The 72,089-nt window shown below is 35.6% G+C and overlaps 6 protein-coding genes across 7 annotated transcripts; 3 read left to right on the top strand and 3 right to left on the bottom strand.

Annotated features, from left to right (window-relative positions):
- Positions 1-784: 784 nt before the first annotated feature.
- Positions 785-6,433, top strand: LOC143615879 (homeobox protein knotted-1-like 3). Of its 2 annotated transcripts, none has more exons than XM_077088883.1 (8): positions 785-967; positions 1,049-1,206; positions 3,187-3,456; positions 3,865-3,985; positions 4,071-4,264; positions 5,682-5,813; positions 5,885-6,021; positions 6,112-6,433. In XM_077088883.1, the coding sequence occupies exons 1-8, from the start codon at positions 832-834 to the stop codon at positions 6,113-6,115; spliced, it is 1,152 nt and encodes a 383-aa protein (XP_076944998.1). In that variant the 5' UTR covers positions 785-831; the 3' UTR covers positions 6,116-6,433. The 2 variants fall into 2 exon arrangements, with proteins under 2 accessions (XP_076944998.1, XP_076944997.1); XM_077088882.1 differs by having other exon boundaries at positions 6,104-6,433.
- A 16,439-nt stretch (positions 6,434-22,872) lies between these two features.
- On the top strand, positions 22,873-23,885 carry LOC143615873 (uncharacterized). The gene has a single exon (XM_077088879.1). It carries the CDS (start codon positions 23,194-23,196, stop codon positions 23,800-23,802), a length of 609 nt encoding a protein of 202 aa, XP_076944994.1. The 5' UTR covers positions 22,873-23,193; the 3' UTR covers positions 23,803-23,885.
- A 15,943-nt stretch (positions 23,886-39,828) lies between these two features.
- LOC143615870 (hydroxyproline O-galactosyltransferase HPGT3-like) lies at positions 39,829-41,523 on the bottom strand. Its single transcript, XM_077088876.1, has 8 exons — positions 41,511-41,523; positions 41,365-41,393; positions 41,161-41,284; positions 40,976-41,063; positions 40,315-40,365; positions 40,127-40,198; positions 39,939-40,051; positions 39,829-39,851 (listed from the first exon to the last, which is right to left on the bottom strand). Exons 1-8 carry the CDS (start codon positions 41,521-41,523, stop codon positions 39,829-39,831), a joined length of 513 nt encoding a protein of 170 aa, XP_076944991.1.
- An 87-nt stretch (positions 41,524-41,610) lies between these two features.
- LOC143615872 (hydroxyproline O-galactosyltransferase HPGT3-like) lies at positions 41,611-42,736 on the bottom strand. Its single transcript, XM_077088878.1, has 5 exons — positions 42,477-42,736; positions 42,315-42,364; positions 42,044-42,231; positions 41,898-41,958; positions 41,611-41,815 (listed from the first exon to the last, which is right to left on the bottom strand). Exons 1-5 carry the CDS (start codon positions 42,555-42,557, stop codon positions 41,734-41,736), a joined length of 462 nt encoding a protein of 153 aa, XP_076944993.1. The 5' UTR covers positions 42,558-42,736; the 3' UTR covers positions 41,611-41,733.
- A 7,994-nt stretch (positions 42,737-50,730) lies between these two features.
- Positions 50,731-52,793, top strand: LOC143615871 (F-box/FBD/LRR-repeat protein At1g13570-like). Its single transcript, XM_077088877.1, has 5 exons — positions 50,731-50,849; positions 51,230-51,888; positions 51,965-52,072; positions 52,164-52,322; positions 52,401-52,793. Exons 2-5 carry the CDS (start codon positions 51,247-51,249, stop codon positions 52,710-52,712), a joined length of 1,221 nt encoding a protein of 406 aa, XP_076944992.1. The 5' UTR covers positions 50,731-50,849; positions 51,230-51,246; the 3' UTR covers positions 52,713-52,793.
- Positions 52,794-63,107: 10,314 nt separating this feature from the next.
- On the bottom strand, positions 63,108-64,844 carry LOC143615876 (vesicle-associated membrane protein 711-like). The gene is made up of 4 exons (XM_077088880.1): positions 64,628-64,844; positions 63,661-63,851; positions 63,393-63,556; positions 63,108-63,198 (listed from the first exon to the last, which is right to left on the bottom strand). The coding sequence occupies exons 1-4, from the start codon at positions 64,842-64,844 to the stop codon at positions 63,108-63,110; spliced, it is 663 nt and encodes a 220-aa protein (XP_076944995.1).
- Between the last annotated feature and the right edge of the window lie 7,245 nt (positions 64,845-72,089).

The following is a 72,089-nucleotide window of genomic DNA, read 5'->3' as shown; positions in this document are numbered from 1 at the left end:
CATAAAACTTATTTAGTTTTGACGAGTAAATGGTTAGTAAATCTGCTTGTTATGGTTAGTTTAAAGACATGTGTCAAGTTTTATTGGTTATACAAACTACTCGTCACGATCAGATTATAATATTTATTTTGGGAATTTCTTGCAAATGACACCTAAAACCTGAAAAACATTAATTTCAAAAACGCTTATTTCGGGAATTTTCACTAAAAAGTGTCGTGATTTAACTAGGTTTAAAGAAGATAACAAAAAATAAGTGTGATTCGCCGAAACAAGTTGGTGGCACACCATTGATCCCTTAAGCACTCGCTATTATGCTACCGCCCGACGCCTCCACCCTAGCGTCGTCCCCATAACGCCATGGTGTAGCCGGTGCTAATAGATGGCCACATAGCCCTTGGCGCTGGGTTTACAGTCTCGCAACAACCATCTTATAAAACATTTAAAAAAAATTCACCGTATACAATTTAATATTACATAGTGACTTTTAGTAGCATACCTCTAAATCCTAACAGTATTGTACCTGAAGCTGAAAGTCACCAAATGTTATAAATATTAATATTATATATATAGTGACTTTTAGCACTATCCTTCTTCTAATACAATTGTACCCCATATATTTCTACCGAGTACATATATAGCCATATGTGCAAATGTCCTTGGGTATCTTATGTAAAAAAACTAAAAAAAACTGTTAATTACAGATGTTACAAAAGTAGTTACTTAAAGTTGATATAAATAAATATCTTCATCTATAAAACCACCTTGTTTTCATAGTCCTATCATCATCACAATATAATCTCTGCAGATACATAGCTCTTATCATCATCTTTAATGGCGTTTCATCCTAACCATCTCTCACATGATCTGGGCCTACACCAATTCTCCGATCCCGACAACGATTCCGACCACCACAACCGTCCCGCCGTAAAAGATCACTGGCTCAACAGCGTCACTCTCCGGCAACAAGGTCCGTAATAATAATATTAATAATAATGGTTTCCTCAACTTGTGAACCAACCAACCAACAATAATAATATTGATTGTGCAGTGACACCGTATTCTCACCGTCATCAACAGGCCGGAAATAATAACCGGTGGCTGTCGAGATCGATGCACGATGTTAGAGGAGACGACGTTGTTTCACAAGTCACCAACGGTTCACCGGATTTGAGCAATCAGTCCAGAAACATCATCGCCGGCGGCCAGGTTACTTGGTTACATATTTCAATTTCAGTTTAATCAGTTATTTTAGATCATAGTTAATAACAATAGAATTTATAAATGCTATGTTTCAGTTTGTGATATTGTTGTCTACCAACAAATTTACATAAAAAAGGAAAATTTAGTGAAAACAAGTATTTTTTTATTAAGGATAAAAAGTGTGTATATATTTCTTTAGTTAACTTTGGATAATTTTTACTGTATATGTAACTGTGGTTAATGTAAGTGTTAACCCATGTTTTAAAAACCGGTATTTTAGCTGTACCGGATTTGATTAAGAATTAGTTAAACCGGAATGTACAGAGAGGTTCAAGTGTTCAACCGAGTTGAATAGTTTACCATGTAATTCCATATTTTAAATACAACCCCAACTCCAAAAAATAACCATAAAATATATTAATAAACATCGCACATGAACAATAATCGAGTCAAATAGGAAGTTTGTACGTTGTATATGAAATTAATTAATTACAAAAGATGTAAAAAAGCCGACCTTGGATTTGCAAGATACAAAATTGGTTGATTAACGAATCATTGTTTACCATATTTACTCTTTATACGATAGGTTAAATGTCATTTTAAAAAAAATACCGACCGCAAAAAATATAAAAAATCTCTTGGGTTTAAAACCGATTTGTAAGTTTAAACCAGTATTTAAAAAAAATCCGGTGGTATGATGCTCTAGCAAATCGTCTAAAAATACCGGACTTTAAATGCCAGTTGCCTTACCGAAATCCGGTATAACCGTTTCAACCAGTCGGTACGTACGGTTTTTTAAAACAATAGTGTTAACTACGTCATTTATGCTCTACGTCGTGAGAATTAATTTGTAACGAACCAAGCCGCGATCAATAATAGAGCTTAGACGAATGAGATATTGATGCTCGAAGTTAGGTGTTTGAAATTTGAACTTGTTGTAGCTGTCAAAACTTTGACCAAATAAAGTGTAATGTGTGGCAGACTTGTCCAACACCGGAGGATGTACAAAACCCTGATGGATTTATAAGGAGGAGCACTATGTATTAACCGATTCTCTTAGAAGGAGGCACACACAAGCTTGAACATACGTGCTAAGAAGAATCTGTAACACACTATCTTACTAATTGCTTCTTTAGAAGGAGATGTACATAAACTCACACTTGAACGCGGCAATGTTGATGAACGCAATGTGACGATTTGAATACCCAATTTTCACTTAGCGGACTTTGTGTGAAATGCTGGTGTCAAAATGGCGCACGTGTGCGTGATACGCAAGACTGTCTAACAGTGCATTAGACCATGCATAGTCAAAACTCTACACCCGCAGACGTTTTACACCATGTGACGCCTAATAAGCATTTCAAAGTTTTACAAAAAACACATATAGTGTTAAAATACCCTCAATTCTTCAACAATCATTATAATTCTCCCCTCTCTCTTATAAAACGCCGACCCTCAAAGTGCACCCAAATGTCTGCCAAACTAGGGTGTGTGCATGGTGTTTTGGGAGAGTTTTGGCTTCAAATGTCTCCCAAAATATTCCACTACATATGGTCTTATCGGTGATGCTGTAAGTGCAGATCACTTTTCACTTATGCTACAAATGAAACAGCTAAATTAAACAGTTTTAGTACAAATTTATTAAATGAAACAAATTGTAAGGCATATTTATTTTTGTTTTTTTGTTTCATTGACCAACTTAGGCATATTTATAATCACGTATTCTTGGAAAACGCGAATTTATTTTAGGGAACCGGTGTTTGTCACAAATCCTTAGCCAGAAAATGTAATATGCTTCATATCCTTTCTTGTATTTTAATTACTTTATTTTATTTCAATAGTAATAGTTCTGTAATTCAGTGCTTTATTTGCCTTTTGTATTGTAGTTTAATTTTAAAGTGTTTTTATTTAATTTATATACGAACGGTTTCCAACAAAAGCTACATGAATTAAGTGATTTTAGGGGTTGGGTTAATTGATGAATAGGTGGATAATAATGGAGGTGGCGGAGATGTTGGTGGTGATTCTGCAACCATACAATGGCAAAACGCACGGTGCAAAGCAGAGGTACTATCACACCCACTATACGAGCAGTTACTATCGGCTTATGTGTCTTGTTTAAGAATTGCAACACCCGTGGATCAGTTGCCGAGGATCGATGCGCAGTTGGCACAATCTCCGAATGTTGTGTCAAAGTATTCGGGTCTTGGAGGTCATGGTAATCTTGGTGAAGACAAGGCGCTTGATCAGTTTATGGTATGGTTCTTAACCTATAATCTTGTTAATTTACAAAATTCTCAATAGTATGAGAGTTTTGAATATCTTGGTTTTAAAAATCACACATTACACTTTAAAAATATAGTTTAGTAAGTTAACAAGTTAAAATATTATCTATATACAATTTTTGGATGGATGGGGCTAAAATGTGCCCTATATGCTAAATGCACCCCTCAGTGAGTAAAAGAAGAGAGATGATGTAACGGATTTAGTAAAGGATGAGGTGAATTCAGGAAAATCTATCTTTATGATAACGAACGTCTCACATACATAATACACGCATTGGCTTTTGGGATCAAAACACATTAAGCTACTTCTTAAAACCAAGAATTATGTCATATTTAACTTACCAAAATGATAAATATATATCCATATGTTGCAATGCAGACTCATTATGTTTTGTTGCTTTGTTCTTTTAAAGAACAACTACAACAACACGTTCGGGTTCACGCAATGGAAGCCGTGATGGCATGTTGGGAGATCGAGCAGTCGTTACAGAGCTTAACGGGTTTGAACATATAAACTCCAAGTTTAAGTTTTATGTATGATATAGATGAAAGTTAAGGTTTGTTGGTTGTTGGTTAACAAAACAGGAATGTCACCTGGAGAAGGCACTGGGACGACAATGTCGGATGATGATGAAGATCAAGTAGACAGTGATGCCAATTTGTTTGATGGGAGTCTTGATGGACATGATAGCATGGGATTCGGGCCTCTTGTACCGACAGAGAGCGAGAGGTCTTTGATGGAGCGCGTAAGGCAAGAACTAAAGCACGAGCTGAAACAAGTAAGAAACTATTGGAGCACATTCTATTCCTCCTTGGTAATTGTATAAAAGAGATTGAATGATGAAGTAGATAGAACCCTAGGAAACCATAATTCCATAAACTAGAAACTAGTAACCCTAGATAAACTTAAATTGGGTCACGGGCTAACAGCTTAACAGTAACTATAAGACCATGGGGTATACCGTATACTCTAACCCCTACATAGGTTAAAGTGACATGACATTTTAAAGATGGATTAAACCACTCCCCACTTATGTTAAGTGTGTTAAAATAGCCCATGTGTTATGTTTTTAACGGGTTAAAAGGAATAATTTGTATTAATTATGTATTAATTACTAATTGATTTGTTATATTAATTATGTGTTAAATGGGTTAAACCATTTTCTTTGGATGATATAGAGTAAAAGAGAAAAAAAATGAGTAATGTGGAGCTTATGTGGAATTAAGATGGGTTAGAGTATACAACATGGATTATCTAGCAATTAGTTTTATTTTTCAGAGTTGAACTCTTATCAATCAATTAATCAAAACCTGATTATACTTAAAATAATAACCCAAACACAACTCATTGAACCAGTTTATTTTAACAACATGTTATAACGTGTTAATGAGTCATAAATGGGTTGATGGGTAGTAACAAATGGGTTAAATGAGTTGGCAACTTGACCTTACCAACCCTATTTTCTTTTTGATTAAATATGGTCTGATGGTATCAACAAGTTTAACATGATCAGTTTAACTACTAAAAGGGTTAATAAGGTAACTTAAACACAACACGTTTATCAAACAGGTCACATGTGTCACCCTAAACTTGGGATGGAAATGAGAAGGGTTTGGTCTTAGTCTTGGTAATCCTAATCAAACATGTGGTTGTAAAACTGTGTCTCATACTTTGGTTCAATATCATTGAGATTTTAAAACACTTTTTTTACCTTCCATTTACTACAATTTAAATTAGTTCAATAAATTTAATACATATCGATCATCATTACTATTAAAGTTTTGAATTTTTAAAATATGCACAATTAATTATGATATAAATCCAAAAAAATAAGTTAATAATTAATACTTCATCTCATAATGATCAAATACATTTTCTAAAAAAATCATCTTTCACGTAATAAAACTATTAAAAAGATATATTACTAGAGTAGGATTGATGGAAAACAAAATAAAAAAAATAAAAACTATTCTAAGTATATGATTTTGGTAAATGAGTATATATGTTTTCGGGTTTACCCTTCGGGTTCTGGTTCGTTTACCGTCCCTACAAACCTAACTATTTTCATGTCGTGTTTCATATATGTCAGAAATTGCCGTCCTGTACATGTTGTGTCAAGTTTGCATGATCATTACAACATAATGAATTGTGAATTTGTAATCATATTTTTTTTGCTTTTATTGTGGTGTTATTAGGGTTACAAGGAGAAGATTGTGGACATTAGGGAGGAGATATTACGCAAAAGACGGGCAGGGAAACTGCCCGGTGACACCACTTCCGTCTTGAAATCATGGTGGCAATCCCATGCCAAATGGCCATACCCTACGGTCAGTTAATTGCTTAAATCTTTCAAACAACAATATAATTATATAACTTATGACAATAAGAATAACAACAGGAAGAAGATAAGGCAAGACTGGTACAAGAAACTGGCCTGCAGTTAAAGCAGATAAACAACTGGTTTATTAATCAAAGAAAACGAAACTGGCACAGCAATCCTTCTTCTTCAACCGTCTCGAAGAGCAAGTGCAAAAAGTATTACATTTTTAGACGATAAAATCTTCATTTCGAATATGAAAGCATGCATGTTTTAAAGTTATAAAATGTTTTTTTTAAGTAATGCAGGTGACAGAAGCAGTGATTAAGAAATTTTAGAACTCGAGAAATCGAGATGATTGTGCATACATGCAATTGCAAGAAAACTGAAATGCATGGGCTGCTGTTTGATCTAGCAGGAAAAGATGATGAACACTGGGTTGCATGTGGTATACGTTTAGAAGTTTGATTTTTTGAAGTCATATATGACCAAAACTGGATATATAAAAGATTCAAGTTCATGTATGTTAATTAGGTGTATGTATCAGTTTTGTGATGCATGTGTGGAGTTTTAGCCAGAATAACTAAAATATGTAATCGGGTTTAGCCTTTTTAATATACTATAAAACTATTCTTAATTTCTCATATTATTATTATTATTATTATTTAAAATTGTTTATATAAAAAAATCTAAACTAACTGTTTTTAAGCACAAATATTCTTGGCACTTAGACCATCCGTAATGGAGCATTGTGCGCAGCGTTTTGGGCCAAAACGCCAGAGGCACACCGCCCCCGCCGGCGTTTTGGGAATTTCTTTTTTTCCGGCTTTTTCTACGAAACGCAACAATGGCACGAATTTCAACTTATTTGACCGTTAATTTTGTTGAACAACTGATGGGTATTGAACAAGATCCAGATCCGCCCGTCTCAGAGTCAATTACATGCGGGATCCGACGCACAAGATCCAGATCCGCCGCCGTCGTACAATCGATTACATGCCGGATCCGTCACACAAGATCCAGATCCGCCGCCGTCGCCGTCATACGTGTCGAGGTGATCTGGCTGAGATCCGGCTGAGATCCGCCATACCCGGAGGAGATGTGGAGGTGAGGTAGAGCTAGGGTTTTGGTGTCGTTAGATAGAAGGAAAGTGATTGTCAACGTTGTATTTTATTATTTTGGGTGTTGATATGATTGAAACCTTCATATGTTTGAGGTTATGGATTATACTCAGGTTATGGGTTTTACTTTTTCAAAAGTGCAGAGAAAGTGTCATGGTTAGAAACTTAAAATATTTCTTTCAACTTTTTGTATTTAAAAAAACAAATAAAATTAATGATTACTGGGCGCCACGTGGCGCATAATGCCTGGGGGTGGAGAGTTATGACTACAGCATGTTTTTGTAAAAAACCATAACTCTGACTGAGAGTCACGTGGCGCATAATGTCTGGATGTGAAGAGTTATGACTACACATGGTCGTATAAAAATAAGTTGTTCATTCAGTAGCATTGGATAACAGGATAATAATTTCATCACATTTTTTTTATCAAAAGCGTGGATATTGTTAAAATTAAACCTAATATGAGATCTTTGAATCGTATTTGTTCATACGTGAATTATATTTATGAAAAACAATAAAATAAAAATAACAAAAAAATATAGTCGTTATTGTTTTTAATTCAGATCGAATTGCATAAGTAATGAAGATAAGTGAAAATAATAATAAAACTAATTCTCACAATTATGAAAGCAATCAAATAAAATGAATAATACGTTGATTGAAGAGAAATAAAAAATAGAAGTATAATGACTTGATTAAAAAAATAATAATCACACTAATAAGTTGTCAAAAAGTATGATGAGTTGAAATCTCCTAGTATTATTGACCCTACTCGGCATCATCATGTTTTCTTACTTTTGAATGGCCTTTCTTACTTTAAACAAGTCCATAAAGCTTGTAGTCGAAGGGTTAAAAACATATAATTTTGTGATTAAGCTAGAAAGCACAATATATTTTGATGGTTTAACCCTCGCAAGGTTAATACTCACTAGCAACCCACGGGAATGGAAATTACAAGATGAAAACGACGTACAAATTATTAACACTCTTGATCACCACTCAGTTCTCATTATTCTTTTTCAAGCCCAGTTTTAGGGCAGTGCAACATGTGCAAGGGCACGAGGCTCAAAAGGTTTAAAGGGTCCAACAGATTTTTATATGGCTATTTGAGGTGCAATCTCAATTTGTTAAAATTCAGAAGAAGATCGATAATGAAATTCAGTTTTAACACAAATTAAATTCTATTAAATTCAGTTTCAATACAAACAAAAATCATTAAAATTATATTTAGTAAAATAAAAAACATAGTTTGATTATTATTTAATAATGAGATGATTCAACCAACCAACTAATATAAATAAAATTTAAAATATTAAATCATGATATAATTGAATGAGTCTTAACATTTTTAGTCTTTATAGTATATATTGAATATAATAATGTATATTATGATTTATGTATAAAATAGATGAAAAAAATATTATGCAGGTTACAATCGGGTATTTTATCGGGTAATTGAGGCTGCGTCATCAGATATATTACAAATCACATACCTATCTTAAATTCATGAAAAAAAATCAAAGGTAATCCCAAACCCGTCCATACCCTATTAACCTAAGAAGGAGGCCTGAATTTTATCTCGCACGTAAATTTTTTTCTTCATTCTCGAAGACGGGCTTGTTCTTTTTTATTATATAATTTTAAGTGAAAAGCATGTATACATAATTGCAGACAACTATGGATCGATATTATCTAATTAGTATATTTACAAAGTTTTGTGCCACAATGTAGTGTTAATCTGTTTTAGTATATATTTAGAAATAGTTTCATGTTTTAACATAAATGGTTCATTTGTCTAGATGGTTGTGGACTTGTTTTGTTTAAAAAAGCAAAGGTGGGTGGGGGTTTGTTTTCTTGTTCCTTCCAAAGGATTTTAGTTTTTAAAGTTTTTTAGTGTATAGGATTTGTTTTCAAAGTTTTAGTATACGTATTTTTACTTTTTTCAACATATAAAGCTTTGACTACCAACTTAGAGGGCCATTAACTTTGCGTCATGGTTCGTATAGGTTATACCGGTTTTTTAATAAGTAGCAAGTATTTAGAGCCCGTCATTTTTATACGGTTTGCTAGAGCATCGAACCATCATTTTTTTTAAATACCGGTTTCAACTGGCATACCGGTTTTAAGCCCAACAAATTTTTAATATTTTTTTGCGGCTCATGTTTGCACACTTTTATTTTTTTAAAAACTTTGTTCGAAAAGTTGAGTTTATATAAAATCACAAGGTAAATTATTTAACCCGGTTAAACATCTCGGTACAACTCGGTTCTACCAATCATATCATTTTTTATCCAATCCGGTATGAGTAAAATACCAGTTTTTAAAACATTGGGTGTGCTCATCATTGAAGCCACACAAATGTCCTAAGGCCTTACATGGCTAAGAATAAACTGAAACGAAGCTTTTAAATGAATCGGGAAGAAGACATTTTATGGTTATCAATTTGGGGAAGGAAATTGTTTTGGTTATGGTATCGGAATGAACGTGACAAAAACCAACATAATTCGCATAGACTCACTGTGTTTTATTTTAGTTCGTGAAGATAACCGATCGAATTTTCGTAGACTGAAGAGCTCAACGCCAGGGATCGATAATTGTTAGGTTTTACCAACTTTCAAGTTTTACCGACTAACGCCGCCCCACTGGTTCATCTCGATTTTTATAAATTTTTTTGTTTTATTTTTGGCTTTAGTTCCGGTATAATAACGCACGTAACCGAAAACTCAACGCTTGGATTTTACCACCGCCCATATTTTACCGACTTCGCCGGGCAACACACTAGTTATTGATATTTGAAATATGATGTGTTGTACCTCTTATCTATATGATAATCCCACACGCTTTCAATGTCATAATACAATATTTTGTGAAAGAATATAGATAAGTATAGATGCTTGCAATACATGAGTGAAAATAGTGATGTTTAAATCTAGCATGTATGTATATAAATATCTGTAAATGCTCTTTCATGCAGTCACTTCCCTCTATTTTCTCTCAACCGGAATACTTTATGATATAAAGATATAAAATAGAAATAGATATATTACCACTTGGTTTTTTTTAACGGAGCCTGAATATTTCAATGTACTTCCCTCTATTTTCTTTCAACCTAAAACCTTCATTACTTGTCAATCGACTCAAACCTAGCAACAAAAAATTAAAATCTTTTTTTAAACAAACTTCGGCCACAAATTTTGTGGCTCAAGTGTGTTCTTGAAAGCACACCATTTTCAAACCTAAACCAAAGCTTTAAAATCATGACGCCAAGAAAAAATTCATTACCATTTTCTTTTCTTCTTTTTCTTGGCCACCTTTTATAATCATCAAAGGCAGAGTCCCATTATGAGAGTAAATGACTTGATATTTTCTATTCACAAACTAATATATACACGTTTACAATGCATGAATTAAGGAGAAATTATATCCTTACTAAAATACAAGATGTAACCATATTTGACTAGATAACAATTTTGAATTTTAAACTATTTATTTTAGCGGCTATTACCCATTATACCATCTCCCAATCAAGACCCTCTTTAGGTTGATATATATCTCTTCTTGATTTGTCTTTAGATTCTTAATATATTCATTGTTTTGCTAAAACTTTTGAGTTTCTTAGAGGAGGTGATGAACATCTTTCTTTCTTTGTATTTTGTAGAGAATGTATCACTTGTGTTGGCTCAAGAAAGAACAACCAGAAAAGACCCCCTCTTGATAAATTCAAGAAATATAGAGGGCTTTAAGCTAGCTTCTTGATTCTTAATTTATTTGATCGTAAACGAAGAATTTAATCTATCACATGAATTGTTATTTGTAAGCTTGAAAAAAGCTCATCAAAACCCTTAATCTTAAGACTTAATTAAACGGTCAAAAACTAACATTTACGCACCCCAAATATGATTTGTTGTTAAAATGTGTGTGTCAAGGCCCCGGCCCCGCCAAAAGGTGAGATGAGTCGGGGGAACAAAACAGGCTCGAGTGAATCAAGGAGTGATGAACCGGAAAAAACTAGTTGCATGTGTGAACTGGCTAGAAATAGCTGCAAACGGTCTGAACCAATAACTGCTCTAAACAATTAAATTTCGGTGTAAAATATCTAAAATGGTCTAGACCGGACATGCAACTTAATTGCTTGTATAAAGCATGCCCTCTTTAAAATGGCTGGTACTCACCCGCTGTGCCTAGAGCCTTAATTAACTATCTAGCAGATTAATTTATGCATACATCTTTTGTGTAACTATTAATAAGAAATTAGATTCATTACTAAACATTTGGCTAAGACAATTTATGACTCATCTCACGCATGCTAATTGATTGTATATAGTCGGTGGCATTCACGGCTGCACCATTCTTCATAGTGGCCACAACTTAGCTCGTGATCTTTGGTCTATTCTTATCAATAGTACTCTTATGCTACTGTTGCTGCGGAAAAGAATCTTAAGTGCATTCAAAAACCGGCGTGCACTCTATCTCTCATTTTCCTAATTCTCTTCACCATCATGGCAATCAACAATGTAATTACCTATTCAGATTCCGTTTTCTAACCACAAAACAAATCATCATTCTTCACTAAAAAACCACGATTTTTTCAGTGTGAGATCTATAGTTTTGTACACGGGACAAGGGAAATTCGATCAAAGTACGGCGAAAGCATTGATATATATCGTTAGTCAAGACAATCTGACTGCTGAAAGACTTGGTAAGGTCTCCGAAGTTCTTGATGATGCAAAGAAAATAATTGTCGCACAAATGTTCTTGCCTGTTAATGCATAAGCTGACATTGATGAGATACAAACAAAGCTTAATGTTTCGGCTACTGAACTTTCCGAGAACCAAAGAGAATGAAGAAGACAATCATGATACCCCACCACACAACTCCTTTGATACAGTTTTTATGGTTAATATGTTTAAAGCACAATGAATTTATATATGATATTTGAAAAAGAATTTTAAAAGTAGGCAACTTCGTTGGTGGAGCTACGTACATACATGGTATCTGGCTTAACCTATTGGAATCTATAGTATTATGGTTTTAGACTTTTAGTATCGAGCCAAATGGCATGTTTTTTTCTTAAGATGTATAAAAGACTTGAGTTGTAATCAATAGAGGTACAATATATACGGAAAAACTGGGTCATTGGGCTCAATATTAATACCCTAATACTATAGGTTTCAAACAACCGGTATCTTTCATTTCCAGTAGCTAAATATTACCCGTTATTAGGCAACTCAGCTAGAACATAACTTGTTGACCCATTTAGTTAATGGTTAATCCACCCGAACAATTCCCATTCTCACTTTCCCCATTCTTTAGCTCTTTTATCTGGACCATGAATCTCGAGATAAAATATACAAACCTAAGGTTGTTAAATGAAAAACTAGAGATAAGGGAAAAAAAAACTTAAATACATCGGGTTACTTTAAGATGTGGCTTTATTAAACATAAAGAAAACATGTGCTAAACTAATAAACAACTACACTCAAAAGAACTATCCCACTAATTACATATATTAAAAATTAAAAACTAGCTGACTACATAACCCGGCTATGGCTAATCTCAGTTTCTAGATGTAGCACACATCAATTGAATGAGTTGGGTTCTCCCTGGCCCAACAAAATTTACAAGCATATGGTTTCCAGTTTCCTTAAATAAAAAATATATTAAAACTTTGATGTTTTATACTTTTATATACATGTTAACAAAATTGTGACATATTTTCAATGTCTCCTTGCGGTCTGTCCAATCTTTGGCTTGCAATGCATGGTTTACATGTGAGTGAAATGCCTTTTTGGTTATGAACTATTTACAATAAATACGTTAATCATCGTAGATTGGCGATATTCAGATGGATTTTTGTCACCGTAACACTTATATTACGCGGTGTGTTCCTTTGTCTACATGACAAGTAAGGTCGTTACTAATCCTACATGTTTGTAACCAAAACATTTTAATGGCATCATTATAACTCGTAATATATAATGTTACCGCAGATAGTTGCATGACCATGAACCGGTGAGTTGCGAACCCAACGGCTCGTACAACTCTAGACAATATCTTGCCATGTATAGACAACATCTTCGCTCATGAGACCTCCTAGCAACGAGCCACTTTACTTCAACCAGTCCGGCTCGATGGTGCCACCCCTTTGCAACCCATTCAATACGGACTTCACTAACAGAACATGTGACCAGAATGAAGTGCCATTAAGTGAAGCCACACTTGTATATATACGATAAATATGTTTGTAAAGTTTCTTCTAGCCAGAAGTGCACCACCACGGCCGGCTAACACCTGATTCGTTTAGCCAGACGTTCGCCCAATATAATTAAGCTACGTACTCACTGTACCTTACGGACCATTTTTGGTGGATCTTCAAGATTGCACATTGGTCCACCAGGCATTTACTGACATCTTGCAAGATCATTGTCTGGGACTATGCCGCTAACTCAACTTGATTGTATCTATATCGGCTTGTTGATGGTGTCATTGGCGGTGATGTTTTCGCTTGTTTTTTGGATGGTTTATGGGAAGCGAGGAGATATCGTGTTTATACATAAATGGTTACGGGTAGAAAAAGAGTGTAAACGATATTTTTAACATAATGGTTTGTAAATATAAACGAGTGGCTAAAATGTTTGTGATGCATAATATTTTTTGTTGTTTGTGTTTTGGTAAGCATTAATTAAAACATAAAGCCCACTTGTCATATTAAGCCCAGCTACTTTACTAGCTTCTGTGGATCAGCCCAACTACCTATAAGAGTTTAGACCGACTTCACTAAAAAGGGTCAAGTTATTCTACAAAGGGTAACAAAAATGATAAGTGTGAGAAGCCATAAATAATTGGCACGTGTCAAGTGGGGACCAAAAAGAAAAGGGTATATAGGTAATTGTACACATTTCCTCTCTCTACATGCAAGGCACATGTTAATACCCCCATCATTTTTGAACGTCTATAACTTTTTCGTATGATTTTTTTTTTTTTTTAAATTCATCATAATAACACGCGTTTTTTATCTATAATATGAGTATGATTTTTGTTATATAAAATTTATAACAAAAATTACGTTATTGTGTCTTTGCGCACACCATTGTGTCTTTTTTCGTTATTGTGTCTTTTCGCACACCATTGTGTCTTTTTACGTCATTGTGTTTTTTCGTCATTGTGTCTTTCAACTCATCATTATGTTTTTTTAAATACTAATAATACCGTTGTGTAATAATAATATGTAAAAATAATGATAAAATAATAACAAATTATCTAATACATAAACACAATGATTAATACATGTTACATAATAACTTGAAACGTAAAACACAATGGTGAATACGTATAACACAATGACCTAAAACGTAAGACACAATGGTGAATACGTATAACACAATGACCTAAAACGTAAGACAAAATGATGAATATATATAACACAATGATTTGAAACGTAAAAACACAATAGAAACAACATATTACACAATGAACAACAAACAACACAAATTAAAAAACCCATTAATTTTTTTTTATTTTTATATAACAATATGATACTCATATTAAAGATAAAACATGCTTAGTATTATGGTGATTTTTTTTAAAAAAAAATTATGTCGTATGAAAAAATTATGGGTATTTTAAAATGATTGGGGAATTGACATGTGCCTTGTATGTGGAGAGAGAAAGTCAAGAAAGGTGAGTTATTTACTTCATGCCTTTTCCATCAATTTTTATTTATTAAATTAATCTCAGTCATTCATATCTAAAATCAATGGACATGATTCCGTCTCACCCTTCTCATTTTTGTTGTTTTTTGTATTTTAACTTTACCCACAGAATCAGCTCATACAAAATCAATTAACCAACATATATAATTAAAACATATAAGTTGAATTGATTAACATGTGACTTATACATTTCAACATAACCCACTTTTCAATAATAGAGATCACGCCAAAAAAAAAAAAAAAGTTAGTGTCACCCTAGAGTTCTAGACACTTTTGGACCGTCCTAAATGAGAAAATGGTGGACTGGTCATACACAATATTCATGTGTATGTCTTGCTAAATACAAAATTGGTTTGGCTAAATAATGTTAAGGTTTTTCTTCTTCTTTCTTTTTTATCCTAACATTCTAGATTATTGTGAGAAGTAATAGGTTATGACACTTAGGTTTTAACCTTAACACATATTTAGATATAAGTTGGTTTTGAATTCTGTTAATTTGGTTAACCAGATTCTTCAAATTCAGCCAAGAGTTTTTGAACCCATTATAGTGATTTTGATTGAATTGGACCAATTGGTTTATTTCATTAATCAGGAGGCATCATATAGCCATGTACAAATACAAAATAATACTCGTAGAAGCTATCTCTGACATATGTTTTGAATTAAAACACTAGGATGAAGTTATATGTAATACGTCTCATCCATAAAATGGAGGATCCATCAAGACTCCTATCTTGGAGATTAGATACACAACCCATCTAAGCAATTTTGTGATAGCGTCCGTTGGTTGGTTTGTAGAGTGAATGGGGAAGACCTGTAAGACCCATTGACAACTTTTTCTCGTACAAAGTGATAATCAAGTGCCACATGCTTCATACAAGACTAGTAGACTGGATGGACACAAAGGTAAGTAGACCTCTTGTGTACAGTATAATTTAGGAGAAGTGGATGTAAAGATACCAAGTTCATGGAGTAAGTTTTGAACCCAGAAGACCTCAAACAAAGCATTAGCTAAGGCTTTGTATTCTGCCTTAGTTTATGAATGAGAGACCGATTTCTTATGTGCTTTCTTCCAAGAGATGTTATAATCGAAGGTCCCTGCGTGTACCTTCTATTTAGGTGGCATCTCCGCATAGGCCCGTCGAAGGTGGTCCCTAGGTGCGCCCAATGCACCTGTCAACCTGTCCTTGGCCTTTTCCATTCAATGGTTTATCGAGCATTTTCTTTTCTTTTCTTTTTTTAATCTCAGATGGTATATTCGACCTGGATCCAAGCCCATATCTTTTCATACATGAAAATCGGAGCCTAGAGGTTTGATTCTAAATCTCTTGATTTCTCGTTATAGTAAGTCTTTATCATCTGTTATTTACTCATTTTAACAAATTTGTATTGTTCTTTAATTTCTCAATCTTATTATTCGTTAGATCGTGAAGTTGGTGGTTCTAGTGGTATAAGAAACCTCCCTCGGAGTTTTTTTGAGAATGCAAACTTACATGACAAAAATCTTTTTTTTTTCTAATCTATATTATATATAATACATGAGATAACACATACTTTTTAAATAATTTACAATTTGTAAATTATAAGGTGCCCATTCTATCATGTAAGATAGGGCATGCTTGTCCATTAGAAATATGCATATAAATAGTTACAAAATTGCTCCATCATATTTACAATTTACTCAACTTTTGTAATTTAAGAAATAGTTACAACTTTGAACATTTAACTTTACCCATGTATTCTTCTTAATTTTAATTGTAAACCAACTTCCCACCAACGATTTTTCAACAGCCATAATTTTTTCTTACGTTAATATATTTTTTAAAAAATTTGGGTATGGTATTGCTATAGTTGTTTTTTTCAATTAAAAAAGTTAACATGTTACGTATGAGTGTTCACACTTCGGTTTTAAAGGTTTCTAAGTTAAACCATGAGCCAAACCGTTAGTTCGATTTTTCGTCATTGAAAACCGAAACTGAACCGTTGAAAACTTAAACTGAATCGTTACTAATGGTTTGGTTTCACGCATTGAGCTTCAATAATAAGTTTGCCGTTCGGTCCAATTTTATATGGCTGATTTTTGGTATAAACCGTAAATCAAACCGTTTGCTATGGTTTGAACATTCAGAAACCGACTGACCAAATGTGGTGATTGGCTTAAACGTTTTCAAGGTTTCAAACGAGCCTTGAACATCCATAATTGTTATATGATTACTAAGATTTTTGTTTCCCGTCATATCACGCGAACACCGTCTAGTTTCTTAAATTCATTTTTCTTTGATTTGAATACTATTTACTTATGGAGATAAAATGTTTGATTAATAACTGAAGTCAATTTTATGCTATGGTGCTAACTTCTAAGCCGAATGAGTGTGTTAATTCTTGGCCCAAGTATGTGGTAGTAGAGATTGTGCTCTTTCTTTCGGTTTTTAAAACAAATTCATAATGTTTGTTTGGGTCTATAAGAAAGAGATTGTGCTCTTTGTTTCATTTAGATATACTTGCTCGATAGATTCTAGCCTCCGCTCTACCTTGCTACGTTCTAATTGTTACTCTATGGTTTTATGCATCACTTAATTCGAGTAAATTGTGGTTTAAAACAAATCATAATTCAAAGTAAATTGTGGTAAAAAAATATATTAACCTGCATTGAACCAACTCCTTTTGTCCAATTTTTACCACCAACCTCTCACACTTTTTATAAATCCATCGATACCTCCTGTTTAGTTGCACCTGGCAAATTGGTGCCATTGTATGTGCGACACTAGAGTGAACGTATACGGCGTCCTAGACATAGTGCATACTGTATACATATGCATTTATGTATGTTGCATATAACGTTTCTGTTGAATATGTGTACGTATGACATAACATTTGATATATTCACCATAGCACGCTACAAAGACCTCTCTACTAAATATATATACTTGGTCAAAAATAAATTATATTCTGCATATGATTTGTTCCTTCAAAGTGTGGAAAGGTTGTGACCCAAGTCCCCACCATTTGGAAAGGTTGGACTTGTCAATCAATTCTTACTATGCTACGATTGTTGGTGGTTTGCAATTTGTAAAACGACTCTTCCATTTTTTACAATCTACTCACAATTCTTGGGAGCTTTAAACAACCACCCAATTAATAAATTTATTTATCTAAATTACACATTTATTGTAATCTATAAGAATTATTAATTCACGAAAATATATAAATATTAAATGCAAATACATAGCTTATTTTTTACATTTGAAGTTAGTAAAATCCTAAAGATCAAATTGACAAATGTAAGGTTGTGAGTGCAAAGTGTTACAAATGCACGATACATGTGAAATTTTTTTGTTAAAATTAAAAAAAATATATAAAATCCTAAAGATCGAATTGACAATTCTTGATAAATGTATATGCTAATTTTAAAAAACGTCATAACACCAACATATGCGGTTTTAAGATATTCATCAGTTGTGACTATAATTTGTAAGCTAATAGCCAATTTTGAAGTCTACAAAATGGAACATTTCTTTTGTTGACTTTAGGTACGTTTCTAATTATGAACTATGAACGTGTACATGACTATAGGTGGGAATGTGGGATATAGTTGACCCACAATGCAGTGGGCACAATCTAGAAACTGGTTACAAACAATGTGTATATATCATGTATCCAGCCATCCGAACTACTTACTGAAGGGCAAGCACCAACGAATTACTCACTTCATTCACAGCGCGGGGGAGAGACAGAGAAGGGTCAGTAATAACTCACAGCCGGGGTAAAAAGGTCCTACTTCCTTACTCACTCAAGTCATTGCTGTCCCGTGTGGAAGGGCTCTCGCTCAACGGATCAAAGGTACGCCGGGGATAACAGGCTGATGACTCCCAAGAGCTCTTATCAACGGAGTCGTTTGGCACCTCGATGTCGACTCATCACATCCTGGGGTTGAAGAAGGTCCCAAGGGTTCGGTTGTTCGCCGATTAGACAAAGATATTCGGTTATCATCTTTTATATAAAATAGTTTATAGTAGTAAAATCATATGAAATACTTCGTAACTGTTATCTTTTATATGATTTTATGACTTGTATATCCTAACTAAAACTATTAATTACATGTTCCAAATACTTTTGTCAAGATACCGTTCCTATGTTGAAAATTAAGCATACAAAACCATGTGCTTGTAGAACCTAATGCATAACATAATTAATGTATTTGATCTTTTATTTAAAAAAAACTCATTATGCTTGATTTTTATATAATGTATTTATTCGATACTACGAATCTCGCAAACCGCAAACCTATGCAGTCGATATCGTCGATACATCACCGATATATCAGTGATATATCGGTTATCGGTCCTTGACGATATATAAATCAGAATATCGGTTCAGAATATCAGTACCGATAATATCAATGATATTGACCGATATATCACCGATACTCCCGATATTAGTGTTAAGTCTTTATTATCAAGTTTTAGTGTTCAATATTAGTGTTTTAAGTATTAATCAATTCTTACTATGCTACGATTGTTGGTGTTTTGCAATTTGTAAAAGGTTAATTTGTTCATTGTAGGAGACTATACTGAATTATTAGTGTTAAATTGCTATATATATGAATTTTACATGATATTAAAATTAACGATATCCCACCGATATCGCACTGCGATAACCGATATCACAGATATCGGTCCTTGACCGATATCCGATATTTTTCCGCATCAACTGCTTAGCCGCAAACATGTCATGTGCATCTTCTTTGTTTGATTACCGTTTATGTAAAAGCATTGTTAACATGTAGAGTTTGTAGTCTCAAAAGAAACTTAACTACTATCATAAAGTGGGGGTCGTAGGGTGCCCGAGCACGTTGGCGGGTGAGGGGAGCTGCTTATAAAATATAACTTTTGTTATGGGTATGTAGTGGGTTTTATCGTAGTAAAATGGGTGTTAAACACCACCCCACCATGGCTTGGTGGGACGCGAAATTGATGGTCGCGATAGAGGTCATAGATGCAAGGAGGAAGAATTTGAACGTTGGTGGTAGGTGGAATGGTGTCCAACGGCTAGAACCAATAACAAAAGGAAAAAAAAAACAAATTAAATGAAGTCTATATATACCAATCAAACAAACAAAATATTCACTCACCACCTAAATCTTCTAATTTTTAAAGAAATATTAATTTTTCGTCATCATGTTCATCCCGGAGCTATTCATAGAAGTCGTTCTTGTCATTCCAAGTTGGTAGAACATATTTGAAAGTGCTGCCCACGTGACTACAACTAATTTGAAGTATTATTTTTTTAATGACTATGATTAATATTTGGTGATATAATCGCTAACTTGGTCTAGTGACAATACAATTAAAGTGGTTGTGAGTTATACTCTTGAGACATTGGGATGATAGTTGGAAAACAACTAGTTGTCAAAAAAAAATATTAACATTTGGTGATTTTTAAAATTTCAGCATTTATTAAACAAATTAACATGTCATGTTTGGTTACCAGGAATGAGATTATTCTTCACTTTATTATTATTAATTAATAAATAAGAATATTATTTAGTAACAATAAATATTATTATTGTTAGTAAACAATATTATTATAATTATCTTTTCATAATAATAATTATTATTAATATTAGTGAATATTATAATTAATGAAAATAGTAATAATAATTAATAAATAATATTAATAATAATATGATATTCATACTCACTAGATTTCAAGACCCGCACGTTGCATCCTTACTATTTAACCGAATAAAAATATCGTAAAAATGTTGAATAACACATACACGTGAAATGTTAACTCACCAAATTTATATATAATAATAATTCTAATACAATAATAGTCATATTATAATATACAAAACAATAATAATATTGGTAATACAACTATAATTATAATATAATATTGATATAATAATAATAACAATTATTATTATTATTATTTGGCGCATGCCTCAAAGCCTCAAAAAATTATTATTGGTAATAAGGACACCGCCCCACCAAAGCCTCGAAAAACTTTGGCGAATGTCCTTTTTGACAAAATCGCTCAGAGCCTGGGAGAAGTTTTTGGATTGTCCCCCAGACAGAAGGCGGTTATTGAATGCTTACAAGGGCCTCATGCCCAAGATTTTCTGACTGTTATCCCGATTGATGGCTTGGGCCAAAGCATGTCTGCGGTCGAGTATAGGGCCATTCTTAAGTACCGTTTGATGGTCCCAATGTACCCAGAAGACGAAACATGTCCGATCTGCCGTAAGGCTTGCCTGGATAAATTCGGAGAGCATGCGGTTCATTGCAAGGAGATGTCTGGGTTCAAATACCGACATAATTGGGTGCGAGACGTTCTTTGAGACATCTTAAGGCGAGCTGGGATATCAGCTAAAAAGGAAGCCCCCGTAAACTTCCTTACCACGGAAGGGAGATCCACTCTACGACTGGCAGATTTGCTCGTCTTTGGTTGGGCCGGGGGAAAACACGCTTGTGTTGACTTCACAGGGGGTATCTCCTTTAGCTGGTTTGAGGGATAATGGGTTTGTAGCTGGGCAAGCAATGAAAAGGGCTGAAACGAAGAAGGTGGAGAAACATGCAAAAGCCTGCGAAGAAAACCAACATGTTTTTGTCCTTCTGGCTTTTGATACCTTTGGCTCCTTGGCACCGGAAGCTATCCGTTTTCTAACCAGGGTCCAACAGGTTGTGCATAGCAATGTGTCGACTCCAAAGGGGCAGGGGTATGTCTTTAGCATGTTAGGGTTTGCAATTCAGAAAGGGGTGGCGGCGCAGCTTGTTGTCCGCCTACCTGCTATATTGATGTAATATATATGTTTCTATATATTAAAAAAAATTATTATTTATTTTAACTATAATATAATATTGATATAATAATAACAACAATTATTATTATTATTATTTATTGTATCCTTTTATTCTTTGAAGGATTGAAAAAAACGACCAATTCTCAAAATATGACATTTGAGGAGAGAGAATCTTAAAATAGGCCAAAAGTTTAAAACTTCTCAAAATACGCTATTGAAATCTATCTCCGTCGTGCCATTTGGTTTTCCCACTGATGATTTCCATCCCCCAATGGAACAGTGACACGTGTAAAGATGCTGACCCCCACCCGTGAGATTTCAAAGGAAATCCGTCTGACCCGAGAGATTTCAAAGAAAATTCGTCTTACCCGTGAGATTTCAAACCAAAACAGTATCCTTCGTGAGTTTTTGAAAAAAATTAAATCCAACTCATTCCACCATTGATTCACCACCACCGCCGCCACGCACACCGTCACCTGCTGGAAAACAGAGAAGACGATGGAACCATTGATTCACCACCACCGCCACTTGCCGGAAATCGCGGAAGACGACAAAACTATAGATTCACCACCACCGCCACTTGCCGGAAACAAGAGAAGAAGACGGATGCATATATGTTGATGTTGGAAGGCGAAATAGTTGATTTCACCACGAAATGGAGGCTAGCACGAAGACAACGGTGGTCGGATATGTTGATGTTGGATAGTGAGGCGACGGTGACCGGATATGGTGATGTTGGATGTTGAATACGACGGTGGCCGAAAATGGTGAATGCGACGGTAGTTGAAGATAGTGTGAATATTTCAAATAAGATGGTGGTGGTGAATCAAAGAAATGATGTGGTGGTGGTGAATCAATGGTGGATGGAGGTGAATTCAAACTTTATTCAAATCTCACGAAGGAGATGGTTTTCAAGTAAACGGTTTTGGTATCAAAAGTTCACGGGTCAGACGGATTTTGGTTGAAATTTTACGGGTTAGATGGATTTGGATTGAAAATCTCACTGGTAAGACGGATTTGGCTTGAAATCTCACATATTTGGCATAAATCCAAATGCACGACGGAGATGGATTTGTCTTGAAATCTCATGAGTGAATGGATCATTATGAAAATTTTTAAATTTTTTTTGCCTAAATTAAAAATCCCTCTTTCCTTGACCTATTTTAGGAATTTTTCTCAAAAAAAAATCTTAAAGAAATAAAATTTTTATAAATGAAGAGGGTGTCAATCCTTAACAAATAATTCATTCAATTGAAATGATTGATTTCATCTTTCTAAACACTACTTTATACTTATGACCATAACAACATTATTTAATTGTGTTATTTAATTGTGTAATGAATAAATAAATAAAAGTTAATGAACAGAAAATCAAGTTGTCCTTTAAAAAACCTACAAATAGAGAGATGTAACACAAAAATTTAAATGCGTAATAAATAAAGGTAGAGGGAGTAGAAAATGCATTATTAAAAGCATTTAATTAAAAGGGGTAACATAACCTAACCATGGTTAAGTAATCAACCAACACCAAAATATTCTCCTCACAATATCCTCCAAAGTTGTCGATAATTACAACCATACCACCACCACCCCTCTATAAATTAAGCCTCGGACCAGAGCTAGGTTTGCCCAACTGAAGAGCCAAGGGCGCTTCAGTAAATTCACCATCTCCTACCCTACACTCTCTCTTTTTCCTTTTCTCTCTCACACACAAACACCACAAAACACGCACTCACTTTCTCTCTCTAAAAATGGGCACATCTTCTAGAAAATCAAACTCACCGGCGTTTCAACGGTCACGTTCTCAGTCCGGACGGTACGGCAGCAATTCATCGGCGTTTGCATCATCAACGAGTTCAGGTTTTTATTCATCTCCATCGTCAAGTCATGTTTACAGCCGTTCGTCATCTCCGACACGTGTTAATCTCAACGGACCTGCTCCGGTGACGTCATCGTCGGTTAAATTCTCGTTATCGAACCGGTCCGGATCTCCGAACCGGTCGATGACGGTGAATCCACGAGATCAGGTTGTACGGAAGCCAAACGCTCGGAATCCGTTGAAGAATATACCGAAGAAGACGTGTATGTGTTCGCCTACAACGCATCCAGGATCGTTCCGGTGTAGCTTGCATAAAAATTATAATATCAGCCAGACGTACTCGCCGAACCGGTTGAATGCTCGTAGATCCGCGATGGCGAACTCGCTTGTGCGAATCGGTACCGTTGAAGGTGGAGATCTGGTGAAACGAGCCCTAGCGGCGTTGATCCGGCCGTCGTCGCATCAGCAGCGGCGGAGATCGGCGTTTCAGCCGAGACCTAGCCGGCTATCGGTTATGTCTAAGGCGGATGATTGTGATTAGTTGTTCGGTTACAGGTTTGGTAAAATTTTATACATCTTACCTTCAATTCGACGAAATGAAATCTATCCTTAAGTTTTGAGACACCGATGATGAACCTCTTTTGTACATGGATCATGGATGATGATGATGATGATGATGATGATGATGATGATATTATATATTGGACTTCAACTTCAATTCATAAACCTAACTAATAAGTAAACAAATTAAAATTCTAATTAATCTATAACTAAAACTTAAATTAAACATTCATACGCTTTTCGTGTGGTTTGTGTATTGAATAATTTGATTGTTGATTGACGGTTGACCCATCTGTATTCGCAGCATCAGATTCCGTGTTGCGTATGTTACGTGCCGTGGAATCCGTGCAATGTTCCGTTAGTCGACACCGTATTCCGTCATTTCGCCGTTATTGTTGAAGAACATGGGCCGTTTGGTGGCGGATGCCTTACGTGTAAGGTATTGTTTACTTTTTGTTGAATTTTGAATTTTGTTGAATTTAATTTATTATTAATATTATTATTGTTTATGACGGTTCACGCAACAGGAATGATGGTAAAGATTTTGACCTTGACATTGGATAAGGCTGAGGGGTGTGGGGGGCGCGAGTGGGGGCGCGAGTGGGGGCTCTGGTCAATAATATTATAACGTGTGGCAGAGAGAGAAACTGGATAAGGGGGGTGTTGGAGCCCCCGTTGGAGCCCCTGGCCCTGGTGTGGAAGGGCTCCAGCGGATTTTTTTTTATTTTTTTATAAATATGTTCAAAAAACGTATTATTAAAAAAACTCATAAATTATTAAAAAAAACACACATTAATGAAAAAACACATTAATATCTAAAAATAAAATAAAAATAAAAGTACTAAAAAAAAACATTATTCTTATTCTTCGGCTTGGTCTTCTTCGATCAACCTCTTTCGGATTTTTTTAAAAAAAAGTTTGGAAGATGGGTTGATTTTGGGTTTTTTTTGAAGTTGTGGTAATTGTTTTATGTGAAATGGGTTATATATAGGAAGAAAAAACTTTTTTTTTTATTAAATAAGAGCCTAACGGCTCATTTTAAATGTCCAACGGCTAGATCACACTTTCCCATGTCTCTTTACGCCCATCCTCACCCGCTAACAGGCTTGCGCCTGCTTTGTTTTTCGTGCTCGCGCCCCGATAGCACCACAGGTGGTGTGGTGCTAGCGCCTGGGGGCGCGAGCGGAGGGGCTTTAGCGCCCCCGTTGAAGCCCCACACCCCTCAGCCTAAGTGGGAACGTGAATTGGTATGCCTTTCTAGACAAGTTAAAAACCCTTTCTGGAGAAGTTATAACCGTTGGATCTTTCACACGTTAAAGACACCTAAGGCTGAGGGGTGTGGGGGGCTTTAATGGGGGCTCCAACCAATAATATTATGACGTGTGGCAGAGAGAGAAACTGGATAAGGGGGGTGTTAGAGCCCCCGTTGGAGGGGCTCCAGCGAATTTTTTTTTTATTTTTTTTATAAATATATTCAAACAACGTATTTTTAAAAAAACTCATAAATTATTAAAAAAACACACATTAATAAAAAAACACATTAATATCTAAAAATAAAATAAAAATTAAAGTACTAAAAAAAACATTCTTCTTATTCTTCGGCTTGGTCTTCTTCGATCAACCTCTTTCGGATACGTTCCTTTTGCTTTTCCATTAACATTTGATCGACCGGATTTAGGTTACTGAAGTCTCTTGTAAGAAAGTCCAAATCTCTCATTCGACTTTTTTCCTTTTTGTCATAAGAGACCACCTCCATGGTTTTGTTGAATTTATTGAGGGATTCAACAAGATTGGCGATGTTTACGGCTTCCCCCTCAGCCGGTTTTTTCCCCTTGGCGTCCCTTCCCAATGGCCACCTCCTCGGCGGTGAAGACGTTTCCTCCTCCGCAATGTTTAGGTCGAATCCAACGCGGCAATCCGACCCGGTTGAAGTGCTATACGCTCCAGACGAACTAGTTTTAGTCCGTTTCGGCCTTACTTCCGCATCAAAGTCCGGCGCCACCAGCTTAACCCACTTGGAACACCTTTTCAACCTCTCCCACAACTTTAAATCGTCCAACGTCTTCACCATCCCATACCTCCGCAAACACTCCTGCTTCCACTCTTCGACCGTGAAATTGTAAACCGCCAAATCATCACTGCCACTTGGTCTCATACGACCGCTGTTCCTGTTGAAAAGATTAGTAAACAAGCCGACAAATTTTCTGATTTCGGACCACCGACCCGAAATCATATCGGCGTTCCGCTCTGTACTTCCAACGAGCATGTAGAACGTCTCACTAACCTTTGTCCAAAAAATCTTGCTCTTTTGGTAGTCGGCTGCAAAATGACTAAATAAATTAGATTTGCATTTAACTTTTTTATTTAACTTTTTTATTAAAAATCATTTTTAAAAACGTTAAAACAATTACCGCAACTCCGATCCTCAGAAATGACTATCCAAGCCCGACACAAGGCTTCCTTCTCATCCGATGACCACGGAGTGGCTTTCCGTTTCGTCCTCGGAGTCGAAGCCGGTCCCGACCCGTCCGTTGCAACTTGTTTTTTCCGGTGGACGCGTCTTTTTGGTCCCGTAGCTTCACCGTGTGATTCTTGTGTCTCCGGAACAACAAAGTTAGGAGACGGTTGTGTGTTGGATGGTTGAAAGCCGGATGATTCTTGCGGCTCCGAATAAAACATCGGTGGGTGCGGTGACGACCATAAATCATCGTCAAGATAATCTGAATCAAGGTTTGGGAACCAATTTCCAGCCATTTTTTTTAAAAAAAGTTGAGAAGATGAATTGATTTTGGGTGAAGGTTTGAAGTTTTGGTATAAAAATGGGTGAAATGGGGTATAATTATATAGGAAAAATATTTTTTTTTTTTTGGTTTGTTCGGCTCCGAACGGTCAAAAAACCATCAAAAGTTGTGCAGCCCTCTCTCTTCTCCCGCTAACCGGCTCACGCCTGCATTGTTTTTCGCGTTAGCGCCCCCGCTAGCGCCCTGGTGGTGTGGTGTTAGCGCCTGGGGGCGCGAGCGGAGGGGCTCTAGCGCTCCCGTTGAAGCCCCACACCCCTCAGTCTAATACCTAGTCATGGGCTTGGGAGTGAACTTTGAAGACATAATTTAAAAAATTCATTATAAAAAAGAAAAAATTCCTAAAATGGGAAAAATGTTATATTAAAACGGCCATATAACCACTTCTTTAAAGTAAGCGAGATTTTACAACCCGTTCGCTGTGTTGGGTTTGTGACTGAGAAAATAAATTAGTGAACATTTAAAAATGTTAACGTTACTCATAAGTCGTAACACAAATGTAACCCCCTATCACTAAACGAAAAGTCATGATGATACTTGAAAAAACTCGAAATTGAATTAAACCACTCAAGGTTCAGAGCTCCGCCATGACTGTGACATAGGTTACCACGCCAAATAGCGGAGCTATCATATTAGCATAGGATGAAGATTCAAGAGACAAACGAACAACAACATAAAAGCACCACCCATAGCTGTTACTGACGGTCGGAAATGGCATGTCACACATGCACTGACGCGTCAACCTATAACTGCAAAACACCACCACAACTCTTGCATACCATTGCTTGCCACCGGCACCATCTCACCATCGTGATGTTTACTGAGACGATATCTAGGGTTTCCATCTACCACAATGAAAAGTTGGGGCAAATGACAGTGAGGCAAGGCGGCATCTAGGGTTTGATCATCGCTTGATACCAAAATGGACAGTGAGTTGTGGTGGTTAAGAAGTTGCCAAAATTGTAGATTGTATCTAGGTTTTTTATTTACGTTGGTCGTTGACAGGGACGATGAGGTTACACAAGCTAGCGGTAGCTGGTGACCGCCAGAGGTGAGTGGTGGCTGCCAAAAGTGCATTCGGCGGTGGCTGTTGGTGACTTGCAAAGTTGACTAGTGGTTGCGAGGCAACCTGAAATACAACTGAGTAAATATGATAGGTGGTGCAAGTGCTGAGTGAACAGGAGAAGTGCAAACGGGGTGAGATTCTGTAAACAAACCGAATGTTCAGCGAATAGTTTGTTTATGTTCGGTCGTTTAATAAATGAACGAACATGAACATAGCCCCCTTCCATTTAATTGTGTTCGTGAATGTTTAGTAATGTGTTCATAAACGTCCGTCCATATCTTGTTCATGAAAGTTTTTTCTATTTCTATTATGTTGTTTAAATATTTTATATTCTTTAATTTATTACCCATAACATAAAATAGGAAATCATATTCTTACATTGTTTTTGAATTGTTTCCATTTCCTTTCTCAATATTCATGTTAATAAATATATCGATCTCAATCTCTAGGATCCGCCAATTTTATTTTCGATCGTGAACACATTCAATACCTTAATGAACGAATACGAACATAAAATCTCGTTCGGTAGCGTTCGTGAACACATTATTTATTTAACAAATGAACATGAACAAGGTCTTGTTCGCGTCCGTTTGCATCCCTGGACCAGAATGAAGAGATCCATAGTGCAACTTATAGAGCCTTAAGTACAACTGAAATTTTTTTATATCATTTGAAAGGAACAATTAACATCTCGTACTGGAAATCTGCCAATCAATTTATAGAATAATAAGATCATCGCAATACACTGGCTGTGGGACCCATTCACTTAGCTAGAGTTACGCTGGCAAGTAGGACATTACATAAAGTGATAAAATCGAATTAAGTAATTAGAGCATTTACATCAGGTACTCCAGAAACTCTGTGAGAGGAATCTCTAAAAATTTTTAAAGAATGGTGAGTGGTTGTGAGTAGAGCAGAGAGAAATTTTTAAGAAGATGGATAAATTTTGAGTAAATTTGGAGAACCACTGTTCATTCTCTATTTATTTTTTAATATATTTAAAATTGGTTGTGAGTGGAGGAGAGAGAAATGATAATGATAAAGATGTAAAAAAATATTATTTAATTGTATATGAGAGAGAAAATATAGTGTTTTTTAGTGTAATTATAGAGATAGAGATAGATAAGGTAATATGAATGCTCTTAGAGCATTCTCATCCAACCCCTCATATTATGTGAGGGGTGTTTTTATAATTTAGAGAGTGATTCAAGGTGTTGTGAGTGAAGAGTTTTTATATTTTAGAAAAAGTAGTGATTTTTCTGTATATTTGAAAAGTTACTGTTCATCTCCTATAATTTTTTAATATATTTTGAAAGTGGTTGTGAGTGAAGGAAAGAGAAAAGGTAATGATAAAAGGTATAAAAAATATTATTTAATTGAAATGGAGAGAGAAAATAAAATGAGTTTTAGTATAATTTTTGGTTTGAAGATAGGGGGTGGGATGAGAATGCTCTTACAACCAAACCTGATAAAAAATGATGGGTTGATAAATGAGAAAATTCCAAAAATTGACCAAAAAGAGGAGATAAAATCCCAAAATAGCATCTATTTTTCCAAAATTTCATAAAAATCACTCAAAATTTGCAGATTTTTACTACTTTTGAAAGGAAACCGTCGGCTCAAATAACTGTTGCGAAACCCTTCGTTTTTGAAATACGAGTTTTTGAAACCCGTCGCTTTTGACCAACTTTTACAAAACACGTTTTTTATCAACTTTTACGAAACTCGTCGCTTTTGAAACCCTCGTTTTTTACCAAGTTTTGAAATTTTGTTTTTTAATATTTAATTATTATAATTAATTTCATTTATATTTTATTTTTCTTTTATAACTTTTGAACTATAAAGTTCAATAAAGTACTATTTTTGAATATACTGTTGAGATGAGCTTATTTTTATATACGTGCCAATATAAAATTTACTCATTCGACACGTAGATAAAAATAAGGTCGTCTCAACGGTATATTCGGAATTTTAGAAACTTTATATTTCAAAGATATAAACAAAAAGCAAAATATAAATTAAATTAATTATAATAGTTAAATAACAAATAAAACAAAATTTCTAAACTTGGTAAAAATCAATGGATTTCAAAAATTCGAATTTAAAAAACGATGAGTTTTGTAAAAATTGGTCATAAACGATGGGCCTCATTCAAAAATTGCCTGAGCCGATGTATTTGGAGCACGTGGAAGATTTTGATTGGCTCAAACAAAACTCGTCGGCGAAGACGGATTTGATGTAAAACTTGTCTGCGCCGATGGGTTTTGGAGGGGCTTTTATGGAATCTTGAAAAATGAGGGTTATTTTGAGATTTTCTCTCATCTTTTGGGTCATTTTGTGAATTTTCTCTCGGTTAAATGTCATTATGAAAATTGAAATTAGCGGGTTGGGTTTGGTTATCCGTATTTTCATAAATGGCAAAACTAACCAAACGAGTTTTTAGTAAATCCATGATTAACCGTACCGACCCAATACATATAACCGAATGATTGTGTTTAAAACTCAAATTATTAAAGCCAATTGTAAAAAAAACAATTTAATTATTGGTTAAAAAATTTTAAGGGTAAACTTTTAGCCCAATTACATAATTACGGGCCATTTTATTCAGAGCCGATCATTACAAGAACTGATCTAGTTCACGGGTTAACCGAAGTTGGCGTGAGTTTGAAGGGTAAGATTTGAGAAGATTCATGTGAAAATAGTGAAAGGCATTTATTTTGTTTATGTTGGATAACTAGCTGTTGGACTACATGTTGTGTTAGTCGTCGGACAACGACATGTTCGACCCCACTATCCCACATAATTCAAAACTGGCGGTACCGTGTGGGTGTGCGGTATTTTCACGAAAACTGATTCGCCACGTCCTCCATATCACCTTCATCATTTATGATTTATCCATTCCCATCGGCATGAGAGTTTCACCACTATTTAAAGGTTTGTATATGTTAGCAATGTGGTAAAAATCGTTAGTCGCTAGTTGGGTGGTGGGGTAAGGACTAGCGATTAATTGGATTTGAATTTATATGTAAATTTTCAAAGATACATATATATTTCAATTTTATGTATAATATTTTCAATTTTAACCGATTTGGACAAATGGGGATTAATCGGCTACAAGTCGGTGGGGGCATCGACTAGCGATTAATCGGAGATTAATCGACGTGTAGTCGGGATTTTTGCAACCATGTATGTTAGAGATGGCAATTTGTTAGGTTTGGGACTAGTCTAGGTAATCTCAACTCGATTACAAAAAAAATGTCCTATACTCGGCCCAAATCCGTCGACTATTTATCAGGCAATTACATTTCGGGTACCTGTACATCCGTGAGTTTCCGAGCATACCTATAAGTTTATTAAAATACTCGTTGGGTATACTTCCACCATTGATATAGTACTTAAAATAAATGGAATGAAAACAATCATGTCGAGTTATAATCATGTATCTACTATTATAATAAACAAAAATAATGCTTGTGTCATATGTCACCTAATTGACTTATTTTTTGCCAAGTGGTATTCTTACCTTGCAACATTTAATTCATAATTTCTTTAATTAAAACAAATCAATTAAAACATTCATTAACAAGATAAAAACCTTTCTTAACAAGCTCTAATGAGATATTTTTTCCTAAATCCCTATTCCGATTGTATGCAACACACTAATGATACCCCAAATATTTTCCGACTGAAGCATAAGATAACAACAGATTAATTATTCGATTAACGCCTCCATATGTCGAATGATTGTATGTTTCGATTACGTTGTCCAATATTTTCCACTTTGCATCCATTTATTGTATGTACACTTTGAATGTGATGGCTTTTTCAAAAACTTATTGGAATAGGGCGCATGCCTCTGTTCATTTTTTTATTAAGCAACATAAATTATTTTGTTTTTACTTTAATTACATGTTTTTATCGATCGATATGGCCAAGTTTCTTTAAAGTTGTTCTCCATCCACACATACATTATCTGGTAAACATTTTTTTAATTATTATTATTGTTATTATTTATTTTAGACAATTTCTCAATATGAATGAAAAACTTGGATTATTTATACTTAGTTATATTTAATTTAGGTGTTACGGACTAGATATACACAATTATCTAATCAGCATAACAATTTTTCTTCTATTTGTGAATTCATCACAACTTCCTATTGATCTGTACTTAGAGTAAAAATATGAGAAAAAAAGTTCATGGCTTCATTGAATCTAAGTTTCTTGACAATAAAGTTTTTCGACAAAAAGAAGGTTTTGATTTCTATTGAGTGACTCGTGTTCATATAATTGACTATAGCAGTGGGTTGGGTTTATGTTTTCTTTTTCTAGAATTAATAAGTTATGATTATATTTGTAAAGTATATGACTGTAGAAAAGTATCGAATCAAACTTATAACTTATTTGTTGAAGTGCGATCCAAGTTTTTATTTACATGGAGTTATATTTGCATAAGTGTGATTGTAGGTAGGGTTTTCAAGTCAGTTTTTCAAGGTATCCTACTTTCTTTTGCCGGGTAATTGAGTAATTTTATTTTCTACACATAATATTTTATCTATGTATATGCAAAGACATAAGTTGTAATTTGTTATAATTGGTTTGATGTATATTTGTTAGGGAAAAGCTAAATTCTACCGTCTCTGTTGTATTGGAGTATTGCCTCATCTAAGTATTGCTTTTGATTAATTCAACTTTGGCTTATGCAACTAAGATGACAATCTTTGATTATTTTTCCGCATTGTATGTTTCATAGTTCACTGGTCAATACAAGTCAAGTATGTTTGATTGAACAAGTTATGGATTTATAAAGTCAAGTATGTGTTATAGTGAATTGGTAAATTGTCATTAGGTTTATTTTGGACAAATGAAATGTCACTCAAAGTACAAATATAACTTTTTTTTATCTTACGCTATTATTGTATATTTGAGTAGGAACATACATAAGTTTCTTAAATATATTTATGTTGTTGTTGTTGTTATTATTATTGTTTTTTTTATTATTATTATCAACCTTCATAACTAATCAGAAACCAAAGTCTATTATTTATCGGATACTATTTTAAAGAAAAGAAAAACGAGAACTAAGTGATACCTTTGTTTTTAAGAACCCTAAACAATATATGAATTTTAGCATTTTATTTTTTCAACCCGTGTAGCACACGGGTTTTTAAACTAGTGTATATGATATATAATCTTTAACATATACAAACCCTTAAATAGACCTTAATGAATATGTGTATTTTGTATTTAAATAAGTGTGAAAGAAGTGGAGCGAGATGTAGAAGCAGTCTGGAGGAGATGGCAAAGTGGTACCGCATGAAAACACCGCCCATTAAGGGGGGCGCCGTAAACTAGGTGGTGTGACTTTGGTCCCAGGGTGAGGTGCAACATGACCCATTGACCCCCACCCTAAGTGGTACCGCATGACATGTTGGGTGTTGAGTATAAGCTGTTTAGACCATGTGTAGTCGTAAAGCTCCACTACCAGGGGTTATGCGTCACGTGGCGCCCAGTCAGAGTTATGGTTTTGTACAAAAACAGGCTGTAGTCATAACTCTCCACTACCAGGGGTTATGCGCCACGTGGCGCCCAGTCATTATCAATTTTAATATAATCCAACGGCTCCAAATGGCCCCAACAGCTATTTTTTTGGATTTGTGTGCCATTTCTTGCGTTTTGTATATAACGCAGCCAAAATAACATATCCTATAACGCGGGGGGGGGGGGGGGCGGTGTACCCCCCGCGTTTTCGGTCAAAACGTTGATGGCAACGTTACCACTACACATGGTCTAATAGGCAATACTACTATAACAAGAGCTAACAAATGAAATTATCAATTATATTTATGAAATACGTTAAACGAATGATGGTATTCGTAATTTTAACTAAACATAAGAATAACACAATATAATTTACCGTCTATTTCTTTTAAATAAACACAGATCAATTCAAGAAAAATGGCTATTATGACAAACATTTGAATAAGGTGGCTTCATTTTTTTACTTTTTTGAACGGCAACAAAACAAGTTTAAAAATAAAATGAGTGAAAAAAATATGATAATAGGTAAAAACATATGTTAAATGCGAAAATAAAATATATGATTTACTTTATTTAAAGATGACAAGTTTAGAAAACCTAGAATAAAAAGTTTTCTCTGCTTCGCAAGGGCGGTGCCAAACATATGTTATACTTTAAATTTTATAAATCAACTCGTTGTATTTCAATTCATTTTTTTTATTTGATTTGGTCAACAAGTTTATACTTATTGTTTTTATGAATGTGAATACAAATTGTTAAATATACATTCTTGTTTAAGAAATCCCTCGAAGGAGGTTGCAAACTGGCAGGGTCGGCTCAACGAATGCGGAGACCTAAATCGAAACAATAATTTTTAGCATTTTCATGACAATTGTAAAGAAAACAAATTGATTATTAAAAATTTTGAACTCATAACGTATACTTTATTAACAACCAAGCCTATCACCACACCAATACATTACTTTGAGTTTACTTTACCCATTATAATAAATCTATATATAATGTTTTTTTTTACTAAGAGGCCTTAATTAAGTGTGGGCCTAACTTGTTTTCGCTGTACCACGAGCCACTTATGTAAACCGGTGACGATGTATCATTATACCTTACCTAACATATAAAAACGACAATAAAAGTTGGTCTAGGCAAAAAATATAAGTAAAGTAAAAAGCCTCGTGTAGGGGTATGGTACTAAAACCCGGTTCTACGACCCTAAATCTATTATGTTTGGCTTATTTTATTACATGGACTAATACAGTGTTATTGGGCTGAGGGGGTTTTGTGGAGGTAACCCTAACTGGGCTAGGCCCATTAGGGTATCATGATGGTGGCCATGAGACTCTCTATATAAGGAGGTCTCCACCTCCTTATTAGTGGTCATGCTCAATAAGAGCCACCACCACTTTTTGTGTCTGTGAACAAGAAATCCTCAGGATATCTTAGCAGTCACCTCCACACCCCCGAAAACCATTGCAGGTCTCAACATTGCAGGTCGCCGGCGCAGCCGCAGAAGAAGAAGATCAAGACGTGGTTCGTTCATCTCGAAAATCCGTGGAAACATCGTCATGGATCAGGTCAGATTCATTTCGTGCTTCGACATTGGCGCCATCCGTGGGACGGCAACGAACTGCCCTTCGATCTTCATCTCGGCTGTCAGATCTCTCCCAGGAAAAACCCAGATCTGGAAGTTTACAGAAAAAGGCTTCAAAGCTTGTTCTATTAAAGCTCAAAAAGATCCATAGATCTAAAAAGAGGCTTCCAGATCTGGGCAAGAAGAAACGGCCTGATTCGAATGATCAGGTCTCCGGATCTATGATGGTTTTAAATCTGCTCCGGGCTTCAGATCTGTCCAGATCTGATTTACAGATTTAGGTCTAGATTACAGACCTGGATTTTAGGTCTAAAGTTGCAAATCTGACTCTAAAATTGCAGATCCAGAAATTACCAGACTTTCGCCGCCATGTACGCACGCCCGCGGATTCTCACTCCGCAGCCGTGCCTGTGCCGCCGCGGAAACCACCATCTGGGTTTTGCGCAAGAGACCTCCGCCATGCACGCGCACTCACGAGTCACCACTCCATCGCCGTGCATGCGCGCATCAGGCTACGCGCCAAACTTCAAGGTTGGGAATCCTCCTAATATCCCATATGGCTACGCGCCAAACTTTAAGGTTGGGAATCCTCCTAATATCCCATATGGCTAAGCGCCAAATTTCAAGGTTGGGAATCCTCATAATATCCCATATGGCTACGCGCCAAGGTTGGGAATCCTCATAATATCCCATATGGCTACGCGCCAAACTTAAAGGTTGGGAATCCTCATAATATCCCATATGGCTACGCGCCAAACTTAAAGGTTGGGAATCCTCATAATATCCCATATGGCTACGCGCCAAACTTAAAGGATGGGAATCCTCATAATATCCCATATGGCTATGCGCCAAACTTAAAGGATGGGAATCCTCATACCACATGCTCACGCATCACATATGCTCACGCATATCACACATGCTTGCGCTTCACATGCTCACGCGTCACAGTCTACACGCACGCGCATGCAACATCTGCGCGTGGCGCATAACACAAAACCAAAGTCTACGCGCACGCGCATGCAACATCTGCACGTGGCGCAAAGTAGCTCGTAAGCCGCCTCACGCGCAAGCTCCACTATTATTACAGCTCATAAGACGCCTCGCGCGCAAGCTGTCATTATTCTTTTAGCTCGTAAGACGCTTCGCGCGCAAGCTCTATTATTATAGCTCGTAAGACGCCTCGCGCGCAAGCTTTTTATTATTCATGCAGCTCATAAGACGCCTCGCGCGCAAGCTGTTATTATTATTATAGCTCGTAAGACGCCTCACGCGCAAGCTTTTATTATTCATGCAGCTCATAAGACGCCTCGCGCGCAAGCTGTTATTATTATTATAGCTCGTAAGACGCCTCACGCACAAGCTTTTATTATTCACACAGCTCATAAGACGCCTCACGCGCAAGCTGTCATTTTTCTTACAGCCCGTAAGTCGCCTCACGCGCAGGCTTTATTATTCACACAGCTCATAAGACGCCTCGCGCGCAAGCTGTTATTATTCTTATAGCTCGTAAGACGCTTCGCGCGCAAGCTTTTTATTATTCATGCAGCTCATAAGACGCCTCGCGCGCAAGCTGTTATTATTATTATAGCTCGTAAGACGCCTCACGCGCAAGCTTTTATTATTCACACAGCTCATAAGACGCCTCGCGCGCAAGCTGTCATTTTTCTTATAGCTTGTAAGTCGCCTCTCGCGCGCAGGCATTATTATTCTTAGCTCGTAAGACGCCCCTCGCGCGCAGGCTTTATTATCCTCAGCTTGTAAGTCGCCCCGCGCGCCAGCTTAATTATTATTCTCATAGCTCGTAAGGCGCCTCACGCGCAGGCTATATCATTCTCAGCTCGTAAGACGCCTCTCGCGCGCAGGCTTTATTATTCTTAGCTCGTAAGTCGCCTCTCGCGCTCAGGCTTTATTATTCTTAGCTCGTAAGACGCCTCACGCGCAGGCTTTATTATGCTACAGCTCGTAAGACGCCCCTCGCGCGCAGGCTTTATTATCCTCAGCTTGTAAGTTGCCCCGCGCGCCAGCTTAATTATTATTCTCATAGCTCGTAAGGCGCCTCACGCGCAGGCTATATCATTCTCAGCTCGTAAGACGCCTCTCGCGCGCAGGCTTTATTATTCTTAGCTCGTAAGTCGCCTCTCGCGCGCAGGCTTTATTATTCTTAGCTCGTAAGACGCCTCACGCGCAGGCTTTATTATGCTACAGCTCGTAAGACGCCCCTCGCGCGCAGGCTTTATTATTCTCAGCTTGTAAGTCGCCCCGCGCGCCAGCCTAATTATTATTCTCAAAGCTCATAAGACGCCTCTCTCGCGCAGGCTTTGCTATTCTCATAGCTCGTAAGTCGCCTCTCGCGCGCAGGCTTTATTATTCTTAGCTCGTAAGTCGCCTCTCGCGCGCAGGCATTATTATTCTCATAGCTCGTAAGCCGCCTCACGCGCAAGCTTCGTTATTATTACAGCTCGTAAGCCGCAACTCGCGCAGGCTCTATTATTATAGCTCGTAAGCCGCCTCACGCGCAGGCTTCATTGTTTTTACAGCTTGTCACCATCATGGGGAAAACCTCCCAAAACTCAGACAATAAAGACAAGGCCAAAGAAAAGGGAAAAAACCGCCTCACACCTTATAAAGTCCAGCGCTCCACCTAGACGCTTGCGCGCCCAGGAGCAACACTGGACTTGGGGGGCTTGTAGGGGTATGGTACTAAAACCCGGTTCTACGACCCTAAATCTATTATGTTTGGCTTATTTTATTACATGGACTAATACAGTGTTATTGGGCTGAGGGGGTTTTGTGGAAGTAACCCTAACTGGGCTAGGCCCATTAGGGTATCATGATGGTGGCCATGAGACTCTCTATATAAGGAGGTCTCCACCTCCTTATTAGTGGTCATGCTCAATAAGAGCCACCACCACTTTTTGTGTCTGTGAACAAGAAATCCTCAGGATATCTTAGCAGTCACCTCCACACCCCCGAAAACCATTGCAGGTCTCAACATTGCAGGTCGCCGGCGCAGCCGCAGAAGAAGAAGATCAAGACGTGGTTCGTTCATCTCGAAAATCTGTGGAAACATCGTCATGGATCAGGTCAGATTCATTTCGTGCTTCGACACCTCGGATTCACGGCTAATGAAATAACTAGCAAAGGAATCTAAGAATAAACAATAATGCGTACAACTTTTCCTCAGGAAAAGCCAAGTCAACTTATTACGCTAAGGAAGCTTCTTTGTCGTGAACCACATCATAAAATCCGTTGTCGTCTAACTGTCCTTTTGATATTATAGATTTCGGTGCTTCTTCTGTTGTACAAGATTCCAACTTCAAAGTTAACTATTACTCCATATGTGAGCCTATTGAACCATAATCGAGTCGCTCATGTAATAGTTTGAATGAACTTGTGACGACACCATAGGGCCAAAATGAAATGAGTTTTTCTTTCCCAAATGATCGTCTTTATGATTAAGTCAGTTAAAACAATATCGAGGAAAATCAAATAGAAGATTTAGACACTTCTTTGTTTTCGAATATTCGTCTTTTTTATTTGATTTGAATTGTATAGGGCTCTAGGCTATATGCACACATGGATCAGCGTTCCACCATTGCGGCATTTGCAGAACATCACCTCATGATCATATAGGTCTATGGTACCATCATATTTCACAATGGTTATATTCGTAATTCAGTCAACGAAGTTGGAGTTCTCATTGGGGTGGGTGGTTAGTAAGGCGGAGGAAGCTCCTTTTGAGGCTTAGTGCTCCATTCATATGAGGTACAGTACAGCACGCTATACGTATGGAACTACATCTAAGAATGGTGGTATGTGGAAGATATTTATCGGTTCAAAATATTTACCCCTACAGGAACCACCCAAGCGATGTGGATTGAAATTGCAGTGGTGAATGCGAGCATAAATATGTAGCAAAAGGTATTTTTGAAAGGACATTGACTCGTGAAAGCACGTTCAGGACAACTAAACATGGAAAAGAGTCGTGACTCAAGGATGTCGGGAAATATATAATTACGAGAAAACAACAAAGAAAGAAAATGTAACGTATGTAAGATGTTATTCAACGGCTCAACTGTCCAATGGAGGGGGGGGGGGGTTAAATAGTCATATATTCCACACAGTGTAACTAATGTTATACATGATGGTTCGCTTATACAAACGACAAGTAAACACAGCAGTCACCCGTCAAAATGCAAGATCTTGTTAGTGTTGAGATCTTCCTCAACTTCTATGGCAATAAATGCTAGGCAGGTTACGGTTGGAGTTTAACTTTGGTTTGCTTGTTCATGTTTACTTCCTGCCTTATCAATCCTATACTCTCCCGATTCCCTCCACTAATCTGCAGTGTTGTTATCATGGTATTGGTAATGGCATCCTTTATCTTGTTCGGCACGCCCTTGTGAATTTTATCCTTTATAAATATGCTACTCTTCTTCATGGTGTTTTCCTTACTGTTCCATGATTATTTACCAGTTTGGCAGGTCTATTATTGTTGTACATACTGAATCTAAGGTATCAGTTTTCATGAAATAGAAAATGGGTGTTGGTTCAATTTTGATGGTTTATTTCTTCTAATTAGATGATCTCGACTTCTAATTGTGATTTTGTGTTTCTAATTTTGATTTTAAATGTGGATTAAACACAATGGTGTTGATTTTATAGCTTGAATTTGATGATTTTGGTGGTGGTCAATCAGTGGTGGTAAATGGTAACTACATGATAAACCGATAGTTCTTGGACCTATTTGATGCAAATCGTTTCACCAAGACAAGTCACAAATCTTTTAACATAATATCATGTTTTCAAAACCCGAAAGGGTTGGGTTGGTCTAACAGTTAATTACTAATGTATGATATCTAATGAAATAAAAGCCGTTACGTTTAAAAACCCAAAAGGGTTGCTAAGACTGTCTCGCCATCTAACCATGTGAAAAAGAAAAAAAAAATCTTAAAACATTCAAAAAATGTTAAATATCTGTCAAACCTTAAAACAATGTTGGATCATGTCATATCAATCCAAATAGCACACTTTATCTGAAACATAAACAAGTAGAAAGATTTTTAGTCTGAAAAATCAATAGAGTATATAATTAGATTTGAACAAAAAAACAGTCAGTTTACCTTGTGTTGAGCTGGTGCAACACAAACGATAGTCGTTTATATAATTTGCCTGTATACCCATCATCCATGAACCAACAGATGTATCTTCATGAGCATAAGTCTTCAAAGATGCACTACAAGAAAACATAAGTTATTCGCAAATGTTTATAGTAACAAACTTTATGTAAAAATTTTGAATCATAACTAACCTGTTAATGTTAATGTACAGAGCAATGTTTCTTGTTAATATAAAAAGTGAGCCCATTGCATGCTGAAAGTACCTGACCAAGTATATATAGATATGTCATATGTGTATGTACGTATGTGAGCTCGTTCCAATGTGCGCTCGTTTAACAAATGTTCATATGGTTTAATAACAAAAGAGAATATAACTCACGATTTCTCGTCACCGAACTTCCACCATTCGGGTTCATACCACTGCTTTCCCCTAAAATGTAATGCACATTTAAACAGATAGATTATTATGTAGAAATAACGCTGCAGCCAGCGTCATAGGTGTGCATAAGTCGGTTTGCACTAAACCCAAACCAAAAAATCGGTTTATGGGTTTTTGAAAACTGTTCGTTTTGGTTTCGAATTTCAGTTTTCACAAGGGTTCAGTTGGGTTTCGGTTTTAACAGTTTTGCAATTTGGGCTTTAAATTTTTGGGCAAAAGTAATATGGACCAAAATAATGAATTTTCAGCCAGCAACTCTGTGCCTAACTATTTTTGTTAATTAAATGATTGTTAAACATTTAGTAGTACACAATTTCTTAATTATCTATGAATTACTTTACATTCAAAAATAAAAATTATAATCCATAAGTTCAATAACTAAAGTCGGTTTTTTTGGTGTTTGACGGTTCGGTCATTTTACTGCTCGATTCGGTTTCTCGGTTTTTGACACATGCAAAACCACAACCAACCGTGAGCTTGGATTTTGAGAAAACATAAAACCAAACCATCGGTTTCGGGTTGGGTTCGGTTAACTAGTTCGATTTCATCTTTCATGCACACCCTTACTGCATATATTTGCACAGCTAATAAATATACTTACACTTCAGAAACTACTTCACCTGATTTCATGCATCCAATATAAAGACTATTTTGACCACTAAAGCTTTCAAGAAACTCAATTAACTCCTCTAAAGATTAAAAACAAAACAAAATCACTACAGGAAATCATAAAACATGAATATAAAGCACAACAAATGTACATATCAGAACGGAATCTAGACTTACCAAGATCAAGTTCAACATCTTTATCGACTTTGACATAAAATTCAGCATCCCAATTTTGAACCGCTTTACTAAAAAAGAACTTTGCTTTCTTTGATAATTCTTCATCAGTCTCCTCATGATCATCCTAACAATTATATTATTGTTAACATTCCATGCTACTACACTAGTGGTACAATAACAAGTTAAATAGGCCCATAAACGAACCAAACCAGTGAACAGTTCAGCGAGAAGTTCTATTTAATTAACAAATATGAACAAAAACCTTTGTTCATTTAGTTAAACGAACGAGCATGAACACATCTCGTTCATTCATTATGTTCATGAACGTTCGTGAATATATTCATTTTAACTTTTTTGGCCCATTGCTACTTAGTCTAGTTTTGATAACCTTTTAGGCTCAACACATTGTTCTTCATATTACTTTTAACTGGTTTTAGCTAAGTTATGTCCTTGAACCGTTCATTTATACTATTAATGGACGAACATGAACGAACACGAACAAGTAACCCCGTTCGTTTAGTTCTTCATGCTTGATCGTTTGTTTGGTTCATTTACAAATTACAAGCCTAAACTTTAACTTACAAGAATTAAGAAATCATTTGTCTTCTGGTTTTCCTCATCAATGCTGCGGTCCAAGCTATCGCCACGATTAGGACTGCAAGTTTTCAAAAACTTAACATTAACAAACAAATATTATTTTCAAAAGTTCAAGCTAATAATAAGTTTAAAAAAAACACCTTCGGCCAATAACAAAACGTATGATTATTCCTATTTCTTCAAGCTTCTTTAAATTATCTACTGTCAAACTCAAGTGTGTTAGTTAAAACTTCTAAAAATATGGAATTTCTATTTATAAATTATAAAAAGTGTATCACGAACCGACCGTTTGCCAGCCAAGCTGATCTGAAAGCTTTTCTTTGTCGATTCCCAAATCCAGTATATATGCCAATTACAGCAAGAAGCTTTCTGCTAGAAGATGAATCACTAAGGGCCAACTGGTTCTTAAGAAAACCTTGACTTTTTGCTAGTGTTAATTCCATCTCAGCTTCCACAATTCTTCTTTCTAAATCCCTTAAAATGGACCATTTGTGTTAATAATATATGTAACAAAACATATTAATTCTAGAAAATAAATGAGGAGGCTCAAATATTACTTGCATCCTAGAACCATTAGCTTTTCTTCAACAGTAAGAGCCTTTGGTCTCTGCCAGCGAAAAACAAACATACCAAACAAAATTAAAAATTAAAAAATAAAAATGAATATTAGACACTGATCAAATATATTGATTTCAAAACAAGGGTGGACATAAGCTTACCTGGGCAGGATTCTTCACAAGCAGATTAGACAATAATGTTCTGTTCTCAGCATCTTGCCACAACCTGGTACAATCAAACATAAATTGGTGTCTGAGTCCTACAAGTCTATGACTACCTTTTTTTTACTGGTAGAATGACATCAGATTATTGTGGCATAATATCCTGGAAATCTAACTCTGAAGTTCATAAGGAGTCTTAACCAATCAAATTTGCAACATTTGGCCGTGTATCGCATGAGTTTTAAGTCATTATTAAGGAATAAAAGTCTTACGCGACCAAAGATTCGCATATGGAATTCTTCTGACAAGACCGTTAAAATAACGCACTCATAAAAATAGCTACTTTCATGATTTTCTTTCTTGTTTCAATGGGACCACCTTTCACCGTGAGAATCTTTTATTTATGTGATGAAACATTAAAACTAGGAGTGCTCACAATCCAGTTGGAACAAGACAATGGGCTGGGGAACGACAAACCAAACTGGCCAGTTTGTCACTTTAACAGTCAGCAGTTTCTGTTAACTTTTTCAAAATCATTTGTTTGCATTATAACTTTTAAAATAATAAAGATGGTTCATGACATATTCCAAAATTATGTTAAATGTAGGGTCGTCTCGTGGGTAAGCTAAATGAGGCCAAGGCTTTAGGCCTCGATTTTATAGGGCCTCCATCTTAAATAGGAGTTATGTATTATGAGATTTTAAAAAGTAGAGTTTTTTAGAATTGGTAACTCATTGACGAGCCAGAAACTAAGGATGATTGCCTCATATCTATTATCACTGCATAAAGAAAAGGAAAAAAAAAGGCCTCACCACTTTAGTTAGTTTTAGGCTTCCGAGAACGTTGAGCCAGCCACTTAAATGGCCAATTTGGCTACGTAAGTTGATACATTCAACCAACCCTAAATTTCAATATCAACCCAAAAAAACTAAAATCACACACGCGCACGCGCACACACACATAATTCAGTAGCTTCAGTTCACTCCAATATTGAATTAGAAATGTAATAAAAAAAAAGGATTAATAGAGACGTAAAATTGATCTAAAAGTATTGAATAAAATCAATACAAAGGTAAAGTAATTAGCAGAGTGGATGGTTACCTGCCGGCGATGTAAAGCCATGCAAGACAGCAGAAGAAAACCAAGAGGAATGAAGGTGTAGTAGTAGTAGTAGTAGAAGAAGTTGTTTTTGATGATGATCGCCAACGTTGTTTAGATAATATTGTGGACGTTGGCAAGCCCTCCTTGTAAAACGGAGGAGGGCTGTTATCCATCAAATAAAATCCTTGATTGGTTAACTAATTCAACGATTTAAAATGAATTTAATGATCGCGAAAACTGGTTTGTTTAGTCGATTTGAATCGTCAAAGTAACGATACAGACGATGGAATTTGTGTATGGTTAGTGAAAGGTAACAACAGCCCGATGATGACGAAGAAGAACACTGGAGATCAGTTTTTGGGATGAATTTTTTTTTTTTTTTTGAATGGAGAATTTTTTAATCCCTTGTTGGACAACAAGTAACATCCCCAAACTTAGCGTAGACCACAACCATCTTTTATATTCTTAACAATTAAATCTTTCACATTATTATTTTTCTCTTTTTTCTCTTCCTTTGGTTTTTATTAACAAAGATGGCTGAAGGTGTTTACTATTTTACCTTTTTTAAGGATAGATTTGTAAAACTTTCATAAGGTATATATAAAGTTGAAATGTTTTTATTATGTGTTACTAATATTTTCTACGTTTTTGTCTTTATATGTTATAATATACCCAATGTTTTCAGACCTGGCCCGGATGTCGATCCGGACATCTTACCGGGTCAAAGGTCGGACCAAACCGGAAGGGCGGACCGGTGTTTGACCCGGATAACATTATAAATAATATAGACTTATATATAGCAATTATTTAACAATTAATGTTCCAATTAAAAACACAATGAATTGTTTTCACTATTTTTTTAACTGATAACCCAAAAAATAAAAGTTAGATGGCCCATTTTAGCTCACAAAGTTGCCCTAATTAGAGGTGCACAAAAAACTCGAATCTGGAACCGGACCCGAAATAAATATCCGGAACCGGTTTTTCTAATACCCGGGTTTTTAATACCCGAACCCGAACCCAACACTACCCGTAGGGTACGGATAGGGTATGCATTTTGGCACTAAAACCCGAACCCGAACCGGACCCGATTTATACCCGGTAATACCCGAAAACCCGATTTATACCCGATAATACCCGAACCCGGAACCGAGGTTTTCTAATACACGAAACCGGGTATTTCAAATACCCGATGTATACCAAAAAAATACCTTAAAAATACCAGAATAATACCCCTAAAAAGTGTAAACTTTTAAAAAATCCAATCTATATAAAAAAAATACCGGAAAAAAACCTGAAAAAACCCGTAAATAGAGTTTTTCAATACCCGATAATAGAGTATTCAAATACCCGGTTTTAGAATACCCGGTTCTATACCCGACCCGAACCCGATGCATAGGGTATGATTTTTAGAGACAATACCCGACCCGAACCCTACCCGATTATTACCAATACCTGGTCATACCCGAACCTGGTTCTATACCCAAACCCGAGTATTTAGAAAACCCGATTTATGCACCTCTAGCCCTGATATGCTGGCATGTTGTAGCCACAAATTAATTCATACACACATAAGTCATAAGTCATAACTACAACAGTACAACCTTCCTTTATTTCTTTCTTTCTTCTTCTTCTTCTATCTGAAATATAGTTGCAGCAGCTACCCACTTCTCAACTTGTTTTTCTTTCAATATTGCACAATAACAACTACCACACAACATATACACAGAAAGACTAACAAACGAGTGGTGAATTGAGATGAGAACGAGGACAGTGACGGCGAATTTAGGACTTTAGGGTTAGATTTTGTTTTAGTTCATCTGATTCTCTTCCGATTAAAGAAATAGAAAGCATTGCCGGTTCACCCGCCGGGTCCGGGCTGACCGCCACTCGCAAAACCCGGCCGGGTTTTTAGAAAACGGTCCAAATACCTGACCCGACCCGGTATAGAGACCAGGTCCCGGTCGGACCGGTCAGATTGGCCGGGCCGGTCCGGGTTTCAAAACACTGAACATACCCCGCGGCCAGTGGCGGATTCAGAAATCATCGGGACTTAACACTAATTTTGTGGTGGTGACATCGGGACTTAACACTAGTTTTATGGGAGGCGACATCGGGACTTAACACTAATTTTATGCGGGACGATGGAGATTTTCACATACAAATAACACTAAAAAATATTAAGGTGGGCGGCCGCCCAACCTTACACATAGGTCCGCCCCTGACCGCAACACAAATGATGAAATAATTTAGAAAGAGAGTGGCGCGCGACTAGCCGTTGAGAATGTCAATGTTTGAATCTCTCATATATGCGTTTGAGCGTTATAGTTAGGATTTATGACGTGTTTTCTCGTCATATTGTAAATTGTATTCTCTATAATAGGTAAATATAAGTTAACTAGTTTAATATTTCCGTGTTACATGGGTTTAATTAAGTTTTTGTTTTAATTGTTTTGCTATTTTATGATAGAGTTATTTTATTTTATAACGTAGTTTTTTTTCAAGAGAGAGAAAATAAAAAAAGGAAAATTCCCAAAATGATCCAAAACAAGAAAGAGAAAATAAAAAAGATCTTAATTACGTCAGGATTCCCAAAACAACCCAATAAATATGTACTGGGTGACGCATTGGGAAAATAAACGACGAGATTTAAAAACCAATCAAAAGTTGACATCTGGAAAGAATCTGACACATCAGACAAGATTTTTAAAAATCTCGGCTGTTCCGACCAAATTTTATAGTTAACTCACTTTTTAAAAAACCGTCTCTTCAGACGGGTTTTTTATGTTTCTCGTCTGATCCGTTCATATTAATTACTTCTTGAAAAAAGAGCTTTCTGAATCTCATCTTTCAAGACACATTTAGATTGAATTTCGTATTCCAAGTTCATATTCCTAAGGTTCTTATCTTTTAAGTTCAAATCCTATTTTATTATCTTATTATATCTTCTTATATCTATATCGAAATTTCGATAACCGATCCATCAATCTCATAACAGTTTTAGCTCGAAATTTCCTTAAACCGAGCTTCAAGTAAACCCAACAACTTCGAATGCTTGATGTTTAAATCAAGATTGACACCTCCCCGTTTACAGCTTGTTGGAACATATTCACAGCTTCCATCATCATTGTTTTGCCATTTACCACCACAACAAACAACAATATTATCAAATTCCATAAAACCTTATTGAAACCTAACTAGATAAATACTTGAAGAAGTTGAAGATAAATTGGAAGAACATGAACATGAACATGAACATGAACATGAACATGAACATGAACATGAACATGAACATGAACATGAACATGAACATGAAACATGAACATGAAGATGATAGTTTAATTTAGAAAAGTGGGGTCTACCTAAAATATAATTAAAAATACCGTCGGATTAGACGGAATAATAAAAGACATTGTCGGTCAAGACGGATTACGAAAAATCCTATCGGTCCAGACGATATTTAAACTTTTATAACCACCAGATAAGAAACTTGGGAATATGAACTTGAAAGACGAAATTCAATCTAAATGCGTCTTGAAAGACGAGATTCAGAAAGCTCTTTTTTCAAGAAATAATTAATATGAACGGACTAGACGAGAAACATAAAAAAACCGTTTGGAGAGACGGTTTTTTAAAAAGTGAGTTAAGTATAAAATTTGGTCGGAACAGACGAGATTTTTAAAAATCTCGTCTGGTGTGTCAAATTCTTTCCAGATGTCAACTTTTGATTGGTTTTTAAATCTCGTCGTTCATTTTCCCAATGCGTCGCCCCAGTACATATTTATTGGGTTGTTTTGAGAATCTTGCTACAATTAGGATCTTTTTTCTCTCTCTCTTGTTTTGGATTATTTTGAGAATTTTCCCTTATTAAAATAACTACAATTTTGTCAGATTTCTTTTTTACACTAGTATTTCACAATAATATTATTTTATTTCAATAAACTTTTATTTTTATTACAATATAAATAAGATTGGCAAACTATACTATATAATTTTCAATAAAATAAGATAAACCTAGTCGTACTCGAGCTCTAAGGTCGTCTCAACATCCCCGGAGGCCTAAAAGTAACTAAAATGTCGAGACCTTCTTATTTTCTTTTATTTATGCGTATAGCGCTAGAGAGTATACATGAATTATAGAATATAAATGATATGGCGTGATAATGAATATGAAACAATCATCGTTAGCTTGTGACTAATCATTAAGTTAATAATTCTAAAAGAACTCTATTTTCAAAATCTCATAATGCGTAACTCGTATTTAAGATGGAGACCCATAAATCTGGAGGCCTAAAGCCATTGCCTCATTTAACTTATCCACGAGAAGGCCCTGTCGAGCTCGGTTCATTAACACACCTATAATCATAACTACAATAATTGTTCTCATCAATTTTGAAGTTTTAAAACTATTGTGGGAGTTGGTATCAAAGAAGTAGGGCATAGTTGACCCGGTTTGTAGGGTGGAGGTTTTTTTAATTCGATGCCTTCTTAATACATGATTTGTGCTGGACTTTTAGTCAGAGGCATAGATACGGATGTATCTTTTGGTTGTCTTTTTTTGCCTCACTCGAAGTGGTTTCTTTCGGTTGAGGCTCTTGGTTTATCCGTGACCAAACGGATCTGATTTTCTTGCCTTGGCGGGCCAAATTAATATCATTTATCGCATACGTGCATGCCAGCTCTTTCCCCAAGCTTTTTTATGTTCGCGCATAGCGTTTAACCGATGTCATGATGGCATCCCAACTTTAAGGCATGTCCTTTTGGCCTATGAGGGTGCAGACGAGGTCATTGCATCTTACATTTTGGCGGAAGACTGAGCGCATGAGTTATTCGCCCCCTCCACCAATATTGAGCCCTTCTTTGTTAAACCTGGTAATGAAATATTCTATTGTTTCATTATCCTTGCGCGTGACACTGAGGATGTCCGCTGGATCGCTGATGTGGCGCTGCTGTTGGCTGAAATGTTGGGTGAATTTGTCCGCCAAGTCATCCCAATTGACGATTTTCCCTTTTGGTAAGCGTTCAAACCATGCCCCTATCGCCCCTACTAGTGTTAGGGTGAATATGTGACACCAAAGTGGCATTGTCTAACCTGAAACTAGACCCGCAACAATATAGGTCTGTAAATGGTCGTCTGGATTAGATAGGCCGTCATACTGGCCCACTGTCGACGGTATCTTTGGGTTTTCTGGTAATTCCGCCTCTACGATCCTTCTAATGAACTTGGATTTTCCTACCGAGGCGATTGACCTATATGGCTTTGAAAAGTCCTCATTCGCATTTGGATGACATTTGATGAGTTTTATGATGGGCACGCCAGGATCTCTCCAGCTTTGTTCATACTCTGAATCATCTAAGCGCGAATTGGCTGTATGGCGTGAGCGCTGTGCTTTATTGCGCTCTCCGGCTTGGCTATCCGCCTAGCCACCTCGCTGTTGTGTTTTCTCTGAGAGCGATTATCCTGCTTTTTGCACAACATGAGTTGATTCATTATCGTCTTCCTCATCTTCTCCGTCCACCCTATTACTGATTGCAGCCCCGCCGAACAACTTTCTATGTTGGACGATAGACAATAATTTTTCTTGCATTCTAGCCATGAGTTTTTCTTGCTCCCCTTCCCACCAAGTCAAGATAATGGGTGGTAGGGGTGTTTGCAATTGTGCCCATGCTCGTAATCCGATTGTGGTCGCAACTGTGAAGGGTGGTCGAAGGGTGGACGCGTTAGCGATGCCTTCGAAGCTACCCATCACAACGTTCGTAACCAAGTTCTAATCCTGATTAGCGTTTGATGACTGACCAACCGCTTTAGTGGGTGTTGTTCCACTCATTTGAACCAAGAAATTAGGTCAAAAGCAGTTCCAGCAAAAATGCATGGATGACGCCAATGAAGCAACACGAAATCCCCATTCAGTCTAATTGCTTAGTCTAAGAGTGATGATTAAGTATTTCCCACGATGGGTTGAATATCTCATTGGCGCAAACGAGTAGTTCACCTACAAAACAAAACACCGTAAGCTCGTTACGAGGGAAATGGGGGGGGATCATCTTGTAACCACCATCCGGCGTGAGAATCAGTATTGATATATGTATAATACTTTTTAGAGAGTAATAGTGAGTGAAATTCCAAATCCTTTACCATTTGGAGGTGATTTGGTATTTATAGTCGTTGGAGGAGAGAGAGAGAGAAGTGATGTGGCCACCTATCTTGTCAGGCTGTCCACCAATCAGGTTCCTTGGACGTGTGCCATGGATAGTTTGTGAGCATGATGTCTATTTGATGTTGACATGTCGTACTATGTGGTACCATTGACTATGTGTTTTCCATCAGTTATTGGCTGGACATTATTTACGATGAATATTCTTCATTTTTGCACCATACTCATGGAGATTTTAGACGCTCCCATTCCAGAGGTGTCAGGGAATGTCTGGCGCATGGAGGTATTATATATTGCATCGTAGTCTGTGCATGGCGCATGGCCAAATACCTCGTAGAAGTATATTATTTTGTGGGTAGGTTTAGTACCTTACCTCTACACTTTCCAATTTCTTTAAGGTGTAAATGTTTTACAATACCCATGGAATAAATATAATTGAGAAACTGATACTTATTATAATTTTCATTTATACAACCGATCTTTATGATTCGATTATTGTGATATGTATACAAATAACCAAATTAACTAAATCGGATTGTTACACTATACCGGTATCATACCATGTATTTCTGTTACTTTTTCGGATCAGTATTTTCCATGCGTTATTAGTATTTTAGGCTGATTATCTTAAGACCGCGCGTAGTGGCTCTTTTTGAGGTCCAAAACACGGTGAACACCACGCCCCCTTGTTTTCGTGCACGTTTGGACTCACCTCGTTGTCTAGACAACGGTGGTGGGGAGGGTCGGACCAATCACAATTTTTTGTCCTTAAATTTGTTTTTTTAATATATATATTAAAAAAATAAAAAGTAATAATCGTGTAATGAATGAAAGAGGGTTATGCGACAATTTACCACTACGTCATTTTTTGCAAAACTAGCCAGTACCGACCGGGGCGTCACGTATCAGTAAACGCCCCTATGTGCTTAGCTATCGTAATGCGTGGCCTAACCGATACCCATTTTTAATGATTTTAAAATTGGTACCAGTACCAGGAATACACCAGTGTAGGTCATCTATAACCCAATTACCAATGCCCATTTTGAGCTTCCCCAATTTTATAACCTAAACCCATGGAACTGGCTTGCTCCGTTTAACCGGCGGGTCGTGCAGGTTTGTGTTTCTTGAAATTAATTACATTTTGAATGTTGATGCTTAAATTACTTATACTCGATTCTATAAACTAACTTAACTTGTTAGTAGTACTTGATTTTGAAATTGAATTGCTTAGTCAGTTTATTTCCAGCGCCTCGTTTTAGTGGGGCATAATGTATATATGATATTGATATGATGAATGGTGGTGTGATTATTATTATTATTATTATTATTATTATTATTATTATTATTATTATTATTAATAAGTTGCCCGGTTACTCTTTATTGTAATTGATCCTTTTATTTGAAATGAAAAATTATTAAGTTTTTTAAAAAAATTATTATTATTATTATTTTTTTTTCTCTGTCTAGTAAACTGAGTTCATCTTTCACATTTTGCAGTATTGATCCAGACCAAGATGAAAGCTAAACGCTTGTCTAACGCTCAACAATTGGATATAATCACCACGCTTCCTCAACCCATAATCGAAACCATCCTAACTCTTTTAATAATTGAAGAGGCGGCACGGACAAGCATCCTCTCAAGAGAATGGAGGTACAAATGGACCACTATTCCTAAACTTGATTTTTGGTATTCTATTGGTTATAAACCAAGTGAAGAGGAGCCGCGTGATTGGTGGAATCATGTATCCCGCCTAGAATATGATAGGAGACGTAAGGACATCAGGTGTAAACATTTCTGGGCTATCCACCAAATTCTGCTGTTGCGACAGGGTCCGATACATGAGTTCTCACTTTCGTTGAATGCAGAGGAGAGCTATTTTGAAATTGATCAGATAATACTACATTTGTCTAGATATCATTCTGTCAAGAAACTAGCATTTTACTTTTATGATCCCAGTCGGTATCGTTTACCCTTATCTTTCTTCTCGTTGCGTCAGTTAACGGACCTAGATCTTGAATATTGTATTATCAACCATGGACCAATATTCAATGGATTCGATAGCCTTACAAGATTATATTTAGGCTTTGTAAGGATTTCAAAAGAAACTCTTCTACATCTTTTATCTACGTGTCCATCACTTAAGATCTTCAGTTTGGTAAGTTTATAATAATATTAGCATTATCCATTCTCATAGACTTCCAAAGCTAATCTGAATATTTATGTTCATGCAGATTCTGTTTGAAGAAGATTTTCTCGGTGATGAAAAACCCAGCATTATGGAGCTACTCAAGTGTTTACCTGCGATTGAACATCTAACAACTTGGGGTCATACCATTTCGGTAATATATATTTATGTTCACTATTTATAATGCAAATTAAATAAAAATTTTAAAGTCTGGTTGTTAATGTTGTTTTGGCCTATGGTTGAAGTCGTTAGTTCAAGCTTCGGTTCCAGAAGAGCCTCCAACCTCACTAATCCACCTCAAATACGTTTTCATAAGATACATGTTCTTTTCTGACGCCTATGGATTGCCTTTTCTTGCTGTTTTGATCAAATGCTGCCCAAAATTGGAGAAACTTAAGATAGTGGTAAATAGTACAAGTGTATCTTGGATATTAATTCTTTGTCTGAGGTCACAGCTCATTGACACAAGTCTCTTGTTTTAGATTGCTGATTATCCGGATGACGATTCTGTTGAGTCGGAAGATAATTCTAATATACTGGAAAAGTATTTTGATGTTTGGTTGGAGCATCTGAATGAACTGGATATTGGAGAATACAGTAACTTGGAGCTTGAGTTAGACTTTGTGAAGTGCATCTTGGCTAGGTCGCCCAATATGAAGAAGGTGATATTGCGAACCTATATAGATAGTGAAAATGAAAAGTTGGAGCTGTTAAAATCTCTCTTATGCGCCCCACGGCCCCCATGTGCATCACTGGTTGAAATCGTTTTTAGAAACCCTCTCCCTGACGATTAAATTGATCAAGTTTCTTGAGAATTAATGTTGATAATCTTGTGTTGCTACTTGTTTTTCTCGTTAGTTCATAAAGATTTATTGGGCTTAATATTTTGAAATGGTTGATTATGAGATGTTTCGATTTGTTTATTCATTTTTAAGCAAATGGTTGATTTAATATTTCGAAATGGTTGATTAAAGATCTCTGGAAGCCACCTCTTTATCCCTTTGGATAGAGGTACGGTGTGCCTACATCCCACCTTCCCCTGACTCTACTTATAGCTTTGCTGTTGGTGGGACTTCACTAGGTATGATTGATTGATTGATTGATTGATTGAGTTTTAACCGGATCGGATAGAGAACCGGTCAGACTTTTGTAATGTTTTCGGCCAGTATGACCGGTTCTCTATCCGATCCGGTTACGAAAACATTACATATGATACGGTTATGAAAACATTGCATATAATAGATAATATTCTTGATTTTAGGCTGATAAGGGTGTTTGGACGTGCTCTATTATTGATTGTGTTGTTTCTGCATAATTTGAACCACCTTCCTAAATATGTTGCATAATGAATAATTGAGATTTAGATATATATATGTATCAACAACAGAACAAATGATTCACCAATCGGTATAAAGAGAGAGGTTTATGAAGTTTATCTTGTTCTGGTCATTCAAACTGAAGAAGGTGACACTGATTTATGGTTAACAAGAACGAAAAGGTGAGGTTAACAATTTTCTTATGATACACGACTCTTTTCTTATTTTATTAATTATTAAAAAAGAAAACCTCTATAAAGAATTGCAAAGACCTGTATAAACAAAACAAAGACTCAAGGATGGCCATGGTATTGGTGTTTTTCTTTACTTTTGATTTTTAGGCACATGAAAGCCGTTAATGGATAGGTCCACTACCAATTATATATATGGTGTCTAAAGTGCATCGGACTTATTACACGCGTTTGCTGGCTTCTTAGTAATTTGTTGGCGATGCATCATTTTATCTATGTTTCATACCGGTTTTTAATAATATATTACCCACTTTTGATACAAGGTTTTTTGACCATCCAACCGACTAAATGTTTCATAGTTTGTTTTGGTAGTTAATTTATCCATAAGCTATATATATCACCATTAGTATGACAATGTCATTGGAATTTAGACGAGAGTTGTAGAGGCGCATGAAACAACTTTAGTAGCAACATGATAAATTGGTGGTAAGTCAGATATTTGATTAAATATTTATAGCTTATTTCCAACTTTGTCTTTGTTTAAATATATAAAACTAGAAAGATTCACGGTGCGTTTCGTCGGGTTAATGTTATTGACAATCGTACTCGTATAACTTATCAAATATTGTAGTGCGTCTGTGAGTAGAGGTGAATTCAATCGGTGTCAAGTAACGAAACCAGTAATTAACCCCCCCCCCAAAAAAAAAATAAATAAAAAATAAAACTTTGTTAACACAAAAATACAACAAATTAACATAACAAATCACGTATTGCGGTTACGAACCGATGACACTTCGGTTGGTATCTGTTACGACCATATAATTAAGCAAACCATAAATTCAGCCACTCTTAAATACAACAATCTTACATATTTAAAATATTAAAAAATGTGGAGAACAAAAAAAAACATGCTCGTTGCAGTTGCGAACTGATACGAATTCGTTGATTATGGAATCGAGAGACAAAAAAGTGATAAAAAATCCACACGTTGCGTTTGCGAACTAACGCGAATTGATACGAATTCGTTGATTATGGAATCGAGAGACAAAGAAGGGTGATAAAAAACCCACGTGTTGCGTTTGCGAACTAACGCGAATTCAGTCGAAATCGACGTTGTCGAGACTAAATCATACATAGAAAACCATGTGTTGTGATGGTGAATCAACACGGGTTCGGTTGGTATCAGGTTACGACTCCGAAATTAAATCAATAAGTTAATTCGTCCACACTCAAAATATAACAAATTAACCTATTAACATAAAAGAGACCATGGCGAAAACAAAAAATATATGCGCGTTGTGGCCTTAACCTGACACGGTTTCGTCCAAAACCGATGGACTAAAATAACTTACGGGGAAAAACCTTGGGTTGCGATTGCGAGCTGATGCGAATTTGGCCGGAATCATTTGACGATATCAACGATAAAAAAAACCCGTATTTTACAGAAGCAGACCGACACGAAGATTTGATCAGTTTCATGCATCGGGCAGAATTTTGCCAGCACCATTTCTTTGAACTCTTCCCACATCAAGTTGTACAACGTTTGTCTTCTCTTGCTCATGATCAATGTGTTCCATCATTCCAGAGCTTCACCCTTGAACATTTGTGCAGTGTATTGTATATTCTCTTGTTCGGAGCACTTGCTGATTATTACGATCGACTCCATCTCCTTTAGCCATCTTAGTGTCGCAATGGCGCCTTTGTCGACATAAAATTCCTTAGAACCAAAGTTCTTGAATTCCTTGAACGAACAACTTTCGAATTTTATTTTCTTAAATTTTCTATTAAACTCTCCTCCAGCATTTGATTCATGAACACTTTCTTCGATTTGGGATGATTTAGGATGAGATTTTATTGGTTTTCGAAAGTGTTCGGTACGAGATTGCCTAGATTCAGATCTAAGATGCGATTCAGCTCCCACAGCTTTCTTTATCATGTCTTGTATTTGATTTGTATTTTTCGGGTATTTGTTCTTGTTCGTTTTGAATACGGCCGCCTTCTTTTCGAGAGGCTCCCACGTCATTTCTTTCTTGCTTTGACATTCTGCAATGTTTACATTCTTTTCTTTTGTAACATTCGTTAATTTTTAAAACCGAAAACCCGACCCGTTTTAAATTTTTCGGTTTTGTTTCTATTTAAATTTATAATATTATTAATTAATCTTAATTTTCGTTAATGTATTTTATGTGATCATTTATATGCAGTTATACTTTTCACCATTCTTGTAGTATTACATACTCATTTAAAACATTCATAATCAAAATCAAATATTTATGTACATGTCTCATTCAATTTACTAGAATTATTATTTAACTACTACTACTACTATTACTTTTGTTATTATTATTGTTGTTGTTGTTGTTATTATCATCGTCTTTTAATATGTTACTTAACTAATAAAAACTAATGAGTGTTTTAATTAAATAGAATTTATTAAAATAGTTAAACATTTTGAATGCCCCATTAAATATTTTTTAATTTGTGTAGTACTTATATTAGACATGATTTAATTTCTTAAATTCTATAAAGCATAACCACTCTTAAAATTCATTATAAAAGGAGGACTAATCCTTCATCTTTTTCACGCCTTAATATATTATTTTCTTAAGCTTAAGAGCACTAACAATTTGTGAGGTCCGATCGTTTCAAATTCCTTAAACGCGCTTTCGGTTATTATTTCAAGTTGTCTTCAATCTCAAAGGTGAGTTTCTCACACCCCCTTTTACTCTTTTACTACTTTTGGGGGTAGCATATATATCATATCTAAATTACAATTTCGTTTATTCATTATTCACAAACTACAATTCGCTACATGGACTTGTGTGTTTACTTGTTACTTGCTCAAAATTACTTGCACATGGATTACTTCAATATAGTATGATCATACGCCCCCTTTGCGCTCAAGACATTTGTTGAAATGAGTGGAAAATGGCCTCGTTATCCGAGTACGTTGGTGCACTATCCCAACTGGAAATGACCTTACTTTTTCATTTACACTTGTTCATGAAATTGTATGGTTTTTATGTACTTACATCAAAACTTGTGTGAACCCACCAACTATTCATTTAGTTGACTTTATTTTATATATATGCTACATGCACATCTACTAGAAGATAATACAAGAAGAAGACATTAGTACTTAGGATATTCAAACAAATGGACAAGAGACTTTATTATGTGTGTTTCTTTGTATTTATTTACTTCCAAACTTGTGTAGTTGTTTAAATCAATTAATGGTAATATTGTCACTTAATAGTGTCACATGTGTTTTGAGCAATCTGTACGTCACACTCAGGCGTATTCCGTTTTAGCCGGGGTGTTACATCTTTAAACACATTTTAATTCATTTATTTATTTACATATATATATATATATATATATATCATAACTGATACATATATCGTCACATTACACACAACATATATATATATATAGAAAATGGTTCAAATAAAAAGAAGTTGTTTCCTAGGAATGGTAAGAACCAATAAAATTTTGACAATTGGCATTAAAACCTATGGTGAAAGAACAATTATATGAAACTATGTCGGTTATAATGGTGAAAGAGTAATTGTAGGAAACTATGATGGTTTTTTGTAATTTTAAATCTCAACCATTGATTGATATAATCCAATGGCTATGATTTATTCCTAGTTTTCCTAGAAAAATATTTGGTTTTAGGATAACCCTTCCCTATATATATATATATATATATATATATCTTTACTCGATATATATATTTATTCTTATCCTTACTAGAACGATTTACCGTCCTTATTTTAAACAAACATTACAACAAACATTATAACACTTGATTCTAATCCTTCATGAATTTCTTCACCATCTTTGTGATCCTGTTGCATTTATGAAGAAGTTTGTCTCCTATCTTCTTCTTTTTGATTCCATCAACGGCTATCTTCTTCCTCAGATCGTCAGTCTCGTGCAAAGCTTTATCAAGATGTTCTTTTTGGGATTGTGGAATTTCATTCGACGGTTCACGGTATCCCATCATAACAATGTCATAGTGGTTCTTGGGATATGGTGACGAGGTAACGTCAAACGGATAATTGAAAAATGCTTCGGCAGCTTCATTTTGTTGACGGATCTCATATGTATGTTCCGCGATTAAAGGGAATTTGCCTTGATATTGTGGGAAGCTTGGTGGAAACTTTTCTTGAATCCATTGACTAAATTGCACGTATGGATCTTCAGGATCATTGTTCAAGTTCATGTGGAAGAATGGTTGGATACACCTTTGGTTGGATGGACAATCACATTTGAAGCTTGATGATTCACTTCTTGGGGTGGGAACTGCTTCGGTGATTTATTCATCTGGATCTTCTTCAGGATCTTCCTCCTCTTCCGGATCTTCCTCTTCTAGATCTTCTTCCTCACGGTCTTCTTCCTCCATCATCTTCCTTGTTTTAGCCACTAAAGGATGTAGACGGTAGCTCTCATAGGGATGAATGACTCTCGTCTTTGGTTTCCGTGAGGGACCATCGAGGGTGTTGAGGTGATAATCAATGGAATCGTATGCAGAGGTTCTGGTATGCCATCGTCTTTGATCAGAGTGGCATTGCATCCCGTCGGAAGAGTCAGACTCGGGTTCCTCTTTGATTTGTTTGTTGGCTAGAAATGCATAAGACGGATGGGGATTGGGTGGATGATACACTGGTATGTCAGACGGATGATACTCCGGAATGTTTGATGGGTGGTACGTCGGAATGTCGGACGGGTGATACATCGGTATGCTTGATGGATGATAACTTGAATGTCTTGGGGGTTCATTCCTTTGCATTGGTGGATCACCGGGTAAGTTGATTGGTAGTTGTTCAGTGTCGGGGAAGTAATCCTGTGACATCCGTCAAATTTGAGTCTCGGTTTATTTTCGTTTTGTAAACTTTCAGATTGTAAACACGACTCAATATTTTTAGAACCTTATTTAATTATCATATAATATTATTATAGCCCTCGATCATCAATAAATCGATGTTTATCATGTTGTAGTGTCGTTAAGAAAAACATATGGGGTAATACTGGTCATTATCGAATCTATATTATCATTTTCTTAAGTTTAAAACCTTTCCTTAAAATATGTAGAACTTGAGGGGCCATTTTTGAAAATATGTACATATATACATACCATCAAACCCTAACCTTAACATGTTAACCATTAGCCACCCATCTTCTTCCTCTTCTTTTTCCGGCGGCCGCCACCGCCGCCTCCGGCCACGGTCCGACGACACCACCACCACCACCTTCCACCACATCACCATCATATCAGCCACCCCCCTCAACCCAGCACCACCCCTTTTCGGCTTTCCGGCAGCCCCACACTCTCTCTCCCTCTCGGTTTCGTTTTTCCGGCGGCCGGAGCACCCTCTCTTTATCTCTCGCTGGACTCTCACGCAGCTCCCTCTCTTTCTCTCCCCGTTTTTCCGGCGCGTCTGCTGGTGGTCGGAATTGGTTATCTCTCTCGTCTCTCTCTACTTCTCACGTCTCTCTTTCTCCCTCGTCGTCGTCTCTCTCTCTCTCTCTCTTTCTACCTCTCTCCCTCCGGTTGCGGTTTCCGTCTCCGGCAGGTGCGACTCGTGTCATTCCTCGGTATAGAGCCACGACTCGTGTACGACTAATAGGTAAACTAATTTTGGGCGTTGGTGCTTTCGGTTTCGCTTATAAATTGTTCGGATCTAAATTGTTAATAATGGTTTTTTTGTTATCGGTTATATTATTTGAAATGAGTATGGATGGGTATTGAATTATTTTGAAATTCGGGAAAAGATAAACGATCGGGTAATGGATATGTTAAGTTCATATGGGTTTAATTATTTTGGTTCGGTTGGTTTGTACTTAAGTTGTTGAACGAGAGGTCTCGGGTTCGAGTCTCATCCTAGACCGGTTTTAATAATTATTTTTATACTTAACAAATTTCGGTTGCTATTAGTATTAATATCAAGACATAAAGATTATTATTAGTATTATTACATATTACATACTATCTTATTTATTAATTGATATTATTATTTATTACTATTATAAATATTAAAGTTGTTATTAATATTATTAAATATCATATTATTATTATTTAGTAAAATCCTATTTCTATCATTTATTATTAGCAATAATATTATTATATTTATTTTATGAATTCGTTTAGAAATCAAACCGACATCGAGTATGATATCATTATTTACTATCAATATTATTTATTATTATTATTATTTTAATCAACAACATTCTAATTAACACTAAGATCTTTATTCTTTAACTATTATTATTAGTATTATTAATAATAATTATGGTTATTATTTTACCTTCATTATCTATATATATATATATATATATATATATATATATATGAAACATTTCTTTTTTTTAAATTATCATTATCATTATTATCATCATCATAAATAATATTATTATAAGCTTCATTATAAATACATTTTTATAAAACCGAACTTTTGATTTAAACCCGTCTTGTTTCTATCTAATATTGGTTTAGGTATTTAAAAGCCCAAATAAAATAATATTATTTTATTTTAAATTATTAATTAAGTACGAGTCCCTAATCTTTAACAAACTAACCGGTAACCCGATTAATAACCGAACCTCCTCGTTCAATATTTCAAATATAGTTTCATTATGGTTTCAAGTTCATTAATATATATTATATTATTTATTTTAGCTAAGGTGTTTATCGTTTTAAGTCGGATCTATCGTTTACCGTTTAACTTCATTTACTTATCTATTTATTTCTCGGTTCATCAGTCGAGGTGAGTACTTTCATACCCCTTTTTCCATCTTTCGTTTTGGGGTGACATTTCATACTTATCAAACTAAATGCTTTAATTACTTGCATCTTAAACCCACAAACGTGATTGTATACCTTACTTGAATAATTGCTCGATTTGGTGTTGTATGCTTATTTGACTATGTGTTTACAACTTTTGGATGGTGAAACTATAAATCCTATACCATTTGGCAATGGCAAGGTGTCGTTAACGTATGCTATTAACGATAACTATAAATCCTAGACTACTCGGCATCCCCTTGTAGCTAGGTGGTGCTAATGTAAGCTTATTAGCAACTGTCATAAAATCCTAGACTAATTGCCAATAGCTAGGTGTCGCTAACTTGTTTAGCGATAACTATTTATTCCAGTTTATAGCTCTTATTTATTGTTTTGTGTACAAGTTTTGTGGATTTTCATACTATATACTTATATGCTCAAACTTATGAATTGCTCACCAACCTTTGTGTTGACAAACTTTATTTTATGAAATGTTACAGGTTTGACTTTTGTTGACTCGAGTGCTTGACGGAAAACGTTACCAAGACCTTTAGGATATTAGCAAAACGAACAATATAATTATTACTTGTATTCAGTTTGTTTGTGTAGACGAGAAGTGTTGTTTATCGATTTGTTGAAATAAAATGAGTTAAATGAATATTGTCACTTTAAATAGTGTCTTGTGTCTTGTGTATTTTTGTAATTTCTTTGAATTGACGTACTAGAATTTTAAATTAATTAATTAGATATTGTCACATTTCCGCCTTAGGTTGGGGTGTGACATCTCAATCGATAAACAAACACGAATAAATGACTAATTCTCGTTTATATTAATCGGAAAATATAACTCAAGAAATTGATTACAAACTTCAAACCCTAACTCGGATTGACTTTTGATGAACCTTAACTCTGTTACATCTTGTTCACCCTCTATAATGTCTAACCATAACTCGGTTTATATAGAATAACCTATTTTCTAGCCAAGACATTACCAAATATAATAAAACCCTAATTGTAACCCTATAAACCCATTACATATTAATGAATCCCACTGGCCTAATAGGTCTAACTCGGTCACCTACACGTGACGAGCCTATTAAGTTGGAAATTACGTCCAACAACTAAGGGGCTGAATGGTTAATATTAGGTCTGAATCATTCAGACTTGGTGTTGTTGCTGAATGAGACAGAGACTCATTCAGACCTGACTCATTCAGATATGAATGAACCAAACAACCCCTAAGTCTAACAGGTAGTTTAGACCTATGGCGTGGTTCATTTACAAATATAGGTCGATTTCAAGGAATATTAGTTATGGCCGAAATCGAGGTTTGATGTATAGTCGGCTATGTGATTAAGGATTTGTTTATTAGGAATATCCAGCGGTAGTGTATTGTATCGTTTAATATTATTTCTTTAACGTCTTATAAAAGTTAGCGATATCTTGCGTTAACTAGTTAACCCAACAACTATCTTTGGTGTGACTCCATCATGGTAGTTCTCATTTTGGTTGACTCCTTTCTCAAAGGTGCGGCTACGATTTTAGAGGTGTTTGCCCTATACCTTAAAGGTGTGAGTTGAACGTATTTGAGATACCTTCTCATGTTCTAAATAAGTGGATCACGAACTCTCTAGATAGTATCTAACACTGAAACCTGGAAAAGAGAACAAACAAAATTGCAGGAGAAGCTAGCAATAGCAAAAACGCCGACAAATGTATGACAAAATTAATGTCTATTCATAGAAATCCCAGAAATTGATCGTATTCTCAAAGAACTCCATCGATCATGTTTTCTGATAGGTGCAAGTCTGACAAATTCTGCTTAATATGTTTATTCCATGTTAGGGATCTACCTATGCTCCTCTTCTTTTGTAAAAGAAGTTCTAATAATTATGAATCAAAATTTTTAACATTTTTCAAGATTTTGTAAAACAAAGTTGTAATGTTATAAACTTTTTTTTAAATGTATATAAACCAGACCCATGGTGTTTATAAAGTGGCTGGTCAGAAGAATACCCTGAATAAAGGGAATGTTCCCAACCATTTAAGAACTTTGCTCCTTGTTTAACTTAAAATCTCTAAAAATATTTGTATTCTAATAGTCAACATGGTTATTAAGTAGTGGTCACATATGTTCGTCATTCTATACTTGCACTCGCGTGAAAGGTAAACTATCAATTTACGCTTCAGTAAACATAGACGCACTTGCTCTAACATAGATAGTTATCAAAGGCCCTAGTTCAAAGCTAGTTTCGGTAACTAGTCGTTTAGTTATTGGCATTGTGGGCATCAAAGTCCCAACTTTTAAGTCTCCGAAACCAGTCGTTCAATTAACAAGATTGTCATCATAAGTTTGAGTGGTATTACTTCTCAAGTTAATAACTATCAGAACAAGTTGGAATGTCTAGCAAGTTATGTTTTTTCATATATTGATGAAGCTATTTCTAGCTACAAGTGACTGGATGGCAAACACCATGCAAAAGTCTCCCACATGCGGGAGGTCTGGGATATCGAGCCACTTGGGTCTGATATACGCATTTTCACCCTGCATTTATGTAAAAGGTCGCTTCCACGACTTGAACTCCTTACTTCCATGTCACGTGGCAGCAGCCTTACCGTTGCTCCAAAGAATAAGTAGTTTATGAAACTAATTAATACAAAACAATCTCAGGAAATAAATAAACCAATACAATCAAAAGTGATTGGAGAATAAGTTTATTCCTTGGTATATGAAACTAAATCAATACAAATCAGTATAAAAAAAATAATCAAATTCTCATAACAAAAGAATAAATAAATAAATCTATGATTGTTTGAGCATAAGATATCAACTCATTCCAATATATGATTTGAGAAACTGAGAACCATGACTCAAACCCGTTTCGGTTCCAGTCCTCAACCTAAACAGCCGGGAAGTGCGGGCCCACCGCAAACAAACGCCACAACAAGATATATAACCAACAGTATAAGACATCCGAATCCAATCCTGCAATTTACACAAAAAAGCCAGTATGAGAATCTCAGAGTAAAAACCCATTTTAAAACGGGCACATTTAAAGAATTCGTTTTGATCAGAACCAAAGTGATACTTTTAAAAACAACCCAGTTTGACCCTAACCTGCTCGACCCAATACCCAACCCGACTCAACCATTTTGTGAGACTTGGTTTAGAGAAAGTACATGAGTTTGACATTTTGCCACCACATTGTATTCCTAAATCTGCGAGACTGCTTTTTGAACCTAAAAGTATTACTTTGCATATTGGCGGTTTTATCCACAAGCGACTCTAGCCGATCACCCCTCTCGAGAACCTTGTCAATATTTTGTATCATCACATTCCGTACCTGTTTATAAATCATAACACCACAGTTAACAACAATAAAAACAGTCTGCAACTTATTATATGCATAAACAAATGTAACCATTTGACTCAAAACTTCAAACTCACCTGACTCATTTCATCTTTTAAACGGTTCATCCTGTCTGCATTCGGATCGTTTGAGTAGTATTCCATTTGTTGGCTCAGAACCCTTGAAAACTCATCGTTCATGCCATAAGCCTGTGCTGTTAGTACTGCTGGACCATAAGTTTTAACAAATCTCTGATGAATGTCTTCAAGAAACGCAAAAGGGATTCGTCCTGTAAAACATACAACAGTACCAATATTATACATAATGTGCCAAACTGCCAACCATTAATGCTTGTTATTCATATAAATAAGTTGCCATGAAAATGTTTAACATTAAGCCTCATCTTTCATAGCCACATTTAACTCAATATCAGGTTTATAATTTCATAAATGCCAACTCAACTTAATTATATAGAAATGGTCTTTCACCTTTGGGGCTTCAAAACTGTTCTACTTGAAGAATATTATTCGGTTATTCTTTCGATATGCTAGTTAATTTATAACAAAATCAGCAAAAATGATGTAATTGATATAATTGGCATATCAGTTCGTATAATATAATTGATAAAGGCTCCCGCTGACCAGACACTACCACCTTATACCTAGACACCATGTGTCAACTATACGACTTGTATTGCGCTATACGGGTCGTATATGTTCAGTCAGATATCATTGACCGTAATATATACGAGTTGTATAGATGCATTTGAGTTGTATGACCTATACGAGTCATATAGTTCATCCATGAAGAACTATACTAGGCATACGTATAGGGCCTATATATATAAGACATGTAGTTATTCAGTGATGAGCCATATGCATCTCTTACTATACTATTTTGCAGGGTCTAATAGTCTATACAGATCATATACGCAACACGAAACACGCTAACATAATAACGAAACACCTACCATATAATCACAATCTCTCATATAAATAAAAAAAAAAAACAATATTCAAAGCGAATAAACGTAACAGAATATTAATAGAAGCAAATTCGCCTTACTTCCAGCAAGGTCATCAGCCATGCAGAGAATACTAAGGCCATCGGTACGCTTAACGTGAAAGATATAGCGATCTTGCGAGTACGACACGTTCATATCATTCGTTCCGGGGATTTTGTCGAGAATCTGCCTGGCGATGGTGCTGGCGTTGGTGGACGAACCGCTGAATTCGACTAGTATGACCGATCCTCTAGCCACAAGCGTGTACAGAATCGTCATCTCTCGATTTCAACGTGTAACCTGATGATATGTGGATGATTTGATTGTGTGAATGGTGATGGGATTAGGGTTTGTTTGGTTGGAGAATATTGAGATGGAAAAGTGCAGGTGTATTGTTTGTAGTGTGACTGAGATTCAGGGAGTAGTTTGTTAATTAATCTGGACCCGCCCAAATATAGTAACTATACTAACGTCTAACCGTATATCTACTTTGTATAAAATATAATAGTTAAGATTTGTATAAACTAGTTACAAGCTTACGTTTTACTCCATATTATAGTGAGACATAAGATTATAAATCTAGTACACCAAATTTGCATAATTTCTCCTGATTAACCCAAATTTCTTTGATCTTGACACCACTCATAGGAAAGTTTGAACTTTTACTGCCGCCACCACTTTAATTGAATTCGTATTAACTTCATTGAAATCATGTCGTTTCTTGTTCTCCATATGCTCCAAATTAATCATGACCAGGAAGATTGCTTGAATGATCTTTCTTTGTATTGGGAACATGAATCAAGTGATATTAATACTCCATGACATCATATATTGAGAAGAGCATAGAAAGGTGGAAGTTTACACCAACTTGCAATGTCTTGCCAAACAATGTTTGCCAAGGAGCACGTAATTAACATATGTTCAACGATTTCTTGATGATTCGAGCATAAAGGGCAAACTATTGAACCAATTTGGATGTTCCTCTTCATAAGAGCAGGACGAGTAGCAATCCTTTCCAATAAAGTTTTCCAGCAATTTTTTTTTTACTTTTTTTTGGACTCAGTTATGTGTTATTTACCTTGGATTGATTTTCCGGTAGCTTGCAGGCTGAACTAATCATAAATATAACGTTCGGATTTGCACACTAAAGCCATCGTGCATTTGTTTTTAAGTGGAACCGAGACGTGCCAAACATTCAGCCAAAACAGTATATTTTTTTAATGTTTACCAATGCGCCTTTAATGTAGTTTTGCAAAACCAGGTTGTGTTCCATGAAGTTTGTTATTGCAGGTGCAGGTCAAATACTCGGTATTATGTGTTTATTTGAAACTGGCTTGCACGATCTCGAAGTCCAATGCATTGTGTTTGTTACCCCCCTCCTTTCCCAAAAAAATAAATAAATAAGTCGTTGTCTTCTATCCTTAAGCGGCACCACCATCTTGAGATTAAATTTGTTCATATCTTTTAATGGATCTATTCCTGGTCCGCCAGCTTCCTTCAAGGGCGAGTTTATATGGTATGTTGGGGGTACACGGAAGCCCCTCGAGTTTTGAAATTATAGTGTAATGCTATATATAAAATCTGGAATGCACCCCCTTTATAAAATTGGAGTAAGCCCCCTAACCAGACTAGAAAAACGTTGGAGTGACCAAGGCATTGCTTGTTAATATGGATGTCCCCGATCCTACTCCTGTTACCAGAAGGTTTTTATTATTATTATTTTTGTTGTTGCTATCCTTTTATCAAACTATTCTTACAACATCCACAAAACTGCATTATGACTAAAAGGTGTTAGTTGTATGGTTCTTTGTTGAAGGCAAAGGAAGGTTCGATTTTTAATACATGTAGCATGAAATTCAATGTATTAAACAAAATGTTGAATTTTACTCGAGCGTTGAATATTTGTTAACGAGTAGCTCAAACTTAGATGAGTTCAGACTCACCAAGTTTACACCTATTAGAGTAATACATTTTTTTTATGACAAGTAAATACTAGATAAGGAGGATCAACATTACAATCCATGGTAAAGAGGAGCAAGTAACAACAAAAAAATGTTCTTTACTTTTTTTGTTATTATTGTCCAACGGCTACTTATGTATAAGAAATTGTACATATCTTCAGCATTAAATATCTCCAAATAAACGTAATTTAGACAACTACATTAGAATAAATAACCACTAATTATAATTTTATATATGTAGGTAAATATAGTCTTAAGGAATAAAACAAGCTAAAATACGAAGAAAAATGGTGAAAACTAACTCAACACACTCTATGGTGAATTAAGACATGGTCGTGCCTAGAGCATCTACTATTATAATAAAAAAAAGTCATTGTTGTACCACATGACACCTAATTGTCTCATTTTTTTGCCAAGTAGCATCATTATTGTTTAACTTTGAAAGTCATAACTATCTCATTAAAACAATTAATAAATATTTTAAACATTCCATATTAGAGATTTATCTATATAATTTGATAGTAGTAAATAATATAAAAAAAGTTAAAAATAAAAGAATGTATGTTGAACTTTTGAAACTCATTTTAGTGTGAGTAAATTTGTGTTGTATGTTTTTAGTTTATTAGTGGCCGAGTCAGAAAGTGTCACGATTCGTCTTTACTCTGAAAAATACGAAAATGGTTCGTCTCATTTGATAATTTTCAACTATTAATTATATATAATAAACCTTCTTATATGTATTGATAACCAAATATGCAGTTGCTCTTGCTTCTAATTTTATAACCTAATGCATGATTAAAAAACAACATGAAGTAAGTCATACAAGTTTATTTTTTGTTGGTTATGGATGGTTAATAATTTAACATCTAAAAACCCTCAATTTGAATCATTTGGTAATTATTTTTACCGATATAAACTCTTGCAATTGTTAGTTCAGTAGCAAGATATGTTGAAACTAACACAACAATATACTACGAAACAGTTTTTTTTGTTTTTTTTAGACTTTTCAAGAGTTTTGATGTGTTTTTTTTACATGATTATTGCAACTTGTAGAATTAGAATCATATAATAAAATAATAAATGAGATTTAATTTTTCAAGCCCGTGTAATACACGTATTTATAACCTAGTACGAAATAAAGATAAAAAAAATCAGGAAGTCAAGATATAACCATGTTAACCAAGACATACCCCATGTTATCAAGAGCCATGAGAAAAGACAAAATAAAATATTCTGAAGTAAAACACTGCCATGTCTTCCCAAGACACGGCCATGCCTTGAAGTAAAAGAGAAAAGGACAAAACATGAGAAGTTTGGACTGTTGTGGAACTTAACATGGCCGTACCTTGCTTAACACGGCCGTGTTAACCTTGAGCTGTACGATTTGACATGGACAATTAATGCAGTAGGACAAAAAATGGCGACCCGGTCGGACCGTGCCTATAGGACCTGGACAACCTATAAATTGAATGCATTCTCTTCATTAAATGGACTTGAACACCATTGGAGAAACATTCAATATTCTCCAACCACCTCCTTTCACCACCATTAATAAGGGAATTAGTCTCATCCATCAAACCCTTGAAGATCAAGGAGATTAAACTTTTAGGAGAAGTAATTAGCATCAAAGATTTGTCATCCAAATTAGTTAGATTGTTTCAAGTTGATCATGTTTGTTTCTATTACTTTGATAATTATCATTATGCTTATTAGTGGCTAAACTTTCATAGTAAAACATGTGATTGGTTTTTAATAACTAATGGTTATGTTGCAATTATCACTTGATGATGAATGTTAAATTACTGCTAAAAGATACCTTAAGTACTAAGCTTGACGATAAGCCGAGAAGTTGCTAGTCTTGCGAAGCCTTGGTGAACCTTAAAATAGACACCAAGACCCCGAACTTGATGATAAGTGAGAAATCACCATTCTTATAAGAAAATTGGTTGATAAATTAAGAATCCTTAAAATGAACCCCCAAATACCGAGCTTGACAATAAACAGGTGAAATGTCACTATTGTGAAGTTTTTGGGAATAGCTTATAGATCTTTTAAAGAGCCACCAAGACCCGAGCTTGATGATAAGTCGAGAAATCGTCATTCTTGTAAGGGTTTGATTGGGGAAAAAATGTGAATCTTAATACTAACATGGCCGGACCAAATGGAATATTAATAGTTATTGACCATTTTAGAATGATAATTATTAGCAATGTTGTGAAAACGGATTGTTGGTGTTCATCCACTAAGATTGGTTAGTTACTCGTTAAGTGAGTTGCAACATAACCATTTAAGCAGCTCTTGGGTGGTTATTACATGAGTTTTATAATTGTTTAAGAGTTGTATGGGTTAATACAATTCAAGGTTAATCCTTTAAGACTCAACTAATCTTAATTAATATTTTAGGTATAATACAAAGGTTATTTTTACTAAAGTATTAAGGACAATTCACTTAGTAATTTAAGGGATTGTCTCATATTTAAAGTGAGTTAGTTATTTTACTAAAGTATTAAGGACAATTCACTTAGTAATTTAAGGGAATGTCTCACCTTTAAAGTGAGTTAACTTATCTTTATCAAAAATCATTTGCTTACATAAAATGATGTTTTAGTAAAATGGGTCAAGTGTTCTCTCTTTATTTAATTATCATGGAATAACATGACTAACGATGTTATTCTCACATTTAATCACCATAGCAAGCTCAAATCACATGTTTACTAATCAACTATTAAACCAAGTTAAGAGGAGTTTTAACCAAGATGATACACTTTTACCTTTGATATTCTTTTTATCTTAAAATATAAAAACCCAAAAATGTTGTCTTTTAATTTATGTTTCTTAAAAACTCATTTACTAAAACCAAAACCAAAATGATTTTCACTTACAGTTAAATAAATACAACGATTTAGTAGTAAAACTCTCTAAGTGTGTTTGTGGATCGATACTTGGTTCTTACATATACTTTACTACATATACGATAGGTACATTTGCATATTTGTGTGTGGTTTAGTTAAGATAATAATCATTTTTATAAATTTAAAACTCAACATTGTGTGAACAAACATTTAAAAAATTAATACACTTTTCATACTACACCCAACACGCATCAGCTACGTTAATTAAGATAGGTAGAATTTTACCAGGCGTGTTGTGGTGGGCCAGTTCTGTTTTCTGTTCTGAATGATGCGTGTTTGTGTGAGACATAAACCTTGGCATAGGCGGTTAGAAGTAGCTTTTATTCAATTATAGAAAAAGTAGCACAAGCAAAATCCTTAAGTAATTGTTATAGCGTAGCATTTGTTTTATTATAGAAAGAGACTACACTCCCACAGCTGCTATCGGCTATCACCTCTGAGCTCTAACACCTCCTCCGTGACTCGTTTGTCGTCGCCGCCTCCTTTCCACCAGAGTCCAGTCCACAGTCTGTTCAATACTCAATTGTTCTCACTTCTCAGTTTTTTTAGTTAATAGAAATAAGAAAATATCAAATGTGTTGATTTAAATTACTTTACATTTAGGATTCGTAATGTTTGTTTATTTGTAATGCCTTAGTACAAAGCGGGAAAAAAAGTTTAATCATATTTATCATTGTAGGAACAAACTAAAAAGACGACGGTTTATGGAAAAAAAATTGTAACAAAATAAGAAAAAAAAAAGGAACAAAATAAGGCAAAAAGGCTGTTGGGGAAAAATTCAACAATATAATTTTTTTTTAAAAGAGTTAAATTATATTAAAAATAGTTCCAATTACAATAAAGAGGCAGGTAAGCGGGCAACAAGCTGCGCCGTCACCCCATTTTGAATGGCAAAACCGATCCTACTGAAAACGAGTCAAGACAATGAGGTCAAGACAATGATAGAAATAATTCATTGTAATGCGGGGGTGTTACCGTTTTTATATCTTGGTATAAAAGTGGGAGCTAACGTGAATAAAGTTAATAATTGACAACAAGTGGTGGATGCTTTTGACAAAAGCCTTGCTTTGTCAAAAGCTCACACACTTTCAATGTGTGGTCGTATTATGTTGATCAAGTCGGTTATCGAATGGCTTCTTAGTATTACTTTTCTTTGTACCAAGGCCTGGTTAAAATTTTAGAGATATTAGAGGCTAAATGAAGGAGATTTCTTTGGGGAGAAAATGAGGACAAGGCGAAAACTTGTTGGGTTTCTTGGAATAGAGTAACTTTGGCTAAAGAATATGGGGGGTTGGATTTGTGTTCTCTTAAATAGTCAAATTTAGCCCTTTTGTTAACATGGTGGTGGCGCTTTAAAGTGGAAAATGATAATCTTCGGAAAAATGTTATAATGGCTATTCATCACATGCCTAGATCTTGGGCGTCTATTCCCACAACAAACGATTAAATGACACATGGGATTGAATTGTCAAGATTGAAAAACCATTGGCAACCGCTAAGGCTTCGTTAACTGAAAATATCAAAGGACGGGTGGGTAATGGGTCTAATGTTCGGTTTTGGGTGGATGTTTGGTTAACCGATGTTACTCTGAAAAACCGGTTCCTTACTTTGTACTCGTTAGAAAGGGTGAAGTCATGTGTGGTGGTCAATCGTGTTAAAGTTAATGATGAGAATTATTCGATAAAGTGGAATTGGAAAACCCAGCCCCTGTTTGGGGAAGCGGTAACCGAACTAATGGCATTGTTAGATTTGTTTAATTATTTTAGTTTTAAGGGTGGGGAAGATAACTAGGTGTGGGGTGGTGATGCTTCGGGGTTTTTCTCAATTGCTTCGATGAAGAAATTACTATACAGAGTTGATCCTCTTTGCCCGAAGAGTATCTTAAAAATGGAATAATTGGGTTTCGATGAAGGTGAATGCGATTGTTTGGTGGGCCCTTCAGAACCGCCTTCCAACAAGCGATAATCTAGTAAAAAGAAAAGTCTTTTTTGGTTCGGATATATGGAGTAATTGTTTTGCGGCAGAGGTTCGGTTGACTATATTTTTACATCTTGCTATGTCGCGAATGTGGTGTGGCAAAGAATTGAAAAGTGTTGTAGTATTCAACATTTTCAGGTTAAAAGAGTCCAAGACTTAATTGAGGTTGTAAAATAGATTCCAGACGTGGGGCATAAAAGAAAAATGGTCTATATCATTGTTATGGTGGTCATTTGGTGCTTATGGTAGGTTTGAAACAAGTACATTTTTTAAAACAAGCAGGTAAAGATTGTTAAAGTGTTTGGAGGGTTTTGAGTTTCTTGTGGATTAAAAATATGACGAGATGTATTAATCTAGATTGGGATAGATGGAATCTTGGAATACCAATACCTAAAGAATTCGAGGTTAAAACATAACAAATGTGTGTATAATTCATTGAATAAATATGTATAATTAGATACACTAGGCTCACATTTCAAAAAACCGATGCCCAAGAAAACAAATAAATTAGAAGATTCCTGACCCAAGGTCTCTCCTTAATCAGTTGGCATTCTTTGATACAACCCATGAAATAGAATCCCATCTATTTACTTTGAATTGCTTTGGCTTTAATCACACTGTTGTTTGATTTTGAATTAAAAAGGTGTTATGATTAAAGAGTATAAATCAATTTT

This window comes from Bidens hawaiensis, unplaced genomic scaffold (genome assembly GCF_021521415.1).
Source record: "Bidens hawaiensis isolate Kalapana, Puna unplaced genomic scaffold, B.hawaiensis_p1.1 tig00044777_1, whole genome shotgun sequence".
Lineage (NCBI taxonomy): Eukaryota > Viridiplantae > Streptophyta > Magnoliopsida > Asterales > Asteraceae > Bidens > Bidens hawaiensis.
Note: the sequence above shows the minus strand (reverse complement) of the source record. Positions and strands in the feature narration are given on the sequence as shown.

What these genes read in the sequence shown, in the direction of transcription:
- LOC143615879 (XM_077088882.1), top strand. Translation starts at nt 832, where the DNA reads ATGGCGTTTCATCCTAACCATCTCTCACATGATCTGGGCCTACACCAA. An exon ending in ACATCATCGCCGGCGGCCAG is followed by an intron (nt 1,207 to 3,186) that starts GTTACTTGGTTA and finishes ATTGATGAATAG; the next exon opens with GTGGATAATAATGGAGGTGG. An exon ending in TAAAGCACGAGCTGAAACAA is followed by an intron (nt 4,265 to 5,681) that starts GTAAGAAACTAT and finishes TGGTGTTATTAG; the next exon opens with GGTTACAAGGAGAAGATTGT.
- LOC143615873 (XM_077088879.1), top strand. Translation starts at nt 23,194, where the DNA reads ATGGGCACATCTTCTAGAAAATCAAACTCACCGGCGTTTCAACGGTCA.
- LOC143615870 (XM_077088876.1), bottom strand. An exon ending in AGATGTTGAACTTGATCTTG is followed by an intron (nt 41,064 to 41,160) that starts GTAAGTCTAGAT and finishes TTTAATCTTTAG; the next exon opens with AGGAGTTAATTGAGTTTCTT. An exon ending in GGTGAAGTAGTTTCTGAAGT is followed by an intron (nt 40,366 to 40,975) that starts GTAAGTATATTT and finishes ATTACATTTTAG; the next exon opens with GGGAAAGCAGTGGTATGAAC.
- LOC143615872 (XM_077088878.1), bottom strand. Translation starts at nt 42,557, where the DNA reads ATGTTTGATTGTACCAGGTTGTGGCAAGATGCTGAGAACAGAACATTA. An exon ending in ATCAGCTTGGCTGGCAAACG is followed by an intron (nt 41,959 to 42,043) that starts GTCGGTTCGTGA and finishes TGAGTTTGACAG; the next exon opens with TAGATAATTTAAAGAAGCTT. An exon ending in CGTTTTGTTATTGGCCGAAG is followed by an intron (nt 41,816 to 41,897) that starts GTGTTTTTTTTA and finishes GAAAACTTGCAG; the next exon opens with TCCTAATCGTGGCGATAGCT.
- LOC143615871 (XM_077088877.1), top strand. Translation starts at nt 51,247, where the DNA reads ATGAAAGCTAAACGCTTGTCTAACGCTCAACAATTGGATATAATCACC. An exon ending in CACTTAAGATCTTCAGTTTG is followed by an intron (nt 51,889 to 51,964) that starts GTAAGTTTATAA and finishes ATGTTCATGCAG; the next exon opens with ATTCTGTTTGAAGAAGATTT. An exon ending in TGGAGAAACTTAAGATAGTG is followed by an intron (nt 52,323 to 52,400) that starts GTAAATAGTACA and finishes CTCTTGTTTTAG; the next exon opens with ATTGCTGATTATCCGGATGA.
- LOC143615876 (XM_077088880.1), bottom strand. Translation starts at nt 64,844, where the DNA reads ATGACGATTCTGTACACGCTTGTGGCTAGAGGATCGGTCATACTAGTC. An exon ending in GGCTGATGACCTTGCTGGAA is followed by an intron (nt 63,852 to 64,627) that starts GTAAGGCGAATT and finishes TATGTTTTACAG; the next exon opens with GACGAATCCCTTTTGCGTTT. An exon ending in TAAAAGATGAAATGAGTCAG is followed by an intron (nt 63,557 to 63,660) that starts GTGAGTTTGAAG and finishes ATTTATAAACAG; the next exon opens with GTACGGAATGTGATGATACA.